Source organism: Papaver somniferum, chromosome 10, assembly GCF_003573695.1.
Source record: "Papaver somniferum cultivar HN1 chromosome 10, ASM357369v1, whole genome shotgun sequence".
NCBI classification, from domain to species: Eukaryota; Viridiplantae; Streptophyta; class Magnoliopsida; order Ranunculales; family Papaveraceae; genus Papaver; species Papaver somniferum.
The window spans coordinates 152,673,365-152,745,453 of NC_039367.1; the positions used below are offsets into that span (position 1 = coordinate 152,673,365).

Consider the following 72,089-nt stretch of genomic DNA (forward strand, 5'->3'; position numbering starts at 1 on the left):
ACCCGAGTTTAATCGCCTATCTTTTCTCGAAATACGTGTAGGTAAGCTTTTTCTTTAATCATATTCATCTTTACCCGTGACGAAAGTCATGATGACGTTTCAATCTTGAAAATATCTTTGATGATGATAGTCGATTCTTTATGTCTAACGACTGTTATGACATTATAGAAGAATGTTTCAATGATTGAAATGTAGAGTTGAGAGTATGTAACCACCTTTGGATGTAAGCATATAGTGTGTTCGCACATTAGTGTATAAATCCATGTGACGGAAACCAAGTGCGTGCATATGTGTGCATTCGGTATTGGTGAAGGAGACAGGTTGGGTACGCGTACCCGTACGCGTACTGGCGAAAATTCACGTCCGTGAAATTCTACTGAGTTTGAAGTTTACGAACTCAAAAACCAGTCACCTTAGGTACGCGTACCCATACGCGTACTGGCCGAACTTTTTCACCCAAAAAAGTCTGCTGAGTTTGGAAACTAAAACCAACTTAAAATCCGGTAGCTAAGGTACGCATACCCGTACGCATACCCAAGCTAGTTATTTCTCAAGTCGGTAGTTCATGAAATTAAAACAATAAATTATAAGGAATGCAATCTTTGCAAACCGTGGATATATTGTTCATGAATTGATTCAAATGAATCAAACCGATTTTGTTTCAATTGTGTCTATGTATAAAGACCTAAGCAATTGAACAACTCTTGAACTAGTTCTTATGAGTCATTTTAACTAGTTATGAGAAAGATGAATACGGTTAATATGAAAGTACTCATATGGCTAACTATTGGTCAACCATTTGTGAACCAACCAATGTACACGTTTTTAGGTAGGTTACTCAAACCTAAATGAATACATTCCATTTGTTTGTGACAAGCTAAGTTTTGATCTAACGTTGAAAGATATTAGCTTGGATAAATCAGTTTTTTCATCTAACGGTGATTATTGATGCTTTGTTAATAGGTAACTTAGATTGCAAACCCTGATTTGAAAACTATATAAGGAGACGTCTAGCAACTGTGTAAAACTAATCCCCACACCTCATGTGTGATACTAGTTGACTTGCTAGAGTCGATTTTCCTTTAATCGTAGGTTTCTTTTCGAGACCCTGTCGATTAACGACTGTAAGACTTCATTGGGATTGTGAAGCCAGACGAAACTACTTTTCTTGTAGTTGAGCGATCTGATCTTGCCCTTTTCTATCGTACGAGTTCAATTGAATAATTGACTTGAGATTATATCTCCGATAGGGCAAGATAAAAAGAAATCACAAACATCTTCGTCTCGTCGTTTGTGATATTGCATAATATCTAGTTTCGCTACCATACGATGTAGATTATTGTGTGGTGATTGATAATACTATGCTGTTCTTCGGGAATATAAGTCTGGTTTATCAATTGGTTCTTGTTCACCTTGATTTTTATCAAAAGACAGAACAAAACTTTTAGGTTTATCTGTGGGAGACAGATTTATCTATCCTTGTAGACTTTTCTGTGTGATACAGATTTGTTTATTAAAGTCTTCGACTTTGGGTCGTAGCAAATCTTGGTTGTGGATGAGATCAGCTAAGGGATTCAAGTGTGTCGTATCCTGCTGGGATCAGAGACGTAAGGAGCGCAACTGTACCTTGAAACAGTGTGAGATTGATTAGGGTTCAACTACAGTCCAAACTGAAGTTAGTTTGTAGTAGGCTAGTGTCAAAGCGGCTTAATACAGTGTGGTGTTCAATCTGGACTAGGTCCCGAGGTTTTTCTGTATTTGCGGTTCCCTCGTTAAAAAAATTTCTGGTGTCTGTGTTATTTCTATTCCGCATTATATTTTGTTGTATAATTGAAATATCACAGGCTGTGCGTTAAGATCAACCAATTAGAATATCCATCCTTTGGTTGTTGATTTAAATTGACTGAGACTTGGATATTGGTCTTTGGTACCATCCAAGTTTATCTCTCTGGTATTTGATAAAGACTCGCAGATTTCCATTTGCTTGAGTAAAGATCAAATCGAGAGATTGAGATATTAACTCTTTGATATACTTTTATCTAGATTGAGTCTGACTGTCTAGTTGATTCTCTAGAAAGTATATTAGAGTTAGTCCATACAGATTGCTAATCGAAATATTGGGTGAGGTTGTTAGACCCCCGCTTTTCCAGTTTCAAAAATCATAAGAGAGGAATTTAAAACTTATGTTATTGTTGCTCAGGGTAGGTTGGCGAACCAGTTCGCAAACCATAGATATCTGAGTATCAGAAATACGGGAAAGGTTAGATAACTAGTTCGCAAACCGTGACTTCAGTTTGGAATAGTTCATGAACCATGGTGAACTGAATTTTTAAGTTGGCGAACCCGGATCATGAACTGTGGTCAACTGAGTTAGTTAGTCTAGTGTGGTTGGCGAACCCGGTTCACGAACCGTAGCACCCTGAATCATGAACACGCCTTTCGGTTCACGAACCGTTCAACCAATTTTAGTAGATGCTCAAAAACTTACTTTTTAAATATGTTCACTCAAACACTTATGTCTATGTATCATGATTAAATTCTTAGTTGTTTAATTGATCATCGAATTTATTTTTGTTCTTTAGAATACTTGCCAAACCGAACAGTTACTGTACGTGGTTCTGTAACCGGCCCATAGTGTACACTCTTTTGTTGTATTTTCAATACCTAAAAATATTTGTTTGATTCTAAAGTTATCTTATCTTGAATTCTAAGAAACCCCTGGCCTTTGAAAACTATAAATGGAGATGTTATTTCAACCGGGAAATTCTCTGACACTTATTATCCTAGTTGATTTTGGAGTCGTCCTCTATAAACCTAGGTTTCCTCTGACAAACATAATTTGGTTTACGACTAAAATATTTAAATATGGGGATTCATGAAGCCCAGTCCGACTATATTTATCTTGATAGTTCGTGAATCCTGATCTTGCTTTTCTGTTATCGAGGTTTTCGTAATCTCTTCCTGAAAGATAGATATTAACCGCGAAGTTCTCTTTATCTCAGTCTTTGTGATTTCTCCATATAGATATCTGAAAACTGATCTTAATTGATCTTTTGAAGATTGTTCTTGAGAGGTGGTAAAAAAATCCAGACTTCTCATCTAAGTGAATATAAGTGCTCCGGATTATGAGGTTTGCTAGCTTTGCATAATGCAAACACACTTCTAAACCTTGATATTTGATTTAAATGGAAACCAAATAATCTTATCTGTTAGAGAAATATTGGTAATTATTCACTTCATCTAAAGAAACTCTTAGGATGTAAAAGACTTCAGCTAAGGAAATCAATTGTGTGGAGCATTGTGAGGTTCAAGAGACAAAAAGTGCGATTATAACTGAATCAATTAGAGGGTGGATTCGGTCTCAACTACATTCCAGTCCAAAATACGATAGTAGGCTATTGTCTATAGAGGCTTAATATAGTTGGTGTTCAAATCTGGACGAGGTCCTGGGGTTTTTCTGCATTTGCGGTTTCTTTGTTAACAAAACTTCTGGTGTCTTGTGTTTTTCTTTTTCCGTATAATATTGTTTATCTTTATAATTGGATTTACGCAATAGATACGTACATATATTTGTGATCGATTACGAGATTTTTTTTGTATAGTTCGTATCTTGAAAGATAGATAACAATTTTAATTACTTGGCATAATTACAATTTAATTATTTGGATACAACTAGATTGATCTTGGATACTGATTTTTGAGATCGTCCAAGTACTCTTCTTAACAATCAGGTTCACGGACTCCTTCTCTATATATATATTGATTGACAATAGGTAGAGATATACATATTGTCAAGGCTCATTCAGTTGGTGTACTTGTAATTTTATTAGGTTTTGTCAATACAAGGTTCGAACGAAAAAGTTGTTGGTGTACTTAATTGGTATCCCTGTTTTTTCATGTACAAAGAATAACATGGATATCATCAGAGTCCTCTGAAAAATTGAAAGGTGGGCATGTTGATACAACAATTAGTTCACCTAAATAGTAGAAAACCTGCAGAACCACAAAACAGGAAAAAAAGTAAAATTACTAAAAAACATATCTCAAAACCACTAAAACAATATATACCACGCTAACTTTAAATAAAACCCAAATTGAAGTTACGATTCAAAAAATCATTTAAAGAATCTCGAAATTACAGAAAATTGGAAACCCTAATTTAAAACATTTTGTAAAATCGATAGAAAATAATAGAGAAGAGATAGTTACCCTATATCACCCATATTTTGATCATCTTCAACCAATGATAATCTTAGAAGAGGAGTCTGCATCCTGGGTTTTAGGTGTTCTTTGTAGCTTCCAACAAATAACATGAATCATAAATACAATCAAAACCTAAATAAGAAAGAAAAGAAGATATTGAGATATAAAGAGTAAGAGACTGAGATGATAATGGAAGAACTAGAAAGGAAAGTTGAGGAAGAAAGGGTTTCGGTTGCTGATGATTTTGTAAAGTGAAGAAAGTTTTGTCGAGTAAAAAATAAAAAGAGATAAGTGCGGGACTAAGGTTAAAGGGTGGAGTAATATTTCATCTTCATGATGATTCCAGTTGACTAGGCAGAAAAATACTCTGAAGTGTTTCCATCCACACAATTGTATCGCACCTGTAACTTTCCCGTTGTTGCTAATAACAACATGAGTAAAACATTTGCGAATTTAGCAACAGAGACAGGTCATTGCTTCGATTTTGCAACAACGATTCTTGGTTGCTAATTGGAAACGACTCTATCTATGTTGCTAATCTAGGTTGCTCACTGCTGAATTAGTATAGTAGTAAGCAAATTTTGTAGTGTTGAAACATGGAGACCTTTTATGTACCCAACAAAAGTGAGACTCAAAAGATATATCAACTTTATTTATTTAATAATGGTTAATAAACTAATTCAAATTCTAAAAACTAACTCACTTTTGTAGGCATCACGGATGCACTTAGCATGTGAACCAAGCCTTTAGTTTAATCCATAGGCAATCCTAATGGACGATTTATAGTCATGAGGATTTCCATAGACATCTACGTACCGACGAAATCTAATCAAAAACCACTAAAAAAACATTGAACTTCATCGGAGGAATATCCGTACTCCTCAATGAAAAAGAAATATAGTCAGGTTAAAATTCCAGAATTTCGGAATTCATGAAACTATACCTTTCAATAAATGTGTATTCTTCTCCCTTTTCCTCCAAGTAATTACTTATTACGAATTCCTCTTACAAAAACGTAAACACAAACTTACTTTTTTAGCGTTGTTTTAGTGGAAGATAAAACAACTTAGCTTATGTAAAGAAACTCTAAAAATACTTACAAATTTTTAATCGACAAGCTTAATGGGTGTGGTTAAAAATCTGTTGTTAGATAACTATTCTTTTGGGATAACTTGGTACACATCATAAATTACTTACAGAGATCTTCCCTTTGCATTTTCAAAATCTCGCAAATATTGGATATATATTCTCCCACAAAAGGTTCTGAATTCAAACCTTTCGGATTTGACATCTTCACGTCCACTTGAGTCAGATGATGGCATGCTTGTCTGTAGAGGTATGAAGTGATAAAAAATAGATTATGAATTTGAGTTTTGTAGAGGATATGAAACTAGTTGTGTAGTTTGATAAAGAAAACAAGATATTTATAGCATAATTCCAAAAACTAGCCATTGAAAGAGTAAATCAGTGCAGTTGTACTTCCCGAATTCTGAATTTCGAATTCATCGTTATGGTTTACTTTTCATTAAAATGACAACTAAGATTAATCGTCATGATTGTAATATTAAAATCGACTAATATGATTTTTCATCCCGGAGAAGCTCAAATGTAAGCACTTTGGTAGGTCTGCACAATGGTTGGTCGGTCCAGTTTTTAGCAAAACCACCCACCGAGTTGCAAGTTGGTCGGTTTTCAAATTCAAAATTTTCACCGATCCGTTTGGTTTATTTAACCCTTTCTACATTTTTGACCGATCCAAAATTCCAAATAACTAAAATAATAAAAGACATATTTCAAGAATCTAACCTACAATAAGTTTAGATTCATACAAAGCATTCAATTTCAATCTGCATTTCATCATTCGCATACAAACTTAAGAATTCGACCATTAAATATTTAAATTAAGTTTCTAAATAAGTTTAAGATTGAAACTTAAGTAGAAATGAAAACACAAATTAGTCCAGTAGCAGATGCCTCTAATTTTCCTTCTCAAACATTTTTTTTTTATTTCCAAACATCTTTGTAACAATTAATTTCTCTCTGAAAACTTATAATTATCATGAAAACCCTGAATTTAAAAGCCTAGGATTCCATTATCATTAATACCAAACTCTAAACTTTCTTAAATATGATATTAACGGTGATTATTGATCAAAACCCTATGTACTTCTCTTTTTCTCTTCCTAATAAAATTAGTATAACAAATATTGTAATATTGTCTTCGGATCTCTACAAATCAAGCAAACGCCCAAACCTAGGATCTATAAAAAAGTTCTTCATCATTATCTATAGGGCATTGATGGAGAATAATTAAGAAGAAGAAAGAACTGATGGTTAATATTGGTGTTGAAGAATGAAATAATAAGTTGTTCTGGTATTGATGGTAATGAGGTAGCACTGGACGATGACGAAGGAGGTGAAAGAGAATGAGAACAAAAAGATTGCATTCTTTTAGCATTAGGGTATATCATGCTTTATATTAACTTAGATACACGGATTCAATTACAATTTATATCAACGGCTGCGACTATCCCGGTGCATATGTTTTGGTTCGGTTGGTTTCGAGGTTTAAATTGTTAACCGGGCCGAGAACCTTATATTTATGGATTTAAAAACTGTCACTGATTGTTGCATGAACGGCTCGGTTCAGCTTGGTTTAAAATGTCCGATTATGGTCTGATTTGTCGGTATGATCCGGTTTTTGTGCATCCCTAACCTTTGGTCGTTATGGAAGTTTAATCTAATGATGGATATGGAAAAATCATCAAGGTCGTTATGTTTAGGCCATGACGACCAATAAGATGTTTTTATTTAGGAAAGTGTCAAATTTAAGAAACATTTGTCGTAACTGTTTGAGTTTTAGATAATGAAAACTTTTGTGTAGTCGTCATTATCAGAGTATTGTTACCATGCCGACTAATAGTATTTTTTTTTTCCAAAAAGAAACTCAAATTCATTAACCTTTAGTTTCTGTGATAGTAATTTTATAAATGAATGGCGACTATGCCATGGTCGTCATGCTCGAAATATTATTACCATGATAGACCTATATATATCATGTTTTTATCCGGACTCGAGTTTAAGTAACTTTGGTCGTCTTAATCAATTTTTATTTATAAACTGATGACTAATCCAGAGATCATCATGATCGTATTTTTATTACCTTTGAAAAAGCGGGGGTATAACAGCCACGCCCAATATTTCGATTAACAATCTGTATGGACTAAATCCAATATACTTTCAAGAGAATCAACTAGACTCAATCTTAATAAAGTATATCAAAGAGTTATATCTCTCTTTCTCGATTCAATACTTACTCAAGCAAATATAAATCTGCGAGTCTAATTGAATACAAGAGAAATCACTTGAACGGTACCAAAGACCAATGTTCAAGTATCAATCAATTTCAATCAACAACCAAAGGTTGGATTTCCCAATTGATTGATTCAAATGCACAACCTGTGATATTTCAATTATAAAGATAAACAATATAATATGGAAAAGAAATAACACAGACACAGAAAACCCCCGGGACCTAGTCCAGATTGAACACACACTGTATTAAGCCGCTACAGACACTAGCCTACTACAAACTAACTTTGGCTTGGACTGTAGTTTAACCCCAATCAATCTCACACTGATCCAAGGTACAGTTATGCTCCTACGTCTCTAATCCCAGCAGGATACTACGTACTTGATTCCCTTAGCTGATCTCACCACAACTAAGACTTGCTACGACCCAAAGTCGAAAACTTTAATAAAAAAACTGTATCACACAGAAAAGTCTACGGTAATAGATAAATTTGTCTCTCACAGAAATACCTCCGATTTTTGTTCCGTCTTTTGATAAATCAAGGTCAACAGGAACCAATTGATAACCCGGACTTATATTCCTGAAGAACAACCTAGTATTATCAATTACCTCACAATAATCTTAATCAACATGGCGAAAGAAGATATTGTGAAATCACAAACGATGAGACAAATATGTTTGTGATTACTTTTATATCTTGCCTATCAGATATATCAAATTCAAGCCAATCGTTATGATTGTACTCAATATGATAGAAACTGCAAGATCAGATCACACAACTATAAGAAAGTAGTGTCGGTCTGGCTTCACAATCCCAGTGAAGTCTTCAAGTCGTTAACCTACAAGGTCTCGGTAGAAACCTAATGTTAAAGGAGAATCGACTCTAGCTTATACAACTAGTATCACACAAGAGGTGTGGGGATTAGGTTTCTCAGTTGCTAGAGTTATCCTTTATATAGTCTTTCAAATCAGGGTTTGCAATCAATGTTAGCTTAGTAACAAAGCATTCAATATTCAACGTTAGATGAAACCCTGATTAGATTCAAGCTAATATCTTTCAACCGTTAGATCGAAAACTTAGCTTGTTACACATAAATGAAATGCACTTTTTAGGTTTGTGTAACCGTACCCAAACATGTACATTTGTTGGTTAACTAATGGTTAGCCATATGAGCACTTTCATATCAACCATGTTCTTCTTCACCATAACTAGTTCAAATGACTCAAATGAACTAGTTAGAGAGTTGTTCAATTGCGTAGATCTTATAGAAGTATACAAGACACAATCGAAGCAAAACCGATTTGATTCACTCGAATCGATTCATGAACTTTATATCCACGGTTTGCAAACTTGCATTCCTTAGTTAATATAATTATAAGTCACGAATAATCGTTTTTAGAATATAACCAACCTAAATACACGGACCAGGTACGCGGACTTAAGTACCCGGAATAAGTTTGTAAAAGTTTACAAACTCCAACAGATTTTTTCGGGAAGAGAACCTCCGACAGTACGCGGACTGGGTTCGCGGACTCTGTTCCGGTTTTCCTGATCAATAAAGTACGCATACTTTGGTTCAAGGAATAAGGACTTATACATGTATGTGTTTCCACACAATGCTTGTATCCAACAATGGTTATGTAATCTAAACTCTCATTTCAATCATTGAAACATTCTTAGAGGACGTTATATAGTTGTTATTCACAAACCATTTTTAGTCAAAGCCATTTTCAAGTGATTGAAACATAATATGACTTTCGTCACTAGGTAAAGATGAACTTGGCCAACGCGAAAGCTTACCAACACATATTTCAAGAAATAGATAAGCGAGATAAACTCGGATCGAAATAGCAAATGTGCATAATCAAAGTCTATATAGCAAAATGACTTTGGTCTCAAGATATGAGATAGAGTAGATAGACTTTTGAGTGATAGATAAGTTCAAGTCTCCACATACCTTTTAGTCGATGAAGTTCCACCAGTTCCTTGAGTAATTCTTCGTCTTGTATGATGATCTCCGTGGAGTTCCTGAGCTCAACTACACTTTCTATCCTAGTCCGAGACTTAGCTATAATAGAGTAGAAATCAAGACTTATAGTTTTGATCACTAACATTAACAAACATGTTTGAGTTAGCAACGCATGCGAGTTCGACCGAGCAGTGCTCTAACAATCTCCCCCTTTGTTAATTTTAGTGACAAAACTATTAATATGTATGGAACACAAAAATACATAAATAAAATTTTGTAGCTCTTCTTCCACATGCCTAATCTTCAACATTACTCGAAATCTTCGTCACTTCCAAGTACTCCAATAATTCCAAAGGTTGTAAGTTTAGCATCATCGTTATTGAAAATCCGTAGCTATAAAAATGAGAAAACAAGAATTCTCAATCATTGTTATACAGTGTCATAGTATTATTATACATCATCAAAGTTCAATTGTATCACAACTTCGACAACAATACTATGGTGATATGTATCACTCACCCTAGTCAATACTCCATCTCACATGGAAACCACTCCACCTTACATAATGATCCGAAAACCATATGTATTTGTAGTGTGAACTACACATTAATTCTAGAAATCCCGTTTTTTGTCAATAAAATTGGCAAAGGTACGAAAACGGGATCCTAATGAAAATTTCCATAGAGACATTTCATGACCAAAAGAAAGCACATATCAACTTAGTTAGATGTAATCATATAGCCGAAGCTAAATTCTTTCATCAAGGAGTTTATAAAGATACAAGATAACTCCTATAATATTTCATAGCCGCACTCTCCACAAAGATTTGGCAATTAAGCACAAGTTCAATTAAGAACTCTCCCCCATTAAATGTCATTCCCGAAACAACATCAAGAGTGACCTTAATTTCATAAGAAAAGAAGGATTTCTTTGGACATAACAAATCACATATGAATATGAATTTGAATCCATAAATACTTAATTAGATTAACCACAAGAGAACCCATAATTAATCTAATCGGAATTGCTCAACATAAGAGAACTTACGGAGCCTCACAGTATATATACATAAAATATGGATTAGGGAAGATCAATACTACGGAATAGACAAAGGATTCATTCTATTTTCCATCACTATTTGCACAATGACATACAATAGACATAATCCTTGTAAACAAAAGTTCATCCTATCTTCCATCAATATTTGCATAATGACATAATAGGCTTCAAAATTTTGTAATGTCAAAATTTCATTCATTCTTTTATCAATACATGCATATCGACATATGAAAGACTTAACTTTTGACAAGGCGCGGGACAATCATAGTTCACAGACGCAAATACACATGTCCCATAACAAATTGCAATATATAAAACCATAAAGATTAATACTGCAAAAATCATCTTCCAAACAAATTTTTAGAATTTAAACAAATAAACCTAAAAAGATGAAGATGAAAATGTTGGACATAGCCATGTGTAATTATGGCTATTCCAAACTCTAGTTATTCTTCTAAACAAAATAATAAAATAATATTTACTAGATGTTAAGACCTTTGAAGAATTCTTTATCGTCCCCGAATTCCTTGTCATCAACAGTCATTGGGACATAAGGTTCATGAAGATAGGAGTTAATATTAATAAACCTTCTTGATTGATGTCGAACCAGCGCCTTCTGAATCTCATGAGTCTTAAAAACAAAATCCTTTATTTGTTGAATCTCCTTTTGCGTCTCCTTCAACACTTCAAGAACATTAGAGAACTTCTGAGAATTTGAAGGAACGTCTCTTGGCTTCCTCACATTCCTTCTTTTTCTTTTCAAAGTTGGAGGCAACAGAGATTTCTCTTGTTCCTTCAGGATTGATGGCTTGACAATTATATCAACATCTTTTCCATCAGAAGACATAATGCTTGGAGTATCCATAAACGTTTGGGTTTGTGAGAGGAAATCACAATCTCAACAAGTAGTCTTAAGATAAAATAAGTTTTAGGGAAGGAAAAATGAATGTAGACCTTTAACAGGTTCGTGCACGCACAATTCTAAACCCCAAAGAGAGTAGAATTGTCGAGAATGACCCTCCTTTATTGATAGACAGGGAATCCAAAAAAAACAAAACTAAGAAAAGAAGAAACCAAACTTTTCCTAAAGCCTGAGAGTTACACAATCTTGTCTCTTTTGATCAGGCACATGAGACAAGATTTACGAATCAACTCAATCAAGTTGTGTTGCGGTGAACAACAACTTGTCCACCATGTTCCTCTTGAGAGGAATTCATATACCTCTGTATATCAAAATGATTTGACCATATTTTCTTCTCTAATGGTCTTGTTTTTTCTTTGGAAACTAACTCTTAGACGAAGATAAAATATTACATACCTCAGCAGTCTTCTGCGCGAGTTTAAGCTTGTTTGCTAAGTACCCGGAATAAGTTTGTAAAAGTTTACAAACTCCAGCAGATTTTCTCGGGAAGAGAACCTCCGACAGTACGTGGACTAGGCACGCGGACTGGGTTCACGGACTCTATTCCAGTTTTCCTGATCAACAAAGTACGCATACTTTGTTTCAAGGAATAAGGACTTATACATGTATGTGTTTCCACACAATGCTTATATCCAAAAATGGTTATATAATCTAAACTCTCATTTCAATCATTGAAAAATTCTTATAGGACGTTATATAGTTGTTATTCACAAACCATTTTTAGTCAAAGCTATTTTCAAGTGATTGAAACATAGTATGACTTTCGTCACTACGTAAAGATGAACTTGGCCAAAGCAAAATCTTACCAACACATATTTCGAAAAATAGATAAACGAGATAAACTCGGCTCGAAATAGAAAACGTTCATAATCAAAGTTTATATAGAAAAACGACTTTTGTCTCAAGATAGAAGATAGAGTAGATATACTTTTGAGTGATAGATAAGTTCAAGTCTCCACATACCTTTTAGTATATGAAGTTCCACCAGTTCCTTGAGTAGTTCTTCGTCTTGTATGATGATCGCCATGGAGTTCTTAATCTCAACTACACTTTCTATCCTAGTCCAAGACTTATAGTTTTGATCAGTAACATTGAAAAACATGCTTGAGATAGCAATGCATACGAGTTCGAACGATCAGTGCTCTAACAACCTTGATGACCCTGATAATTGTACAATTTGTGTTGTCAGGGTCGTCAGTGTGTATATAAAAAACGACGACCCTGTTTTGGGCATCATTTTACAAGTGTTAAGTCTGTAAGGACTCTTCGATTGAAACCACAAAAGTGTTTTTATAATTTAACCAAGCAACCCAATCATGCAACAAGTAAAAATTTAATAATACAAGTGTTTCTATTAAAAGTAAACAAACATAAACAAATATTTATTCAAACAGATTGATATTTATATAATTATTTAAAAATCAAAAAAACATCTTGTCATTCATGAGCACGACCACCATCACGACCTCAACCCCGACCTCATTTAGCACCATCGCCTCGTTGGCTTCCATGGGATCCACATACACAACTATAATACCTCTTTAGTTAGTTCATGACTTTCTCGATGAAACATTTCGGTGGAATCATCATTATTAATATTGGTAGAAAAGTCAATGTTCTTAATTAGTTTTTTCTTCAACTAAAAAATATTCTCCTCTATCTCTCGCGCAACACATCATCTTCACACATGTCTTTAAGTTGTCCTTTTATTTCTAGTTAAACAAAAAACGAGCAATAAACTTATATAATAATCAACATCAATCCTAAAACAATAAGAGAGACACAATGCTTAGGAAATTCTTAAGACTTGTTGTTGGGTCTTTCACGATGTTTTTATTCTTCTGAGCTGGTTGTTCATGAATTATTAGAGGATGGGAAACATGAGAGTACCACCACATACCATTATCATGATCTCATGACCATCGATCACAAGTTTCTAAAGACTCACATCAACTCTATGATCACGCCTCTCATCCCAATAAGAAGTTTCTTATTGTTGAGTGTGAACTACATGAATAGTTTTGCGGATGTGCGACACTCGGCCGTGTCCATTTTAAAGATGTTCCTCACTAGGACTGGTTCTTCTTGATCATAACCAAGTCGTCGCATTATTCTGGAAGCATCACACATTGAATATCCATTAGGGTAGAACAAACGACTATTGTAAATATGTAATACCCCAACTCGGAAGGTAGGGTTCGCTGAGTGGATTATAGGTAATGATTTGTCTTTTGCTAATACCGAGGTCTTTTTAAGCACAATTGGCTCCAGAGTTGGAAGAAAATTTTACAGTTAAGCATGCTCGGGCAACAATAATCTAGGGATGGGTGACCTCCCGGGAAGTTTTTGCCGGACACTGCAGTGACGCCCGTTGAAAACCACACACTACCGGATAACCGTAGTGGCTAAGTGAGGACAATATTGGTCGAGGGTCGAGTCATTACAAATAGTATCAGAGTCGATGACGGATCACCCGCCGAGGGTGGGAAGTTATGCTGGACGGGGTTAGTCAGGGTGCTTCTCTCATGAGAGGCAGGTAATGTCAGAGATCTAGGCTTGAAGATATTTCAAAGTCGAGGATGACTCCAATTCAAGATGGTAGTATTGTATGACCCAGACCCAGAAGGTAGGGTTCTCCGAATGGAATATAAGTAATGGTTTGTTTTTCCTAACACCGAGGCCTTTTCAGCACAATTTCCTTCAGATTTGGCTGAAAAACTCTGCAGGTAAGCATGCTCGGTCGGGAGTAATCCAGGGATGGGTGACCTCCCGGGAAGTTTCTACTCGATCCTGATTGAAGAATACCTCATTCGCAAGCATGTTATCAAAGGAAACTCGCATGTTGATCGTTGTTGACGAATCTTCTTTTTTCCTGAAAACCTGCGTATTTTTACTTGCATTCTCTAGATTGGTCATTCGAAAAATCATCCTTAATTTCGATGTTCTAATTGGCCTTCACCAATAATAGGAAATACACATATATCTAATTCCATATATATAATAAAGATCTGTCACACATAATAAATACAAATTCAGCGAATCAAATCTAATAAGACAATTGAATTACCTGGAATAAGGATAGATTGTTTTTATCTTGTCTAGTGATACCCCATGAAAATTTTCTCAACTTTACCGTTAACCATGCAGTACCCCATGAATACTTATGTATCTCATCTAGGGGTCGGATGCAATAGTTGGAGATAATTTCACTTGATCTTGTTTTCGGAACTCTTGGGAAAGACACAGTTGCCCAAGATGTATAAAAAATAAGGGGTTACAGTTTCCTTGACCCGCATTTCGTCCACACTTCCTTTCATTTCAAAATATCAGCGGTCCAGTATGTGTCCCTCAATATCTTCAGATTCAACTTCTTACTTTTATTACCTCCTTTAGACTCAGAATTATTTTCATCTCAACCGAACAATAGTCTGTCGTCAATTTGTGAAGATTATCCCAAGGAATATCATCATCGTATCCTTATTGTGTAGATTTTCTATCAAGTTCTAGGCCTATAATTGGATGACAATTGTCGGGATTTATCGGAAGATAATTATATCCGTCTCCTCATAAAATATCTCACAAAATGCAAATAGGGAAACTTTGTCATATTGAAAATATCTTTCATATCATGTTATTCATTCTTTAGTGGCCAATCATTCATAAGATTATTCTAATCTTGGCTCCTTAAGATACAGATGATATTTTTATCATCCTATTTTTAGTTCCAAATAAACACAGTAAGAAAAAAATACTAACAAATTGAAACCAAATTATGAAGAGTAACAAAATAACAAAAAGTGAGACAGAGATTAATTAGAACCATGGAGTAGATTTGATATGCCCACGAGCCCTTGTATCCAAGAAGTACGTGTCCGTTTTCGGGTAACCCAAGCATCGGTCATCTATTTTTTCAGTCTTCCTCATGTGAGGGAGCGACAATCTATAAGTTTATTTGGTTTATTATCCTTCTTTTCTATTGCACCTTGTACTACTTGTTCAACATCATCACCTTTTTTTCTTCAATATAATTACCTTTTTGAGCATCATTACCTTCTTTATGAATTTCATCTTTTTTATTAGCTTCTTCTTGAATTTCACCTTATGTATCATTTCTATCATCATCCACCACATCATGATATACAAAGAAATTATCATGTTCTTGTGCAAATGCTCATCCATCAACATATCATCGAATCAAGAAAAACTAACCCAGGTTACCTTATTGGGATTTACGATATATCATCCAAACGCGTACAATTCCACTCTTGACACTTCTCATGTTATAGTTTCGTGGAAGACCCTTTATCTACCAATTACCATGTTTTAATGCAAATGTTCATACACAAACATCATCAAATCAAGAAAAACTAACCCTACTCACCTTATCTGGATTTACAATAAATAAGCCAAACACAATTTCGCGCTCGACACTTATCATTTTACAATTCCATGGAAGACCCATTTTCTTCAAATCATCACGGGGAAAGACATGCGTCTTAAGTATTCGATGGGTCTTAATAGCACATTGTTTTGGAGTACAAAATTTATGTACAACATGCACAACAAATTAAAAGAGATTTTATCAATATTTTTGTTTAACAATCTTTATCAAAATATAAATGAATAAAATAACTGGTTACTTTTGTTTGTTGAAAATAAATGATTTTCTCGTACCAAACATTAGTCTCGTGCACTGCAGCTGACATATCATTTCCCAGCAAAAAAAAAAGACATTTTTGAGCATCATTATAGAATGCATATTCTTTTCTCGGCCTTTGCATTTTCCTTATACAGTCAAAGTCGTACACTACTGCATTATTCGACTTTTGCAATTGAGGCTCTTTTTTTCGGTATCTTCTTTGATGCAAAGACAAATTAATCAAAGAACAACACCAAGAAGAAAAAATAGCTATTTTGAAAGCTACCATATAGATGCACACACACGTATTAAAAATATATATTACTATTAGAGTTACACAATGTAGCTTCACATAGAAAAATGTAATTATAAAATGAGGTAACAAGATTGGGATTCCGAGAAATAATATTATATTTTTCGTATCTCAAATATAAATATGTATTTTTTGAATGCATTAGTCAACTTATGTTAATATATTAAATTTTTATTTTGGATATATCAATGAGTTAGTTGAGCTTGTCGACTACATATGATACATGAAACGGAGCAAGTATGAATCAAATAAACTTATTAGTTAAACATGTATTAACAACTAACATGTGTGTCGAGCAAAGTCAATTATATGAAACTTTATTTTTCCATTTCTTTAATAATATGTAAAATATATAAAAATAAATATATAAATTCATACACTTGTAATAAATTTTCATATACGTAAATGTTTCACAAGTGACTGAAACCTTTTTTCCTTCTATAACATCTGTTTTCTTTTAACTTCTAGCAACAATGAATTTACATTAGGTAACGATATATCAGTACATGTTAAAGGATAATTGCCATGGTCTGTATGATATAGATTAGTAATATCAGGTGGAGCAATATGTTTTTCTTTTTAATAAAATATGATAAATTACCAATACACATTTTTAAGAAATGATTTGAATATGAAGGGTTATTTATTCTTGTTACCCGGCAGTGACCCTAAAGTTAGCCAGTTTGTCTTCAATGAGTCCGGAAATATTTACATTATAAGCAGGAATGGGAGTACTGTTAACCTTAAATGGGATAGTATTGTCCCATCTACTGACGTCTATTATAGAGCGAATCTCGATTTTGATGGAGTTTTCACACAGTATTCTCCCCCAAAGACGTCCGACCCCGACAGCCTCTGGACCGTTATACGATTAATGCCTGATGACATTTGTGACGTTGTTAAGAGTAGATTGGGAAGCAGTTATTGTGGATATAATAACTATTGTATACTCACATAGAATACAAGGCATAATTGTAAATGTCCGTCTGGTTATGAATTGGTTCATTCAAATAACCAATTTAGTGATTGCAGACCGAGTTTCATGTTACCAACATGCCATGAATAAGACACAAAGAATGTGACAGATATATTTGATTTGCAGAGCTTGAGAAAAATAAACTGACCAACATCCGACTACAAAGTGATGGAATCTAATAATAAGCAGAACTGTTGGAGTTCTTCCTTGAATGATTGTCTTTGTGCGATTACTTTATTCAAAGAGGGAACTTGCTGGAAGAAGAAGTTACCTCTCCCAGATGGTAGGCTTAATGATGTTGTGAATATGATTTATTTTTTCAAGACAAGGAAGGTCAATGGTTTACCGAAAAAAGATCTTGATCCAATTTTGGGCCCGACGAAAATTCGATAAACGTTAAATATGGGAACTTGCTGCAACCTTTCTGGTGTACTTTTTCATGGACAAGAAGCTGAGAAAAAAGAAACACAAGTCAACTACTTTGATATCCAGTATTCGTTCATTTACTTACTTGGAGTTTGAATAGGCAACAAATGGGTTTAAGAAAGAACTAGGAAGGGGTGCTTTTGGCATTGTGTATAAAGGGTCCATTGAACAAATTGGTTCAACAAAACTCATTGCAGTCAAGAAGTTAGACGAGGTGTTTGGAGAAGGTGAAAAGCCGAAGTCAGTGCAATAGGTCAGACACATTACAATAATTTGGTTCGACTTCTTGGGTTCTGCGATGATGGGAAGCACAGACTTTTGGTATATAAGTTTATGAGTAGCATCAGTTTAAATATCACCTCTTTGGAATTTGTAAACCAGATTGGAACTAGTGAGTCCAAATTGCATTTAGTATATCAAGAGGACTCATGTATTTGCACGAACAATACAACACGCAAATCATCCATTGTGATATAAAGCCACAAAACACACTACTCGATGATAACTTTACAACAAGAATTTCCGACTTCGAATTAGCCAAGCATTTGGTGAGTAACCAAACATGAACTTATACGAGGATCAGAGGGACAAGAGGGTATGTTGCACCAGAGTGGTTTAAAAATACACCAGTCTCATCTAAAGTTGATGTTTATAGTTTCAGTGTAATGTTTCTGGAGATCATATGTTGCAGGAAGGGAGTTGAAATTGAACTGGAAGAAGAACAGGTAAAAGCCATTCTCACCGATCGGGTCTATGATTTCTTTAGAAATGGGAAACTACAAAATTTGGTAGAGGATGAAGAAGTGATGAATGACATGAAAAGATTAGAGAGGCTGGTATAATGATAGTTATATGGTGTATCCAAGAAGAACCATCACTTCGACCGTCAATGATGAAAGTAACGAAAATTCTATAAGGTGTACTTGAAGTTTCTGTACCCCAATGTCCTTATCAGTTTAGCTCATAAGTTGGTGAGTACAGCGTACCCAACGGCGCCTACCAATATCCAACCACATTAACCTCCAACCAATAACGCAGCAAATTCAGTAAATCTTGTGGAATAGGATGGTGCATAAAACTTGCTTCCCAGCTGTGTCTAATATAGATATGCATCACTCTTTGTGTTTCCATCGGAAACTTCTATGTCTCTCAACTTGTTCAAACTAAGGATATTCAAATACTCATAACTAGCTAGGGGTGGAGGTCATCCTATGTGGAGGTCTAAACAACACATTTTTAAGGAGATCATTTACATATGGAAAAAATAAATAAATTTAAGAACTTTCAACACAAAAATCATCTCCAATACTCAAGGTTTTATCTAGCAAATTTTGAATTAACATTAAGACAAATTGATGATGTGGACTTAGACCCAAGGTTATTGAGAATGTCTCATTTAGACTTTATCTTCCACCCCCATATAACCATGTCACATTTCCCAAGAACCTTGACCCTTTCACTAAAAGTAAACTTGAACACATGAAATTGTTTTTTGGAAGTTTTTGTTCGTAAGGGTCGAAATGAAACAAAGTGCTGAATGTTACCTAGCCGCGAAGTAAGTTTTCCAAAACCATTCAAAATAATAATAACAAAAGTGTCACTATTGGGTTTTGATAGTTATTAGTCGATATGCTCTATAATTTTAAACCATGACGACAAATTATAGTACATCACTAGTCGTTAGGGTACTGGGATGAATATGTACAACATTATTAGAGTTACTTTTAGAGTGGAAAAGTCTCTGTGATACTCATCCTACGAATAATGACGACTAAAAGTAAACGTGAAAAGTTCTAAAGGTAGACGGAGAGATACCCAGACGTTCAAATTCAACAAAATCAATTTTTATGACATAATTTGACATTCAAACAACAAAATAAAGTAGAAGATTAGGTCAATATCATCACCTTCTTTCTCAATATCGCTACTTCTTCGACTTCTTCACTTTCATGGATTCCTTCTTCACCAACTGATTTTTTTTCGTTTGTATTGTTGCATATCATTTCCAATTTTAGGGTCAGGATGTTTATGGTTTTTAGTAGTTTGTTTGATATGCTTCATGTTTGAAACGACTAATTCACGATAAATTTTTTCGAATCGGCGATTACAAACTAATTAGTCGATGGTTCATTCCTTTTGAAAATGATGGAATGGAATATAAGATGAGAGAGTAGCCGGTAAGGTTTGAGAAGAAGGAAAATAAAATGAAATGAGTTTGATGAGAGAGTGGTCGGTAAGGTTTATGTTAATGGTTCATTAAAGTTATTAGTGGTAAACTAGTAGAGAAATATGATTATTTGTGTGAAAGAGTTAGGGTTTTTGAGAGGAAAAAGAAGAAGTGAAAAGAAAAAACTTGGTTTCTGAGATTTTAGTGATTAGAAGTGACCAAAATGTGTGATTCAAATCAGATTCACATGTATACTTGTAAAAGATGTTTAATCTTTGAATTTTATTTTACTAACTTTTTCTCGATGTTCAGTTTTGTGTTCGGCTACAGAATTACTATCCAAATTTTGTTGGGAAGAATCGTTCTACTGATATTTGTAAAGGAGAACCTAGGCGTATGAAAAAATTTATTTGACATTCAGCTTATTCAAACGAAAATCGTTGTTGGATGAACCTGTACTTTTTAGTCTGTTTTTCTATAAGTTGGGGCTCACATAGTTATGTTCGGCTTGCTATGATATAATTCAGATATACAACTACCTTTCCAATATGAGACGAACCTTACAAGATAAAGGTTCGTCTTGCTTTCATATATCGTATCAGCCGAACCTTTCCTTGGTGAAACATTTTTATAGGTTCGTCTAGTAACAAATATTAAGTTGATAATTAAGAAATTAAAACATAAAGAGTGTATTATATTTTGGCAAACTTCTTAAAATTTCGAAAAAACTTCCAAATGGGAAGTCTTTTCCGTTGATGCGACGATATTCCACACGACACCTTTATTCCACTTCCATCATAGTTTCACCATCCATCATGTTTGGACTTTCTCCCTGAAGTAAAACAAGAAATTTACTAATTTCCTTATTTATTACAATGAGACAACCCTGAAACATCACGATTGTTGGGGTTCACTATTTATTCTTGAAATTTTCTAAATACAGTAAAAACTCCATATATTAATAAACTATATATATTAATAAAAAATCATGGTCCCAATTTGGGCTTGTTATAAATAGTAATAAACTCCATATTTCAAAATTAATAGATTTTTCTAGTCCCACCATAAGAAATTACCTCCAATAATATAATCGACATAATCGGAAAATTATAGACCTTGTTACATCAAAATTTAAGATAAAGAAAATATGTATTTATAGTTGTTTGAGAAAATGATGTAATTTTTTGGATTGTTATAGCATCTTTTGATTTGCGTATGCGTAAGACCTCGGTACCATGTGCACCTTTTTGTGGAAGCCAAAATATTTCCAACTTGCCGAGCATGTTTAAAGCTTCTTGTCGAGCAAATTTTTTTTTGGTATACCTCCCTATATTAATAAACTCCATATATAGAGTTTTTACTATATTCTTTCCCAAAAAATTTGGTGACAGGATTCTTCTCTGAATATAGTCTCAATACAAAAAACATAATTCCTGCAAATGCATTCATCTCCCTCAATAATAAAATATTGGTAATCGCCTCCTAATTCGACTTTGCATATTGGCACGATTAACAACTCTTTGATTTTCGTCAGCTTGTTGGTTTGCTATGAACTTAGACATGTTCATATTATCAGTTATGCTCTTTCAAGAAATGGAAAGTGATGAAAAGAATTGGAAGTTAAGAAATTTTACATAGATTTTAGAAATTCTGGTGCGAGTTGAAATGAGCTTGAACTTCAGTATTTATAGAGGGTGAAAATTGTGGCCGTCGGATGAAGAGATGATGAGCGATGATCAAGTCAGCGAGCGGCATAATGACTATCGCTGGCACTGGAATGACCACCTAACAATGATTCGACCATCTAGCAATGAACACTCTATCGCTCGCTAGAAAGTCTGTCGTGTATGCCTATTATTTGTTATATTTGACATATAAGCCGATATGTTTGGCACTTCGGCATACCCATAGTGCGTGCTAAAGTGGCAAAACCAGCTGTTTGACATGTACATAGGAATATGACTTATGCAACGCTCCAAATGATTCATTTAATACTTGTGGTTTGGATCAACAATCAAAAATTTATGAATCAATTAATCGCCAACAGAAAAATAAATTCAAAACGATTTGATAATTTAAATCAATTTAGGAATTAAAATGATTTTTGATTTCGATTAGTTTAGGTGAAGGATGTTTAAATAATTTAAGATAATTAAGGTTAACTTAGTAATCTGCACACTGTTAGGACATCCCTTATATACCCACCTAGATAGGAAAATGATATTTGTACTCCCAAACAAGTTTCTTCCGAATAGAACAGACAACCCACCAAACGATAAAGCCCAGTAACAAAAACAAAAAGTCCAAAACCCAAATTCACTCGAAGGACCATAACTACCGTCTATAAACCTACTCTTGTCACACACTATAAACATTCGTTTAAAACCCTAACCCTAATTTATTCCCAGCCGACGAGCTTTCAATCCATCTCTCCTCGCCTCCGCAGCAAAAACCCAAAATAGAAGAACAACTTTCTTCATCCCTAATCTGCAATCATGGGTAAATCTCAGCTTCAATCTCTATTCTCCTCCTCCTCTCAATTCTATCATCAGATTTGATTTGATTTTGAATCTGTGTGTTTTCCGAATCTGATAAATCTGTTGATTTTGTGCAGGTAAGGTTCACGGATCTTTGGCTCGTGCTGGAAAAGTTAGAGGACAAACTCCAAAGGTAGCTAAACAAGACAAGAAGAAGAAGCCTAGAGGCAGAGCTCACAAGAGGATGCAATACAACAGACGTTTCGTTACTGCTGGTAACTTTTCTTCTTCTTCTTCTCTATTTCGTTGATTTTGAGTTTTTTGTTGGTGAGATTTATATCTGTGAGGATCTTCTTTGTGTATACTGGTTGTTCGATGTGATTTGTGTGTGTCTCTGTATTGAGATTTTTGTTGATTTTGGTGTTTTGGATGTTAAAATTGGTTTGATGATTTAGTAAGAAAAGATGGGTTTCAGCTGGTATGGTTTTTTTTGTTTGTAGAATCTTTTTTTAATAATTGGGGATTTTGAAATTGGTTTTTTTGTTTTTGAAGATTTTTAATGTAGGTTAAGTTTTTATGCATATGAGAACATGAATCTTCTGTGATTGACAATTTTTGAGTGTTCTGTAGTTTTTTTGGAACATATGAAAAATGTTGTTTGAGACAGTAGGATGATGAACATCTGAAGTTTGTGCAAAAGCAGCATCTTTCGAGGTGCAATGAGCTGTGCTTTCCACACGAGATTTCTGACTAGTTACAACAATAGATAAAAAAAAGATGTGTTTGAAGGTTTAGGCATTAATATTGTTGTAGGCTCATTGGACTTGATACTGTCTTGTTTATGTTTTGTGATAATATGCGTAAATGATGCTTTAGTTGTGCTTATCGTAGTGATGAAGTTGTGGTTTAGTCTTATAGATTGATGGGTATATGCTGATCTAGGTCCCTGTTCTGTTTTTTTTGTTGGTGTTGCAAGTTTTTGGGTTCACTTTCTTTTGATTCTAGTCTGTACATGGAAGTTCTGCTTAAATTGAGGTGTATTTCACTTGTTGCATCCTTGCCATGTTTTGTTTTCCTAGAGTAGTAAGTCCTGATCCTCAAGGGAGGTTCTGTTGGTTAAAACATAGTTTCTTTTTGTATGTCTTTTTTATTGTCGAATTTGCGCAAGATTATGATTGAAATTGCAAATGATGATAAAACAGACAGGGACATCAGAAATCCTATTTTAGGATATCAAAATGTTGACACGTCTTGGGAATCTCTCTGATGCATTTTCATTAAATAATTAGGGGTTCGTTAAAGTTAAATTAGGTGTTTGTGCAATGTATTTTGATTTTGATTACCTACCAGGGGAGGCTCTCTGGGTCTAAACACTTCTCCTTTCTGTAGAGTTTTTCCCAATTTTTTTTTTGGATTTGGATTTTGTTGAAATTTGCAAGTGACGATAAAACAGACAGGGACATCAGAAATCCTATTTTTAGGATAATAAAATGTTGACATGTCTTGGGAATCTCTCCGATGCATTTTTTATCTATCAAATATTTTGGAGCTCTTCTTAGGTTTATCGTGTTTATGCTGTTTGTGCAATAGGATTTGGCTTGTTCTATGGTAATTTAGGTTTATCATGTTTGTGCAATGGGATTTGGCTTGTTTTGTGGTAATGCTTTGTGTTCCTTGACTAGTGCCAATGATGGTTTTAAATATACTATGAGTTAACAGCTGTGAACACAACTTAGAACTGAGGCACCAGTCACTGAATTTGTTACTGCACTTTACTACATACTTTCTTGGTATTTGATTGTGATCTGTATTTCATTTTTTCTCTTATTTGATTATTACTTTTGAAATTGAATCACTAATTTCTTTCTTGTCACTTTTTGTCTTACCAGTTGTTGGATTTGGCAAGAAGAGAGGACCTAACTCTTCAGAGAAGTAAGCTGGAAACACAATGAGGCAAGGAGTTTAAGGTGTAGAGGATAGCTGTTCTTTAGTTTATATGCGGATTTTGTTTAAGTTTGTCCCGAAGTCAAGAATTTCTTATGTTGTCTGGCTACCCTTTTTGATACTTATTGCTATGGGCTGAAACTTTGTTGAATTCGTGTTAACTTCAACTTAAATGGAGGTTTAGAAAGAACCAGAATTTATTACATCAGTGTTCCTGTTTGTGTTGAACCACTTTTTTGAATCTGTGTTGTTTGTGGAAAAGCTGTGGCTGGAAAATTGTGCAACTGTTCAAGGTTCCTTGAAGTAGGTCTAGTAGCACTCTGAATGACTTCCGTCAGCCTCTGGGTTTAAACTCAAAGATTCGTTTGAGTTCATTTTGATCTCCATTTTTAACATACATGTTCTTTTTTATGGGTTTGTTTCTTTTAGGCAAGGCTGGCAAAATCACTCCGGTAGTATCTATCATATCTGACACAGAAAAGAGAGTTCATAACACTTCATTAGCTTTCGACTTCAAGTTCTCCTTTTTAGGTGAAGATAAATCTTTCTCGTCCTAAAACAGACTATAAATTTCTTTTCCAATAAATCTTTACCAACAGATGCATGTGGTCAGTAAGTCGGAAAGAGGTGTGGCAAACAATCTGGAGAAAAAAATTCAAATTCATGATCAAGCATTACACAACTCCCAAAATAAAACTGAACTGAACTTGTGAACTGAACTTGTCTGATTCCAGAAGGCCAACGGAAAACAGGCAAGCTAATCTGTCACCACCAAACATTATGATACACTATGTTCTAATTAACAAAGATGATTCCGATGACGATAGAAGTTAAGCTAATCAGCTATATTCAGATACAAATTTACAACAATAATCATATTCTATCCTTTGTTTGTGGTATAATAGGACTTTGTTATTAAATTCTATAATTTTATGAGACTCCAAACAGTACATCAAAATACAATTTGTAGTAGTGGACCAAGAGAAAACATGTGTTCTCATAGCACTTTGTTATTTGCATTGACTTGGTGAGTTATTATTCCTAATAGGATGAAGAAATGAGTTCATAACACCAATTCCAATTTGTTCCCCTAAATTCACTGTTATTTTTTTTTTAAGATCAAAGGCAGCATTAGCTGTGCAAGACAGCATCCGAAAACAAGAAAACTGGTATGACCAGTTGAAAAGAGATCTATTGTTAAAAATTCTGTCAATTCGCTCTCTAAATTCACCGTTATGGTTCAATAGATTACAAGGAAACTGCTACGGCATGTCCATTGACAATGATGTACTAAAACCTATGAAGAGACTACACTACAGAGGAGCAATGTTGGCTGATGCAAAGCTATGATTTTTCTTTCCTCGCTAGTAAATATGGTGGAAGAAAAGATGGAATAATGCACGCAACCCCTAAACATACAAGCACCAGCACTCCAACCCAGATAGATTTGTGTGGGATTCCAAGTAGAAGCTCATCACAAACTGTATATAAAAGATCAATAAACAGCGATAATCAATCACAAGAATTTAGATATTAAAAATGTGTATATGACTATGAAATGCTACATGAATCGAATGCGAGAACAAAGTTCTGAGATCAAGAGGTATGCTAGTATTGAGATGCTGAGCACAGTGCGGTTATAGATTTAGTGGTTCTCAATTTTTACAGGTTGCGAGTAATGGTCTCTAGACTTGGTACAGACAATAGCTTTTTCTGGACCTGGATCAAATTTACTCTACACATGCGCCAGAGTGTCTGTCTTCATGTTATTGCAAATAAGCTTGAGAGATCGCTCTGATGTTGATTATGGAATAAATGACAAGTTGTACGTGATCCTCAACATTCGCAAAACTCAAGATTGACTCATGGATCCACAATACTGTTTATGCATTCTAAAATACATATTGTTCAGTTTAGAAGATCAATTTACTAATGTAGCAAAATGTATACATCCAAAAAAAGAACAAAAATGAAAAAGGTTCTGCTTATATGATAAGGTCCATATCAAAGGGTTTATCTCAGATCTTTTCAGTTTATTATGCAGAGTTTTGTTACACAGGCAACAGAAGGGCAAATAAGACTTGAGGATATTTGCAATTTCATAGGTCATGACTATCTTGATTAAACTAATTGACAGCCAGATGCTTGAATTTATGCAGTGGAATTGGTTATTCTAGTATAATGAGGATATAACACAGAATAAACTAGAGCAGCAAACAAGAGAAACTGGGGGTACCTATATTAAATAAGACGAGCTCCCTCTCCTTTACGCCAGGAATGGCAACAACTCCAGCAGGCTCCACAGATACAACAACATATTTCTCATTTTGATCCAACCTCTACATCAAATAATACTTCCTCAACTGTAACTGCAATCTTAATCGAACCTGGTGGTTAGGAATATCATTACTGTCAGTTTTAAAAATCAGTTTCTCTGTGTTGAGTAATCTTCTATTCCAGTTGTGCCCAATATCTGATTTGTCTCTTATCAGTTGAATGGAAAAGCTGGCGGGAATCTGTTATTCAACAGTTCCAGCGAATTTCCATGAAGAAAATTCTGAAAATAAATTTTTACTTTAAAAGGAGGAGTATACATACAGAAGCTGGATATGATATCTTCACTTCATACCAAGTAGATGATTTGAGTCCATTTAATCGGTATAGGCGAGAACCCATTTGCAGAGGTAAGGTTTCACGCTGTAGCTCCTCCCCAACATTCAACACTTTGCTATCCATCCTGCAAGTTATAGCTCAAATATAAGAAGCACCATTGGACAAAAGACCCATGCGATCAAATTCCCTCTAAGCTACAAAACCATATGATATACTTCAGTAATTAGGAAGTGAATGCGCATGCTAAGTCTATAAATTCTCATCTTTTGGTAGAGAGCATACTGTAAGTCTAGGTAGACCACAAAATTTGGTGTCGTGGATCTTCTTTTCTTTCTTAACTTGAGTTTTGGACACCAAAAGTAATATATTGGAAGAATTTGTTCCGCCACCAAAAGAAAATACACAGCTAGCATACATACATGACCGTACCACTTTTCCCTCCATTAATGTCTCAAATCTAAATTCCAAAACATCTTGCATGACTTCTATATAAACAGAAAGACCTATAAAGTGCATTGAATCCCAACAAAAATACAAACACTCACATATTTATTTGGTCAAGAGAAGCACAAATGTATAGCAGAATCACGTTATAAACTGACAATCGACCCACCGTAGTAGTACGTTTGAGCATACTTCCAGCTGCCCCAGCTAGGTCTATCTAAAGGGAAAAAAAAACCAATTAGAGAACTACATTCATAAATTTCAGTATTCAAAAAATTGAAACCACCAAACTAATACCAAAATCATAATCTTATGGAAAAAACTGTGGGTTTTGGAGTTTCAATTGTACTTGCGGACTATATACAATTTGGAGTGTCTACATTCCCCAGCTACCAACAAATCACCTAATACTCCTCCCAAACAAAACATTTTGATTTGAAATTTCTTATCCACGTCGATTCGTTTGAAGATTTTCATCAAACACACCTCGAGCAACAATGGTTTTTTTCGTAGTTTCAATTCAAACCCCATTTCTTATGTTCATTTCTCAACTATCTTACTACTAGATCACCGCACGCGGTGGGGGGGCGACCGAAGACAAAGAAATACACAACTAAAAACCAACACAAGTGATACCACCCCCGAAAAATAGAATAAATAGAAAACACAAAATACCTATTTAAAAATGAAGAACGGAGAAAATACCTCGCATAATCAGTTCTGTAACGCTGATTTTAGGTGCCTTTTGGTTGCCTAATCTAGTCATAAAACACAAAATGCTGCTATAGCAATTGTTGCTTGTATTGGGTTTTCCTAAGATATGTACTGAGTACAAGAGAAACTCACTTGCATACAATTATTTGGAAAGAGGAGTTTGTAGTCCTGTAACATCCTATGCTACCACATGTTTAAACACAAACTTGTCCTTCTAGACAAACAAATTAAAAAAAAAACACAGTGTGAGGATTTTAGGTCTGTGAGATAATCAACGCTGATATCTCAAAACTGTAATTCCTTGTTCCTTGTTCTAATTTACGTGGGAGATGTGATTAGAAGACAACTTAATACTAATTGAATCCAAAGTATAAAACAATTTCTAAAAAGTAAGACTTCTTACAGAAAGACTAGTCTTGGCAGAGATATTATTTCAGATGGGATTGGTCCAGAGAAACCGCTTCCAACCAGGATCCCGAGATTCAAATAAAACAATGCTGTAAGTAGCTGTAAGTAATAGTCTAATATAACAAATACCTGAATAAGGCAACCATTGTACTAAAGCTTTACACTCTCACAAATTCGTCGGCTTCTTCAAACTCCCAATTGATGGCGGTAGGGGGATAGTCAGTCCTGTGTTGTATGACAAATCCCTGAATGTAATTTTGAGAATCAGATAAGATACTTTACCGTCACTCAAATAAAGCCAATAAGATGCACCGAGTATAGACAATGAAGTTGCAGCAAAAGATCTGTTATGTATCTTTTAATACTGAACAAGGGAGGTTAACCTCCAAGCGTTTCCGCACAGAGAAACACTTGAAAAGAAGATCTGAAAACAACATTAAACAGCAGTGGCATGAATAGTAAATGCAATGTATGAATTCAACTCTCTTATCATAATCTCGTTGGCCATTTCACCACCATGGTATCCAATATTATTCTCTTGTTTCAATTTAAACGATGATACTCTTAAAATGGTAAACAACGAACAGAATCCACAGCTAAAAATCATAAAATAATAAGTTGATTGCATAATAACAACAGTAGCTCAAGTAAACAAAAGGGGTTTTTGTTTATGTAGCCTTAAATTCTAGCACTAATAAGTCAAATAATAGAGATCCAATTCTGTTTGGTAAATGCTAATTAAGAGTTTAAGACTGCATCAGTGCTAATTAACTGAATTTTTGTCTACAAAAGCATCCTATCCTCTAGCTTTGCAGGGTAAAGAGGAACAGAAATAGGTAAGCAAAGTAAAAAAAATGCACCTGATATTTAGTGAAGCATCTCCTGATAGCATGAGTCTTCTTGGTCTTGTTTGCATCTTCCAAGTGCAGACTTGTACTTCTGAGAAATCACAGCAAGCACTTGTGCAATTAATAGCCTTACCACCTTGCTGCATCCAAACATATAACAGCCAAGTTATTTCACCTATCTTCCATTCTGTCCGTGTATAGAGGTTCCTATGTGTAATGAGATTCAATAAACCATAAATATAGAAATTATTATGCGGACCCATTACTAGAAAACCGCATATAAACAATACCCACTCATCAAAATCCCTTTAGGATCCTTAAACTCCAACAGATTTCAAGGCACTTCTATAAGGCATTTTATCAAATAGTTGTTGAGCATTGAAATGTATGTTTCTCATAATAGGTCAGATAAATTATAACCTAGTAGAATGAATATCAGTAAACATTAGTTCATCAATCATGATTTTTATATGGATAATCTATGGAAACAAACTATACATGATCATCTCTATAATTACATGTGGTTTTACGTAAGATACCCAAAAGACCGAAGTATAGACACAATGGAAGATGGAGGTTACAAACGAATTAGTCTTAAAGATGAAGAACCCATACCACAAAACGTTTGTAGCCTACTTGTATCACTAAAATTCGGAAGGAGGAAGATTGTACAGAATTGTTTATATCCGTCTGTGGGTGCTGATAACCGGGTCGGGTTCAAAAACTGTATCCATTACCCGTCATCTTAAAAAAAAAAGTATAAGTGTAGCCTGTTTAGGCATCTTCACTCATTGCTAATTGGTTTTTATCTTTTAATCTCCACATCTTTTGCCAGTCCATTGTGTATGTAGACGGTGGTATAGATGATCGTTCTCATATGGATCATTGGATGGGGATTAAACGTCAAAAGGAAGTAGACTAATCTGCCTAATTTTGAAAGTAACAGGATCTCTCTTTTCTTTAAACTGAAAGAGGATATATTGAGGAGTTTAAACAATTACATAGTTTGCTTCCTCTGCTAGTTGTACAGAAATCAAACTAGGGGATCAAATAGCCAAATTTTGTTCAGTATATCAACTCTAGCTAACTTTGACAGAACATCAACTATTTTATTTTTTTCCTTTGACACATAAGAACATTGTCAGGAATTAAAATTCTTAAATAAATTCTTAATATCTCGAGTAAGATTATGTATTGTCCAGTCACAGTTATATTTCTCGCCATTCACCGCTTCAGCCACTAGCTTAGAGTCCAGTTCAAACCTAACATGCTGCAAGTTACTTTCTTTTGCCCATGAAACTGCTTCCCACAGACCTCTACACTCTGCATGCTCTGGACTTACTGACGCAGCTAAGAAGATGCATTTTGAACCCTTGAATGTACCTGCAAAATCACGAGAAATTAGACCAATGCCACCAGTATTATTAAGAAAAGAACCATCAGAATTTATAGTAAGATATCCATTAGGAGGAGGAGTCCAATGCAAGTTAGATCTAATTTGTCTACTTGTATTATGAGAGCGCCTTCTAGACATTTCACTGTATTCTAAGATATATTTCCTGCAATTTTGGATTATGCAGTCAACTGTAGCAGTAGTTCCTTTGAAAACTCTATCACATCTTTGCGACCAAATGCACCAGGCAATAATTGCAATTCTACAGATAATGTCTTCATCAATTTGGCCAGATTGAAGCTTCATGAAGTGATTGAATATCTATTCTTTGAGAATAGTATTAGTTTGAATATGAAGACCCATTACTGCAAACCAGACCACTGAGAGCATTCTAGAATGCGGTGAGAACAAGTTTCAAGTACTTGAATGCAGAAAGGACAACTGTAATCTCCATCAGTGATAACATGAGCCACCACATCTCTAGTATGTAGAACATCCTTCACACACTTTCATAAGAATTGAATAATTCTAGGAAGAAGAGGTAATTTCCACAATTTTTCGAAAACACTCTTCACACCAACATTTACTGTCTGGTTAAAATTTCTTTCCTCAAACATCCTCCTATAATCCGACTTTACTGAAAATAATCAATTATTTTCTAGGGTCCAAACCAATTTATCTCCATAGCTAGGAATTATAGAGATGTTGAGAACTAGTCTTGCAGTTTGAGTTTCAAAAAGAGAATGAATCATATCATCATCCCATTCAGTAGAATCAACAGTAAAAAGTTGGTATACATACTTGTATTGTGCATAATTAGTGCTACCAGTTTTAGGTATAGGAGGAGCATTAGTTATTGTGAATAATATATTGTGACCAGTACCAAGAGTCCAAAAGCTGTATTTTTGGATGAAATTCATCTCAAAACTGATACTTGTCCAGGACCATGTAGAATTAGGTTTTTTCTTGATATCAAATACTTGACCACTTGGAAAAACTTTTCTTGGAGAGATTTTGCACAAATTGAAGTTTTATCAGTACATAATCTCCATGCAGATTTGGCTAGCAGGGCCCTGTCGAATATATGAAGATCCCCGAACCATAATCCTCCTTCTTCTTTTGGAGTATTAATCCTCTTCCATGTTATGAGTTGTCTGCCTTTATTTGACTTCTTTTTCCTCCAGAATTTTTACTGTGTAGAACTCATATTTTTGATGGTTGTATGAGGGAGTTTGAAACTTAATATATGATGAACATGGATTGCATTAGTAACATTTCTTATCATTACAGACCTTGCTGAATCCGACATATTGATACATCTCCATTTTGTGAGCCTTGCCTCCATTTTATTCTTGAGGATGGAAGATGGTATTTTTTTCTTCCTGCCAATAAAAAAAGGTATGCCCAAGTATTTTTCTTCATTCAAATCCATTTGTCTTACTTGCAGAATACCACTTATTGTATGACAGTGAGAAGGACTCATATTCTTGCTCAAGTATACTGCAGATTTATGAAAGTTGATTAGCTGGCCAGAGCAGAGCATGAGCTAAATTCTTCTATCAATTGAAGTAGCTTTCTTGTTTGATCTAAATTTGCTTTGCAGAATAAAAGACAATCATCTGCAAACAATAAGTGATTAATCTTAGGGGAAGATCTTAAGATTTTCATATCTGTAAGTTGTTTGTTAGTTTCACAGTGTTTAAGTTCCTAGAAAAAGCCTCCATTGCAAGGATGACTAGTGATGAGTGCCAAATATTGCATAATCTTACATCTTTTTATTGGCATTTATCTCATCTTTTGTGCTTTAGTTTTCAATTTTATCCCAAATTCTGTATTTTCGTTGTTTTCGAGAATTATTATTTTTGCTAATTTATTTTTATGTTTTTAGGTAGTAAATAAAGCTTGGATGCTTAGAGAAGCAAAAGGACCAGAGAATTGAGGGTCAGAGGCAGAAAGCAAGAGCTTCGCGGAATGGCTGTGAGAAGTGTAGAAGAAATGTCGCGCAAAAGACGGTTGCATTTCTCTTCCAACTCCTCTTGCAATCCGTTTGATAGTGCTTAAAAGAAGAAGTGGGCTTGATAGAAGAAGTTTCAAACAAACCCAGGGCCTGACCCGTTTATGTACCCGTTTCATCGAATTTGATGCTCTCTCTCAACACCAAATCGCCTCCCCCTTTTTCTCCCAAAATATCTTCACGACCGGAAGCTTCAAGTTTTCTCCCAATTCACTCCATGCTCTCTACTGTGTACTCCAACCACCACGACCTCACACCTCTCCATCTACTCCACCTCTCCCAGACCTCTATCCAATTGATTTCCCTTGTAAAACACTCATTCATCCATTCATTCTGCCAGCAACTCAATTTATCAAATTTCTTTTGCTAACCTATATGATTCTAGGGTTAGCCGTACGCATTCGGTGAAAGAGGAATGGGTATTGATGGAGATTGAGTGTTGAGGAAATCAATGTATTCACCACAACACCATACTGAAGACAATGAGCAATCAAGATTCAAGTGGTTCAATTGATGTCAGACAACTAGTAAGCAACACAACTATTATACCTAATTTCATAGTTGTTTATTGTTGACATTTTGGTGAAAATTGTGTATAAATTTGGAGTGGGTTTGTGATGAAAAAGGCATGCCCGGAGTAGCCGGTGCACCAAGCCTTGGTAATAATTTAGGTTTAATTTCAGTTTTCTTCATGTTTTAGTTTTCTAACTAGGGTTGAGATGAAACCCCTAAATAATTAGAATTGCTTGATTTTGTTCTACTTGATCTCCATGAATTTATACTGAGAAGTATGATTTAATATCTGAATTCATAACAATTTACTTTCACCTTGTATGTCATGCATCCTTGGTAGTTTGATCAATTTTTTGTTATGTATTCAAGCTTTGAAAACTGATTTAGTTCAATTTGTGATTTCCTATGCCTTAAACAGATAGGTAATGCTAGGAATTGACACTTATAGTTCAGTCTTTGATTGGTTGTGCCGTAACAAGACAACCAATGCTTGGGTTTGACAGATTTTTGACTTGAGGTTAAATCATCAATTTGTGCAAGTGATCCATCACATCTTCAAGGTAGTTTGAGGCTATAAACTCTATAATTCCTTGATTAAAAGAGAACTAGTATATCAAATTAAGGAGTTCTAAGCATTTAGGTGGCGGATTTGAAACCGTAGATATCTTTGTATTTCTTTTACATTTGTTGCTTTAGTATAATCATCAATCCTAGCCGTATCGGCAAACAAAACCCCCTTTGTTAACTCTTTCGTCTTTAATTAGTAATAGTAAAACTTATAAGTTTAGCTTCGCATCGTTACAACTCCCCGTGGGATTGACCTGTATTTGTCATATCTATGTTATAGACACTGTGCACTTGCAGTTTAATATTGTAGGTTTCTAAGCCTACCAAGTTTTTGGCGCCGTTGCCGGGGATCGAACCCGGGTCACCCGCGTGACAGGCGGGAATACTTACCACTATACTACAACGAATTTACATAAAAAAAACAGATACATTGTATTAACATTATAGCAAGAGGCATCCCTTTTCGATGCACAAAGTAACATTCAATGGTCGTTTTTCATAACATATACACCAACTACTATCCCAGCCGACCAAAGAACAAGCTAGTCAAGTCTCATAGGTATTCTAGATAATTGGCAGTCTACTGGATTACGAAAATCAGACGCTATACATGCTTGATAGACCGTTCAAGTGCAAGTTTCATATCACATGCTCAAAAAGTAATGTAAATCGAACTCACATCTTGTAGTGCTAGAATCAAAAAGATATCAAACTTGTATCTCATCATCTAGATCGAGAATCCTAAAATTATTATACATGCAGATACTACAAATCAAGGAGGATGATCTCAACAATTTTTTTTTTAACATGGCAGAGTTCAGCTTCAATTATAGCACAGTGACAATCACATGGTATCTACTCTTCACCCCCAAACCTAAACTAAACATTATCCTCAATGTTTCTAAAGATGATCATAATTATACTACAACATACCAAGAGAACCATGCTGCGTAGAGGAAAAGGAAAGAGATTACCGGGTGTCGGTGAAAGCAAGTTTTGAACTCCATTATTCAATGCTAGAATCCAACAAGAACTCATCTGATAGCATATTGGATTAGCACAATATATACAGGAAAAGAAAAATAAGACTCAACTGACTCAAGAGAGAAATTGTAATATTACCTACTGAATTATATATAAAGAAAATTCATCATATATATACAACATAAAGAGTTGAGGATCAACCCAGAAAACGACATGCAGAAATAATGACAGCTTCAAGCATATATAACATGACAAGGTAAGTAAGACTGCAGATATTAATGACCTACCCCCAAACCTGAAATTTTCAAACGATGTAATTTTGGACACAAAATCTAGCAATTTTAGGGGTGTAGCACGCACAAGATCTAATTCAAAATGGATTGTTCAGGGACAAATGGAGAGACATGAGTAAATTCCAACTGTGGATCCTCAAAGACATTATATTTAGCCGCAAAAATAGTCCAGAAGGACTTGAGAAGCACACAGTTCCAGTCCTAGATTAGGTATTTTCAGAAAAGTTGGTTTTTACAATATCTTTACAGGCAAAATCTAGGCTGGGTGGAAGAGTCTTAGTTTGTGACTTAGACAGGAAATCAGATGCGTCTAAGTTATATTCATGTTCAGGATCAAAAGTATGACAACACAATTCCGTTTTCCCCTAGTCAGAAACAAGAATAGACGTCTCATGCTCACAGTCATTGAACAAATCAACAAAACCCAAATTAGTATCATGATTATCCAAAGTACCCAAATCAAAATCAGAAGAAACAACATATTGTGACCTAGGCAGGGAACTAGACATATCAAAGTTATTTTTATGCATATGATTATTACTGTCATCACACAAGTCAACCTTCCCTAAGTCATGCATGAGTTGTGCATCATGCTCACCTTCACAAAATTGTTCAAGACCCAAATCAGTATCAACATCATCCAAAATTTCAATGTTACGAACAAGAAAATTAGAAGAGACATCATTTTTCGAAGTTGCATGAATGGAGCCTAATGTCTCAGAAACAGAAGATTCCATAACAACATTTTCAGACTGGACATGTTGTTTTAACGCTAAGTCATTATCATCGTCATCGTAACATGAATAGTTTATCCCATCAGAAAGTATAGTATTTCCAGTCCATTCGTTTGTTTCTAAAACAGGTTCATATTCAATATCAGTTGCATGAGTAAGAATGGACACACTATTTTCACAATTTATTTCATTAGGACAAAAAAAAAATTTCATCTCGAATTCCCCCATTTTGTAATTGAATCAGATTCATTTTTAAAAGCATATTAAGTTGTTCAAGGGGAATAGGATCTCCAACAGAGTGTATCTTCATTTAGGATGGATATTCAGTACATGATTGTGCATAAGGGTCACTAACAAATGGACATTCAGGAGTTTGTCCATATGTCGTCCGAGCAAAATTGTATTTGTTTACTCTAGACTGTTTAATGGCATGTAATTCAGGGGAGTTATCAACCAAGTGTTCTGTATTATCACAAGAAATACAAGCATGAAGTTCAGTTTGGGTACATGAGTTATGGAAAACAATATATTCATTTGCACACCTTTCTAGAGTTTCGACTCTCCTAGTCATGCAATTCATGTTTGTACCAGAGTCAGAATCAAACTCTAACTCATGGAGATTACCCATATCATGTGACACTGTCCTAGTTTCTCTAAAGGATTCCCATTGATGGGTTTTCTATGCAAGTTCAACCAAGAATAACCATGCATCGTCCACAGTTTTATCAATGAAATCACCATTACACATAGACTCAACCAAGGCTCGAGAATTAAAGTATAATCCTTCGTAAATAATAGCGACCAGTCTCCACTTCTCAAAGCCTTGGTGAGGACACTCAAACAACAATTCATTAAACCGTTCAAAATAATGAAAAAATGTCTCTCCATCTAACTGCACAAAAAAAATTATACTGGAATCAGTGTGCTAAATCTGAATTAGTGTGTGTCACTTGTGCCTTGTGCCTTTGAAAGATAGATTGACATACTCAATTGTTGTGAGATAAATCTGAGATGCAGATGTTACAAATCATACAAGACGATCTCTCATTTGACCTAGAACTTTGTGGGTGTATTCTAAGCAAACCTTCACGAGACTTCAACTCGTCTACTAGGGACACTTAGTGGTTTAAAAGGCTTATTGCATTCTCTAAATGCAATCGAGAGACCACCGACAGTGGTGTAGGTAGGATTTTCTTAGTTTTTGTTTTACTCGTGGACGAGCAAAATTCAGGTTTGCGGGTATTTGATGAGTGCCAAATATTGCATAATCCTATATCTTTTTATTGGCATTTATCTCATCTTTTGTGCTTTAGTTTTCCATTTTATCCCAAATTCTGTATTTTCGTTGTTTTCGAGAATAATTAATTTTGCTAATTTATTTTATGTTTTTAGGTAGTAAATAAAGCTTGGATGCTTAGAGAAGCAAAAGGAGCAGATAATTGGGGGTCAGAGGCAGAAAGAAAGAGCTTCGCAGAATGGCTATGTGAAGTGTAGAAAAAATGTCGCGCAAAAGAAGGTTGCATTCCGCTTCCAATTGCTCTTGCAATCCGTTTGCATAGTGCTTAAAAGAAGAAGTGGGCTTAATAGAAGAAGTTTCAAACAAACCCAAGGCCTGACCCGTTTATGTACCCGTTTCATCGAATTTGATGTTCTCGCTCAACACCAGATCGCCTCCCCCTTTTTCTCCCAAAATATCTTCACGACCAGAAGCTTCAAGTTTTCTCCCAATTCACTCCATGCTCTCTACTGTGTACTCCAACCACCACAAACTCACACCTCTCCATCTACTCCACCTCTCCCATACCTCTATCCAATTGATTTCCCTTGTAAAACACTCATTCATCCATTCATTCTACCAGCAACTCAATTTCTCAAATTTCTTTTACTAACCTATATGATTCTAGGGTTAGCCGTACGCATTCGATGAAAGAGGAATGGGTATTGATGGAGATTGAGTATTGAGGAAATCAATGCATTCACCACAGCACCATACTGAAGACAGTGAGCAATCAAGAGTCAAGTGGTTCAATTGATGTCAGACAACTAGTAAGCAGCATAACTATTATACCTAATTTCATACTTGTTTATTGTTGACATTTTGGTGAAAATTGTGTATAAATTTGGAGTGGGTTTGTGATGAAAAAGGCATGCCCGGAGTAGCCGATGCACCAAGCCTTAGTAATAATTTAGGTTTAATTTCAGTTTTCTTCGTGTTTTATTTTTCTAACTAGGGTTGAGATGAAACCCCTAAATAATTAGAATTGCTTGATTTTGTTCTACTGGTTCTCCATGAATTTATACTGAGAAGTATGATTTAATCTCTGGATTCATAACAATTTACTTTCACCTTGTATGTCATGCATCCTTGGTAGTTTGATCAATTCTTTGTTATGTATTCAAGCTTTGAAAACTGATTTAGTTCAATTTGTGATTGCCTATGCCTTAAACAGATATGTAATGCTAGGATTTGACACTTATAGTTCAGTCTTTGATTGGTTGTGCCGTAACAAGACAACCAATGCTTGGGTTTGACAGATTTTTGGCTTGAGGTTAAATCATCAATTTGTGCAAGTGATCGATCACATCTTCAAGGTAGTTTGAGGCTAGGACCTCTATAACTCCTTGATTAAAAGAGAACTAGTATATAAAATTAAGGAGTTCTAAGCATTTAGGTGGCGGATTTGAAACCGTAGTTATATTTTTATTTCTTTTACATTTGTTGCTTTAGTATAATCATCAATCCTAGCCGTATCGGCAAACAAAACCCCCTTTGTTAACTCTTTCGTCTTTAATTAGTAATAGTAGAACTTAGAAGTTTAGCTTCGCATTGTTACAACTCCCTATGGGATCGACCTGTATTTGCCATATCTATGTTATAGACACTGTGTGCTTGCAGTTTAATATTGTAGGTTTCTAAGCCTACCAACTAGATAAGGGGATAGTGGATCCCCTTGTCTAATGCCTATGGTAGGTTTCAAAGAAATGATGGAGAGACATTTATCATAATTTCGATATTTGTAGTTGAGAAACATACTGAAAAATGAGCTGGCAAAACTTCTCAGAGAAACCAAATTTATTTAGAACTTCAATCAAGAATACCCATTCCAGCCTGTCAAAGGCTTTTGACTTATCCATTTTTAGAGCTAAATGACCAGATCTCCCTTTCTTCTTCTTCATGGCTTGAACTAGCTCTTGCACCATACAAATATTTTCAAAGATCAATCTCCCAGGAACATATGCAGATTGCATTGGAGATATGATATCTACCATGTGTTTCTTGAGCCTTAAAGCTATAATTTTAGCTATCAACTTGTAAACAGTATTGCAAAGAGCAATATGTCTGAAGTCTTCGGGATTTCGAGCTGAGTTGATTTTGTGAATGAGAGTGACTCTGGTGCAGTTTTGTTTCTTCAATAGAAATCCTGAGTGAAAAAAAGCTTGTACCACTTCGCATATATCTTCTTTCACAGTAGGCCATTGGGATTGATAAAAACCAGGTGGAAATCCATCTGGACCTGTAGAGGTCCAAGGCTCCATTGACATAAGAGCATTATATATTTCTTGCTCATTTGGAATGATAACCAACTCCTCATTGTCCTGAAGACTGATACAAGAAGGAATATGCTGAAGAAAATGAAAACTATCTGCTGGATTGTCTGAAGAACTGATATTCTTGAAATGATTAACTAACAATTTCTTAATAGTGACATGATCTCTAATTGGGTCCAAGATGCCAATTTTCAACACCAACTGCAACAACATCAGGCTTAACTCTTGAGGCCCTTCCAAGACGTCGTTTGGTATCTTTTCGAATGGATTGAAAGATCTTCAGAATGGAATGTGATAAATAGCGTCATAGTTGAATCGCAAAAGAAGCAAAATATTAATCGATTTTGTATAACTCAATACTGACAACATTAACCAAGTCAGGCACAATACGACTTCTACAATGCAATTTCAAATTTTTTAGTTCGAGTCTTGAAGTAATCTTAAGGTTAATTAGTCCCATATTGGACGATGCAATTTCGAGTTTCTTGTATGTATTGTCTCAGGGTTACAATACTAATCGCCAATTGGCAATGGATTGGAATACTCATTCTAATGTATCCTTACATGGGATATCAACCATTAGCGAAATAATTATATCTCACAAGTTTCCATCAACCATTAGCGAAAGCATATTATATCTCATCATGAAAACTTGACTTACTGTGTTTGGAATTTTATGAAAGTCCAAATCCAATTAAGAGAAATACCTACCATATTAAGACTTTTTTTTCCAAATTAATACATAAAGGGAATAAAAAGAAACAAAAAAAATCTACATATTCACTACCTACCATATTAAGACTTTTTTTTTTCCAAATTAATACATAAAGGGAATAAAAAGAAACAAAAAAAATCTACATATTCACAGGTTGCCATCAGCCATTAGCGAAAGCATATTATATTTCACCAGGAAAGCTTGACTGACTGTGTTTGAAAGGAAAACTTGACTTACCGTGTTTGGAATTTTACGGAAGTCCAAATTCAATTTGAAAGACAAGTACCTACTGTATTATTTTTTTTCCAAATTAATACATAAAGGGAAGAAAAAGAAAGAAAAAAATCTACATATCTCACAGGTTGCCATCAGCCATTAGCGAAAGCATATTATATCTCACCAGGAAAACTTGACTTACTGTGCTTGGTACTTTATGGAAGTCCAAATTCAATTCGGAAGACAAGTACCTATCCCCCAAATTAATACATAAAGGGAAGAAAAAGAAAGAAAAAAACCTACATATTTATGCAAAAATAAAAGTAAAAAAGTAAATAAAATTCACACATATTTCTAATCTTTTCTCAACCTATTTAATGCATCAAGACAGATGGGGAAACTCCAAATCAAAAATATTATTATAATACAACAATGCCCGATGCTACGAGTAGATAATAACTCACTGTCTTACACTACTGACAATCGGTATGTGCATGCAGGCTGGGAACTCAGATAGTCCTATATGGGATGTCAGCAACCTCAAAACTCTGTGGAAAAAAATATATCGAGGCTCTTCATGCATTGTTGATTGGTTTTGGTATTCATTTCATTCTCAGCTAAGTGGATTTGGTATTTTACTCGAAAAAAGGTAAAACCAAAATCCAATTATAGTCAAATCATAATTAGTTTTAGTTTTAATAAGTGCAATTCAGAGCTGCTTCAAAAATTCGGACAATATGATATATCCTAAATCAAGTATACTCAGTTAGTAGCTAGCTTGTTAGTGTGTGCTGTAAGACCTCTGCAAAATACTCCACTTAGCCTGAAAAACACCACCGAAATTTATCTTGTGAAATTCTATTGGAGCTGTATTTTTAGGGCAATTCCTATGAAAATGGTCAAATAAAATCTTTTGTTGAGTCCGGTGGATGGCCAAACATGTTTTTCGTCTATGGGAAAAGAAGCGAGCGATTGATCATCAAGCACAAGGACGAATACCATAGCCCGCATGTGAAGGTTACACGCGGCATTTATCCAGAACCGCGGGCATGAGATGCAAAAATGCTAAAGTTTAAATACCCAACGGTTCTTCTGCCAACAACTATAACTTTTAAACCTATAAATTCCTTCCTCTAAATTCATTCACACCACTACTATCTTCTAAAATTCTTCTAAACAATATTTGAACGCCACTTACTTCTTCCTAAACTAAGACCCGATACAAAATGACCGAGTTGATAAAAAAGCCGTCAATACTTTGAGGCACAAAAGAGATCGAAAACATGAACAGCTACCGCGGCCTGCCACAAATGTAGAATATACTCAAAATCGGGAAGCAGACGTTGCTTCCCCGAGTGTCGTTGCTGCTCCATATTTAATCCAAGGTCATGTGTCGGGGCATCAAGAGCGGTCTGAGATTTATTATAGAATGAGAGGTGGATTTCAAGACTTAAAGGTTGTTTATGAAGGTATACCCCCTGCAGTTCGAGAAAAGGTTGACAGATATTCCTGGCGTGCGCTTTATATGGTGAAGCCTAGAAAACACAACAACAAAATTGCGAGAGTATTGGTAGAAAGGTGGTGGCCAACGAAACTAACCTTCCATTTTATGGATTTTGAAATTGGTAATTTCTTTAACTTCACTTAAAATTTATTTTTAAAATAATTATTAGATTATCAAAAAAATTAATTAGAGTTGATATTATTCTTGTAATAGGAATTATGCCCCTTGAATTGTATTTCATTTGTGGGATTCCAAATGGAATGGGAATTCTTGTACCAATCAACCAAAACGAATTAATGTAAAATAAACGTTGGCAAACGCATCTTCCCTCGTTTATGGTAGCACATGCACGTGAAGATCATATAGATTTGAAAGGAAGTGGACTATTATGTTCAGCGTTGAAGCTTTTCCTTAACCAAAATTAAAACTAAACAAATGTAGATTACTATTCTGAACTCGAAAGGGTGTTTATCTTATGGTTACTGGGTCAGACGCTCATATTGGTTGGCTTGAAGTGTTAGAAGATCTTGACAAAGCACCACATTATGATTCGGTCTCTGCAATTTTAGCAGAAATCTATTATAGGCTGGATCAAGCGTCTATAGGTATAGTTAACTTCACTGGTTTCTGGGGCACCATAGAGGTAAATATCCAAATTATTATTTTTAAATTTCAAGAATTTTATGAACAAATGTAGATTCAGTCAAAATACTAAATTATGAAGTAATTTGCAGTATTGGTGGTATACCTACTTCCGTGCAGGTAAACCAATTCTTAAAAACAATAGCCATAGATTTCCAATCATGGACATGTACTTCAATACCAACTGGGCGAAAGACACTGGAAACGATGTCTCAGTTTCCAGTTTTGTTCAGAGGTATCAACAGATGACTCAGAGCCATAGGAATGTTTTTCTTCACCTTTACATTTTTTTTCTTGAGTATCACTGTGATGATGTAGGACGTATTCTTGATTACTCACTAAGTAGAGTTATTTTTTAGACTCCACAAATGGATAGATGGGTTTGGCACCTCGGAGAAAGACCGATGTACCACTTATGTGGGATTTATGAAATTGCAATCAACCCGCCACCACAGATGTAACCCTCTGCATCAGATTTTGATCGACTGTGAATATTTCCATTTCAGAGGTATGAACTAAACACATTGAGGGATATTGATGAAGCGCAGGATGTCAGCTGGTACAAGTCGATTGCGAAGCCTGTAATTGGTACAAACAATATGCACATCTATGGGTTTGATTTCCAAGGGTTTTCACGCCTGGCTCATGATGCAAATATCGTTCCTAGCCAGCCTCATCCGCAAGATCCATGTTTTATGACTTACCCCATCATGGGTGCAAGTTCTTCATCATATTCGTCAGATTTGCCCGAAATCCGTGGGTGCAACTCTTCATCATCATGGGTGCAAGATCATCATATTACTTCACAAGGTGAGCCAACATGATCCACTTTGTTTCTAAAGTTATGGAACGTGATTATACTTACTACAATGTGGATGCCAGTAACGAAGAGTTGAAGAGACAAGTTAACCATATATTGGCAGAATCAACAAATGGGGGCTATACACTTGAATGTGTGTCGCAAATGGTAGACAAACACAATGTTTGGATTGAGCCCAACTGTAAATGATGATGGGGATTCACAATCTTCCGATCCTTCCAGGAGAAACATATCATGGCACAAGAATGATATAGTGGTGGGATAAACACAAGTACGTTACAGTACTTTACCATAAACTGTGCCTATAACTCAACCTCAAGTAATTCACCCAGATGCTAGGCACATTTCATCATCATTCTCTCCCTTCAACCCAGATAATCCCCGCTACACTGTTACACCGCCACTACTAGAACAAACATCTTATATGTTTGGAGGACCGAGTGCTTTCCAATCGCCTAGTATTCTTCAACTAGTTTTTTCCCCTTATACAAATTCATCAAGTATGTTGGCCAATGGGGATATCCCAGGTTTTGGAGAATGGCTGACTCCAGGCCCTGAAGATAACGATGAGCGAGATAACAATGAATGATGTTATAGAGATTATAATTTTTAGTTTTGGTACATTTGTAATTCTAGTTTTAATAAATTAAAAGTACGATGGGTTGTTTAAATGAAATTACATATGTTTAAAATTAAGTGTTTTACATTAGCTTCACTGATGAGAAGTACTAGGCGGAACCATACAAGGAAGGGGTTGAAGTTGTTCAACACCTAAGCATTTCGAAACAATTTTTTGGAACGAAAAGACATATTTTTCCATCTTCGCCATTCAACTAAAGATCTTTTTACCATCTCATCATCAGTTTCACCTCTCAATCTATGTCGATTGGCTTGCATAGTTCAATCCAAGAACTCACTTATTTCTCTTAATTGTACTAAAACGATTCTCTATGTCGCATATAACACGACAACTCGGATTACGGGTGTCACTGCAGAACCCTTCGTGAATAACCGCCCAGGAATTTACCCATGGATAGTTTGCTGAAGCAAGTTGAGTAAATAAAAAAACATAGTTTCCGCAAATATCTTCATCTTCTTCTACAGTGTACGGAGCTTGCCAAACTAACAAGGGCCGAGACATGTTTCGACAAATTTGTTGAATTGAAGAATTTTTTTAAGCTCAGGAAAAGAAGAGTAAAGAGACTAGAGGTGTAGAATGTGTGAAGTTGGAATTGAAATGACGAATACTTATAGAACTCAAAATTCTAGCCGTTGGATGATAAGATTTCTTATCCATCCAGATTCAGCCGTTGGCGGTTTTGAGTCACACACTAGAGAATTTACTAGAGACGTTGGCGTTTGTAGGAAAACCGCTAGGTTTTGGGTCACACGCTGGCTTGTTTACAGATCCGCTGGATTTGTAGGAAAAACGTCAGTTTGTTCATCAAGCGCGCGTGTTCTACGACCGCACTCAACAAACCATCAAATTTATTAATTTTCTCATCAGTTTTTCTTTCAAGTTTGTTGAGTTTATAGTGGGAGAAAAATGAACAATCTTTGATCTGTTCATTCCATAGGAACTGCCCTAACGTAACTTGGTCCTCGGAGCTGTATTTTTATGCAACTGGTATGTGTTGTTGCATCCTCTACAAGGTACTAGGGAGCAGATCAAGAAAAGTCCGAGATCCAAGATCAACCACCTTGGCCACATTTAGTTTAAATTCAGCGTCTCTGCCATATACAGACAATTTACTAGTGTAGAGTAAAATATTTCAACTTAAAAGATGGCAGCCGATCGAGCTGCATTTATTTTATATAAAGACATTTTACATACGTATACACATCCTTTACAAGCGTGTTTAATTAAACAGAAAATAAATAAAACAACTGGAAATAGTTTAACTACAAGAATCGCTTAATTTGATCGGCAGCAAGGTAAATCAATTCGCATTAACAGAGTTACATCTGAGTCGAATCTGTCCATCAGTACCGGTGAGTACACCTATGCCACCCAAATTTACCATGGATTTTCCAAAAAGATTAAGAAATCTAAATCCATCATTAGCCAGTGTGGCAACAGCGTCCGTTGTAGACGGATCCAATGCTAACTTTTGATCAATTTCTAGGATACCTCTGCTTGAACGTATCGCTTGGTAAAATGAATTATCAACAATATTGGAACTTGAAGGGCTTTGGTCCAAGTTAACTGTAACACTTTCGTCATTTGTACCCTCTGGACACTGAAGTTTCAGAGTCTCGACTAGGGCAGGGTCCATCGACGGATCTGCACTTCCGGTGTTATCAAAATTCCAAAGACGATCTTGGAAAAAATTACAATGTGCAATTCCGACTGTGTGACCACCTAAAACATCCAAGAAAAAGAATCAATGTATTTGATAAATGATTTAGAATTTTTTTACAAAGCATTTTACTAAGCATTGATCAGATGGTTGCATGCCTATTGCATTCATATAGTTGACAATACTATTGTCGACCCGCGATGAGTCTATTCTATTTTGTAATCAATATACCCTTAGTTCCTTACCAAGTAGTACAACCATGTCAGTGGCAGTAAGTCCCTTGTTAACAAACTGATTGATAGCACTGGAGACTGAAATACCAGGGCCTGGAAGATCGACATCAGTAGCTCTAGAGATAATACCATCCCTCCTTCCTGTTTCTACTTCATATCGTGCAGCAGATCCCCCGCTCTATATAAACATATAATCTATTAATTTGTACGCATAGCTTATGGAGAAAACGGAGTTTAGTTAAATTACTTACCAAGGCAACAGCATCCCTAGTCGCCATGATAATAATATCCGAACAAGAGACGATTCCTGGACAAGCTTGTTCAACTGCAGTCTTTGCTTCGTCGATTAGGTTATAACCTCTTACATTTAGGTTCGCGCCAGCCTTTTTTTCGCTTGAATCTCCATCAAGAAGCAACGATGCATCACATCCCTAAACCAGCATAAACAATAGGTATTTTTCGTAAATAACAACGTATAGCTAAATATGAAAAACACAAAAGTGATCACCTTGTTAGACAGAAGATGTTACCGTGTGGAGACTGGAAAAAACTAAAAATCATTTTAGGTTTACTTCCTATAAATAGAAAGCAGTACTAGCTAGGTAATCAAGATCATTGAGATAAATTAATTAAACACGTACAGTAACAAAGCAGTCATGGAATTGCATGCGAAGAAGTGCAGCCGCAATCGATCGCTCAGTAGGGAAACTTCCCGTCACAACACTGTTGACTATAGATTCAACATCTTGATTTCCACATTTTCCATCGTAAAATCCTATTTTTAGTTGAGCATAACAGGCCTCGAAGTTGAGCATTGAAACTAGCCCTACTATTACTACTAACAAAACATTATTATTCATTTCTACTCTGAATATGAACTGAACTTTAGTGCTAAATGGAAATTGAATAGAGCAGAAAGCTAAATGGAAATCGAATAGAGCAGAAACAAGGTAAAAAAATGAAATGAACTTTGTTTGAATGATGAAGGTTTTCAGCTATCTCTTCTTATTTATAGCACTCCAGACATCGTTATACTCCTGTGAGGTGGACAAAGTAAACCTAATACGAGGTACTAACGCGTTTGAGGGTAATGTTGAATCTAATTGAATTTGCTATTATATTACCCATCAGAATTGATTAAAGGTTCTTTTATTTTTATTTAAATGTTTGGTGCGGAGTTGTTAGAAATCATGTTTTGAAGTTTTCCTCCCTATTAAAAATATTACTCAACTAGCAATCCATTCACTACCAAGTCCGTCGCAAACTGGAGATCTTTCTGATCTTATAATATACACCTATATATATATCCTTGCTGTTAAGGGGAAATGGTCTTGAAAAGTCGGAATATTTTTCAAGTTATATTATTATGAGTAGTGACTCAACTTAGCAGTTCATTCCCAATTTGATCTTGAGGCAAGTTAACTTGTTAGTCTGCCATAGTTTGCGTGTTAGTGTGTGCTTTAAAAGCGCTGACGAAGCTCCATCAGGCCTGTTGTTTCCACCACCTTAACAACTAAAGTTGGTTTTTTGAGATTCCACTAGTAGTCTCGCCTTCTCGGATATATATATATATAACTTGGCAGCTGTTGCTATGCAATCCTAACAAAGATAAAAGTGCAAATACGAAACATCCACACCTGCCACAATCAGTAAATGTGAAAGGCCAACATGGGATGCCAATCGGAAGAATTGGGATAAAGGTACTGCTAGGTGCCCAGCACCCAATTCAAGAGTACAATATTTTGAGTTTTTGACCATAATTAGTGAGTACAATAATTCCTACTCCATGGCTGCTATAGATAGTACTAGTAGTCTATGTTATGAAACTCTTTACGGGTTCGTATTTAATGAATTGGTACCTGAACTGGGATTTGTATGATGAATTTGAATAGTAACAACTTGTAAATTTGTGTAATGTAAGAGCAACCACAATCACGACCAAATTTGGAGACTATAACCAAATTTGGTCCGAAAGTGAAGCACAATGGGATGGACTAAAACTAAATTTGGTATAGTTTTCTAGGGTTTGAGACTAAATGTAGTCGCCGATCGAGACTATAACTGAATTTAATGGGGCGTAGGTATAATGAGCGTTGTAGGTTAGGCGTGAATATAATGAGCGTATAAGATTGGGCGTAAGTATTGTGTGCGCTTGAGAGTGGAGCGCTAATCCAAAGAACGTCTCAGTGGGGCGTTAATATAGACTACACCAAACCAAACGTTCACAAAATGTATGCATGATATCAGACGTTGATATTATTGCCGCCTCATGTTTTTTTTCCATCAAACTCACTTAATACTCTCGTCTCTAATTTGGAATTAACACTAGGTTGGTGATTTTGTGAACGCCCCACGTCTGGCGATAATAATACTTACGCCCCACATGAAGCGTGGATAATACTTACGCCCCACTCATGCGTTCACAGTAACGACGCCTGATCTCCATACGTTCATTATAACTCTGCTCACTGTCAAACGTTCACTATAACAACGCCATACTAAATTATAGTCTTTCACCGCTGCGCTTCGCCTCTAAAAAAGCCAAAATATTTTAGTATTTAGTCTGCTTTTTAGTATTTAGTCCCGTTCATGGTTGTGGTTGCTCTAAGAAACAAAAAAGATGGTTGAAAATTAACTTTGTTATCATATCAGTTGTTAATTAGTGTCATCTACGATTTTAAGTTTCGCTACACATACATACCATCTGCTTTCAAGTACTTTATTCTCTGTACTGCAATTGTTACAAATTGCTAAAGCCCTTTAAAGTTTTCAGCTTCAAAACTAAATTTCTTTGTAATTTCGTTCACTCCTAAAGTAATTAGTCCCACAAAGGACGACTCAATTCGGATATTTTATATGTGTCGTATTAGGTTTGCAATCCTAATAGCCAATTGGCAATGGATTGTGCTCATTTGAATAATCTTACATAGGCTATCAGCAAAACCAAAACCTATTTGGAAAAAGAAAAAGAAAGAAGTGGCCGTCATGGACGGTATTATAGTCCTACATGGGCTATCAGCACCCCCATAACTAAGGAAAAAGAAAAATATACAACTTCTCCATTCATTGCTGATTGGTTTTTAATTTTTGTTAAGACATCTATATATTTAGCCACTACATCCGGTGCCAGCTCTATTGGTTTTCTACGCGAACAAGGCCAAGCCAAATCAAGTTGCTTGTTTGGTCAACTATAGCCAAATCTCAGTTCACTGCGTCATGTGACACAAATTAAAAACTGAAGGTTTGAGTTTTTTTTTTTTCTTTTTTTTTTGCTTTAATCCTTCCTCCCATTTAACTTCTGAATGATTTCCCATCACATTTGGAGTTTCAGTTGTTTGCATTGGTAAGAAAAGTGGATGTAATTTGATTTCCTGTATAAGTAGAACTTGACTGGAAAACATATATATGGAAAACATATATAGGTAGGGTAGCCCTGTCATGTGCTCAGACACAAATCTGCTTCCAAAAATTTGGACAAGATGAAATATCCTGAACAAATTATGTTCAACTTCAGTGGAGTAGCAATTGTTGGCCTATAGAATTTTCGCTAGTCAAGTCCACTGAATGCCAACAATTGTGGCTGATCCAGCAAAATTTCACTTTTGAGATTCTGCTGGAGCTGTAATTCTTGGATAATTTGCTGCAATCTTCTAGATGCTCCTTCAAGGACGCTTTGTATGCTGGATTTATGTTATGAATCAATTAGTCTCTGAACTGGAATATCTATATATGCTGGACTTGAATCAAATTTGTGGAACGTAAGAAACCATATACATGGTTTGGTTTTAACTTCGTCATCATGTCTACTGTTATCATCTACGATTCTATGTTTTTCTAAGCGTACCAAATGGTCTGGTTTCAAGTACTATTTTAAATGAAAATGGAACAAATTACACTACTCCTTGATGTTTTCATGCATGGGGGAATAGCTGGATCCGAAGAAAAAGAAAGTAGTTTTGCAGTAGAATATAATAGGGAAAGAGAAAAAGACAGGGAAAAAGAAGGATTCCATTGATAAGAGTTATGTGGTTACATGGATATCATATCTTTATATACATGGAGAAGGGAAAACCAAAAGATTCCTGTTTTGGACCGCACATTCATGGGCATTGGCCTTTTAACACTCCCCTTTGTGCGTTTCAATAAAATTCATATGCAGTGCTTCACATATAGGCTTCGAATGTTGATCTTCGAATGTAGTTATCTCCTTTATGACTGTTGTGCCGAAATCAATTTCCTTACTAAAAATTTGACAAGGAAAAACCCAGTGGAATAAAACCTTGATACAAATCTTCACAGGTAGTACTTCACATGTTATCTCGTACTTTACATGTTATTCATCACATGCAATACGATCTTCAAAGATAGACGATTCTAAGTTAATTGCCTCGTTAAAACTTCGCTAGGCTAACCCAGAGGGACAAAACCCGAACTAAAGAAAAAGAGTACAATATTAAGCAAACTTAGAACATAGTTGGACTTGAATATGTTGCCTCATTAAAACCTTGACAAAGAAAACCCAGTGGGACAAAGCCTTGACGAAGGGAAAAGAGTACAACGTGACAGATGCAAGTAAAGGTTATCCGTTCCCGATGATCACTTTGCTATGTTAAAGTTGACCATATTCTTCACAGATCCTAATGCAGAAAATGCTCGTCGGAAACACAATATCCTTAGCAAGGAAATTACTTCCCGGTGTTTTGTTTGTCTCATTGAAAACCTTGCCGAGTAACAAAACCTTGTGGGAAAAAGCAACCTCGGTGAAGGAAAATAGTTCAACACACCATTAGATGCCCCCCTGATGTCAGACAATTTTCATTAGTCTAATGCAGTCAAAAGGAGTTTATCACACTTTAATTTGGTGACTTGAATGTTTATAAGTCCTTGTTGTTGATTCTGGAAGTTACGTTTCTTAACAGACTATCGTGTTTCATTTCTTTGATTCAGATATTTTCATTAATATAAACACGATCTTTATGTCTTCAGCGTTCAACATACTTGATGCTTTTAGTGTCGTATCGCTAAAAACTTTGTTGAGTAACAAAACCCTTTGGGAAAAACTATTATCGATCGAAGGGAAAAAGAGTACAACATGGCTTCAATTTCGAAGTAAAATATGTCGACATCATATCCTTGGATCCTCCCCCTGATGTCGGCACCTCCCCCTGATTACTTTCAGAGTTGTTCTAGACAGTTCCTTTAGTCATGTACTTTTCGAAACTGAATATCGAAAATGACTTAGAAAATAATCTACCATATCCCCCCCTGATTACTTTCATTGGATAAGAGATTATTGTTCCTTCATAATCAACAACTTTTGGATTGCACTTTCATTAGCATTCCTTTTTATGTCTTTGCAGGGATAAATTTTTTTTATGCCAATGGTTACTTTTAAGTACATGATTACGTTCATTGTACCATTCCAATGACGTTGCGTTGGCGCTAAACTATATCTAGCTAACAAGTTCCCTGAGGATGCAAAATTTTATCGAGTACGTTATTATACTAAGTACAACAATTCGTCTATTATACTTAGACATGGGAATTTAATCTCCCAATACATATTCATCATCTTCATTTAGACGAAATATGCCGCTTACTTACATTTGAACTTCGATTAAACATGGGAGTGCTATCAGGATGCATGTCTTTGTTAAATTGCCTGACAACTTTAGACATATGCAAACTGGTGGAATAATATATCACAAGCTCCACATTCGGTCGAGCTTTTTCCAGATTTTTCATCTCAAATTCGGACTTCAAATAGCTTTTAGGGTCTTTTATTTCATCAAGAGTATCCATCATGTCTGTATCATCGACATAGATATCTACAATTCCAAATCAGGAACTTTCTTGTGAATACGCAAGGAAAAATAAATTACTTGTCTATCCCCTCCAAGTCAAATAGCCACTTAGACGGGTGTACCACATCCGCATGATTACTTCAATCTATACGCAAGCGTTCTATCTAACTGTAAACGCACTCCTTGGTTTAGAGTCACTTGATTTGGGAAAAAATAGGCTATCAAGTAATTTTGTAAATATCTGCTATCTCTTGATTCTTTCAGAGATACGTAACAATCACATACCAAGTTAACTAAGTAGAGGAACGCTATAACGTTCATTACAAGAGAACAATTTCAGAGCTTTGTGAGAAACCTCGCGCCAAAATGCGAGTCTTTATACTTTAAGACTATTTTATTCTCATTATGCTTTGTGACAAATAATCATGTATGTCCAATAGGATTTACACTTGGTTGGTTAGCACTACCACCCAAATACCTGTATATTTGTCAAAGAACCAAGTTCTACCTGGATTGTATAGGCCAAATGTGCTCTTCGTTGACATGAAGCAACAAGGAGCTTGGTTCGATCTTATCTTTCTCTATTTTCTTAAGCAAGTGTAAATGAAATTAATCATCAATATGCTCGCATGATCTTTTCATTGAATCGTGAGCATTCTCATAATCCACTTGGGATGTCATTGTTCTATGGAATCATAAAAATTCGGAGGGTCCTCCAGTTTGATTCATGGACATATTCATAGACAATCTTATGATATGATTTATGATGCTATAAATAAGTTGTGCCTTAGTCACCTACTTCCTTTCTAGGTGAGGATTAATCGAACCAAGTGGTCTCTCCAACTTCCTTTATGGAGCCACGGCCTCAACCACGCTTCCACTAAGTGTAGTTGCAACATCTTGGTCCATGGTGTGTATCCTTTATTTGAGGATTCGTAACCTTGCAGGTAGGTTTGCAGCTGGTATGTGTGATCTCATCACTTTAGCGACATTAGTGTACATTCTGAAAATCGATTATTCTTTGTCACTTCACATTTACATTTGTGGAGTACAAGAATCAATATGAGACACAGTGGGAACAAACCACGACAGTCCCGTCGTTCCCTTAGAAAGTACTTTTTCTTATCTCCCCATAACGACCGGAAGACTGTCTCATTAAAGTGATAATATGCAAATCTAGCGGTAAGAGATCCCCTACCAAGAGTTTAAAATGCGGATTATTATTGGGAACTCCATGTCCAACATAACTATGTAACATTTTTGAAGACCCATCATAGTACGATATGGAGTCGTAATGGCACATCTATAGTGCAACCAAAAAAATACGTAAGGACACGAATGTCAGGCTTAAATCCAATTACCACCTAGTACGCAGAAAAGGTTGACTAATATTGGGTTATAAAACTAATTAAGTAAAGATACATGTAATATTGCATATCCCCAAAGCGGTAAAAGGTGGTTGGTACACATAACCATGCCTTAGGCACCATTTGTAACCTTTGCCTATAGCCTTTGCGAGACCGTGGGGTATAGGATGCTCTGGATTTATCCTATTAAACATGCAATAACCATCAAGTCCTTTTGATGTACACTCGCTAGCATTTACAAAGGGTGGTGAGCCTTTACATGTAAAATATGTGCTAGCAATTTTCCAAACGCAAATTTCTTGGGAAGTATAACTAGTCCAAAATGTCAAAAAAACATTCACCAGAGCTATAAGTTAGTTTAATGGTCCGATTTCGATTTAGATAATCCCAAATTGAAATTAAAATTAAAATTAAAATTAAAATTACAATTAAAATTGATACTAAAACAAATTATGAACCAAATTAAAAACTGAATCAAGTTTTATTGTATCACATAGATCAATTTACATCATTTCTTTAAAAAATAAATAATCTTTACAGGAACAAAAAGATCAAAAATACAAACTAATCATTACATTTTCCTTAATTTTGAAACAAAAGATGAACACTCCTTCGAATTTGTAGCACCAAGCTCATAATAAGAGATTCATACTGCCATCATTCTTGTGTTTAAGTTCCTCTCTGATCATTCATCATTCAAGTGTAAAGAAACCAGCAAATCCTGAATCTCCACAACTTGTAGTCTGCTCTTTGCCCAAATGGATAGGTGCAGTTAGAGGATACTTGGTAATTAACACCTGTGGAATTGCCAAGAGATTCAAACAAGTTAGTTTTCACGAGAAACACAAAGAGATGAGATTGATACTATGAACTTAACAAACTGCAGAAAAAAAATGAACCATAATAACAAAAAGCGAAATGCACAGTTAGTTCTTACATATAGGATCATTTTCTTAAGTGTTTCAAGCCAGAAGTTGCACTCGTCTCACTCGCTTGTGGTCATTTGAACCTACATTACAAACAAAGTCATAACCTGTAATGAGCATCCAAGGTTCCAAGGAATTAATTGGAAACTTGTAGTTGCCTCCTGTTGTGCAACGTAATTTCTTTTGGTCCCATAAAACCAAATCATTTAACCATCTTCAAACCTCTTCTTTTACACAAATACGACAATCTTTGTGTATTTTGGTAAATTGTGCCCTCATTATGTGCACTATGATAAGAATTTGCATAGAACATACAAAGACTACATATGAATACGATTTTATAGAGCGGTTATCTACATGAAAGTGGACTGCACACGAGTTCCTTCCGTGGTCACAAAATAATACTGAAGATAAGTTTATCTAGACTATTTACCTGGATCTATAAGTCAGTAACAAAATCACCATTGTCCAGCATGGCAAAGCTGAATAAGCTTATCAGCTGCATTCTTAGATATGTCCAAAATGTTAAGAAGACATATAGCTCTTGATTAAGTTTGCTTTCTACTTTACAAAAACATAGACCAAAAGAATATGTGGAGTTTTGAGTAAGGGAAAGAGTTGTAACCTACCAAGAACTTTGATGTATCAACTGACTGAACGGTAGGTGGAGGAGTTACAGGCGCTGTAGTTGCAACTGTTTGCGATGGATGAGCAGGAATTGGATCTTTCATTGTGCACCCATTGCAGGTCGTTGAGAAAATCCTGCTGCAGTGTTATTCTCTCCTGGCATAAAAGGCCTTTGCGCAGGCATAGGTGCAGGGCCATGAGACACTGTATGGCCTGGAGTGGAACCCATTTGAGCAATAGTTGCAGGAGGAATGTCTGTCTGGAGACAAACAAAAAAGGATTACAGTTGAGATAATGAGAAAAACAACAACACCATTGTCGATAGGGCTTAGGAGGCATAGTTTTGTCTAAAAGAAACAAAAGCAATGACTTCCTGATCTACAAAAACTAGGAACAAAGAAACAAAATCTATACCAGTTTGAACCATGTGCTAAAAAACACCAAAAACACCACCCAACGTTTCCCCAGCAGGTGCTACCATCTTTGTTCGGATCTGTAAATTAACAAAAGTAGTACATCTGAGAAACTAATCCATCTTAGAAATTTTGTATAAAACATAGTTAAGTATAGTAGTTAAGATATAATAAACGGCAACATGTATACAGTGCATTATAAGACAGCAAGAAAATATCCATTTTTAAACTTTTGGGTGAACTTCAGTAATGGTTTAATTATTTAATCCACAATATCCGTAATAAATGGCCAAAGATAAAAAGTTTTAAAACACTCGCCCTAAATGCATAAATCAAATGATAGGACTTGTGGAATTTTGTCATTATTTGGTTCAGGAGATATTAATAATTAAAAACAAAACTAGAAGTTAATAGTTGAATACGGGCCTGTCCCGTATCCATAGGCAAGCAAAGAATGATTACAGTGATGCCACCATATCCATAGGCAAGCAAAGAATGGTTGCAGTAATGCCAGATGCATCACCGACAATAAACCTTTCAAAGTTGGTAGCTTCCTCATTCCTAGTCTATTCATTTTTGAAAATACACAATCTAGTTAAGATAATTCAAGCATTGTTTTGAAATTGAAAAACTAGAACAAAGATTAAAGTATATATTATACCTTCTGCATCTTTATCTACTTCTTTATCATCCTCAATTGAATCATACCACCTGAAATCCCTAGATTCATTAGCTGCGTTTACTGCCATTTCCAAGACTTCAATCACCCAAAACAAAAACACAAAAAACATTTCAGAGACCAGATAAAACTAATTAGACATACTTAAGCAATCAAAGAAAGAAACCTCAGATTTTGATGAAAAAATGAGAGCGAAAAATTAATAAAAGAAGTAAGAAATTGGGGGTTTGTTACCGTATCAAGGAGATTGAGACAGTGCCGATGATAACCAATTATACTAAACCAACAACTACACCCCATTCTCTGAATCCACCATCAACCTTCTCAAATCAACAACAAACACCAGATTTCTTCTCTGATTTCTTCAATAGCGACCAAATCCAAATCAGTGACATAAAATCTCGTGTAATAAGAATTCAAGCTAACCCCATATCTTGATTCTTCCATAACTCTCATTGTCTGACAAATATATGGTGTCAATATCGAACCCAATCAAACCTAGGGTAACGGATTTCAGAAAGAAATGCAAAATTTTCAGAATCTGATAAGAACCAAAATCCCTAAATGCATCGAATAAGAAAAGCCCTAAAAAAATTTTGAAAAAAATAAATTGAAATAACAACGAATCATACTTTCTTGATGATACTGAAGTTTGAAGAGAGTTAAAAAGAGTGATTTCGTGTTACTGGTTTGGTTGAAAGAGAGAGAAAGACATGTAGGTGGGTGAGTTGTTAGTGTGAGAAACGAGATCTAGTTTAGCAAAAGATGCAGGAGAAGAGTAAATGGAGATGGGATAGAGAAAGGAGGCAGAGAGATAGATTTAGGGTGTTCACTAGAACCCATGAATCTACCGATAGCAGCGACTGCATCTCAATCTTCATTTCCAATCCATTCATCATCAATTAATCGATGTGAGATTTGGTTTCGTTTGTTCAGATGTAGAATTTGAGTTTTTTTCTGAGGGAGGGGCAGATGAGAGACGAGAGAAAAGTGAGTGAATGAAGATAAGTGAGAGAAAAAAATCGTTTTATCTAAAAGAATTTGAACGGCTAAGATGTGGTAGGAAGGGCTCATACGGATTATGAAAATATTTGGACGGTATAGATTTATGTTAAGAGTGTCATACGGATCAAGTAAAGTGTGTTTTATTTGTGCTTTCTCTGTGTCAATACGAACTCATGTTTTCGGTTTAATTATAAATCTTTGACATGAAAAAAAATCCAAAAAAAATATTAATAAATTTAGGACATTGTTATCGACATTCTGATATAAAAAAATCCAAAATATGTATAAGAATGAATCGGGAAAATGAAAAATGAATTCGATAATTAGTGTGTTTCTTTGTGCTTTCCCTTTGTGTTTTTGTGCTTTGTCTTAGTGCTTCCGGTTTGAATTTCGATTAGTCACATAGGTCATGAAGTAATTTTGACAAGTCATACAGGTCATGATGTAGAATTAGTTCACACTGGTAAACTCAGTTATAAGATTCCTATAGATGGACCACGAAATTCAGAATGGTTCTGTCTTTAAACTTATCTAGATACATCATCAAAATTTATGAATATAAATCTCGGTGTTGATTCGAACTTCAAATATGGTATGACAACATATAAACTATGAGCCAAAAATATTCGGGAGGGTTTTGACTTCAAACTTAGCATGATACATCATCGAAATCGATAAATATGAAGCTCAGTGTTGATTCAAACTTCAAATGTGGTATAACGACATATAGGTTATGAACTTAGAAGCTTCGGGAGGGTTCTGACTTCAAAATTAGCTGGATACATCATCAAAATCGATAAATATGAAGCTCGATGTTGATTCGAACTTCAAATGTGGTATGACAACATACAAACTATGATCCAAGAAGCTCCAGGAGGGTTCTAACTTCAAACTTAGCATGATACATCATCGAAATCAATAAATATGAAGCTCGGTGTTGATTCGAACTTCAAATGTGGTATAACTACATAAAAATTATGAACTTAGAAGCTTCGGGATGGTTATGACTTCAAACTTAACTGGATACATCATCAAAGTCGATAAAGATGAAGCTCGGTGTTGATTCGAACTTCAAATGTGGTATGACAACATACAAACTATGATCCAAGAAGCCCCGGGAGGGTTCTAACTTCAAACTTAGCATGATACATCATCGAAATCGATAAATATGAAGCTCAGTGTTGATTCGAACTTCAAATGTGGCCATGAGTGAACTACTATAAGTCAGAAACTTCGTAAGAACGATGAATCTATCCATTTACATGTAAGATTCCTTTGGAATATACCCTAAAACCTTAAAAAATCTATTTTCTGGCATATTAAAAATACATTTACATGTAAGCGCCGACGGTGTGTTTCGGAGGAGAGGAGAGGTGTTTTTCGAAGGAGAGGAAGAAAGAAAGAGAAAACCAGATATGAATTAGAGTTCGAGTGGTTGAGGGATACAACCAATAATGAAAATTAAAATGATCGACGGACCACATTTTTTTTGATCCACTCATACGGATCAAGAAAAAGATCTTGGCAGTTGATATTATATTTGGGATGCTCATACGGATTGAGAAGCAAGTGTATTTCTGTTTTTTCTAATACGAACTCATGTATCCGGTTTTGTTATCAACATTCGACACGAAAAAAAATCCAAAAAAAATATTAATAAATTTAGGACATTGTTATCGATATTATGATTAAAAAAATCCAAAAGAATGAATCGGGAAAATGCAGTCTGTCTCTACTTCTATTTCTTCGGTCTCGATTTAAAAATAGATTCCTGATTATAAATTAGAGCGGACTTGATATCCGAAACCTACTGTTTGGTTTATACAAGTGCATCTCAATCGATTGACCTTAGTCAATTTCGCTACATAGTTATCTAACAAATAAACCGAATTTTCGTGGCTTCACTTAATTTCACTTGTTATTTGTCAATCTTACCCAATGTCAATCGGCCTCACTCAGATTTTCCCAAAATCATTAGGTTCTTTATTTTTAATCATTTTAATTGAATGTTCATCGACCTTAATTAATTAAAGACATTATTTATCAATCTTGTCCAATATTACTGGATCTCACTCAATTTTTCTTAGATTCCATGAGTTTATATGGTTATCGATCAAATAAACTAAATTTCCTTCGTTTTGACTTAATTTAACATGTTATCCATCAATCTCACCCAATATCGTTGGACCTCACTCAGTTTGTCTTAGATAGATTGGTTTATCTAGTTATCTATTATTTTAATTGAATGTCCATCGACCTTTGTATATTTCAGCCTTTATCTATCAATGTTATCCAATTCGCTCGACCTTACTCAATTTCTCTTACATAAATTGGTTTATCCAGTTATCCATTATTTTAACTGAATGTCCTTCAGTAGTTCACCGAGGATGGGAACTACCGACAGTAAATCGGGAAAATTGACCAAGTTCCACCGATTTTTTGAAAAAAAGGAATTAATGATATAATTTTAAAATTTTCAAGGTTTTGATAAAAAACCTAAATCAATTTCATGTTAAATCATAGGAAACAGATTTTTCCGATTCTTCCTTTTCTCTGTCCCAAATATTTTTTAATCACGAAATTAGGATATAAATAGTATTTAAGATCATACAAAATTGTGCTAATTACAAAACGAACAAGGAATACGATTTTTCAAATTTATCTGGCCAATAGAAAGCCAAGAGCTAGGTAATGATTGGAAACAAATTCGATAATTACCTTCGGTTTTCAGTTAGATAGAATTTCGAGTAATGTATTAGAAATGGACGGGAATGAACAAGTGAATTATTATTGTAGAAAATATGTAAAGCATATAAATTTTGGATTGAATACTACGAATGTGTATAAATAAATTGAATGAAAATGATTAGCAAAATGAGAAAGAATGGGAAACCCACCTCGTAAAATTACTATAGAACTTCTATTGGAAACCCACCTCGTAAAATTTCTACAAATCAAAATTAAACATCTCAACATCAAACATCAAACATTAGATTGGTGATCGCTTCCCTTTCCCATTATTAGAATCATCCACTTTCCTTTTCTGAATTGGTGGTCGCTATACCTTGGTTGCTCAGACAGGTTTTTAGCAGCCAAACATATTTTGAATTGCTGATACATGGTAGCTTGAAGTAAATAGCTACTAACCTACTATTCCACTCGCTATGTAGTACTGAGAAAAATGATGGAGCAACCCACAAATTTAATTAGTAGCTACGATTTAATGGGAGCATGTTAATAGCATTCAAAGTTTTTGGTAATTGCAAATATGGTTGTTTAACTATTAAAGTGACCAAAATTTTGAGATCTTGCTAAAATTTTGGTCGCTTAAACCTAGTTTTTGGTAATTGCAAACATCTATATATTTAGCCACTACATCCGGTGCCAGCTCTATTGGTTTTCTACGCGAACAAGGCCAAGCCAAATCAAGTTGCTTGTTTGGTCAACTATAGCCAAATCTCAGTTCACTGCGTCATGTGACACAAATTAAAAACTGAAGGTTTGAGTTTTTTTTTTCTTTTTTTTTTGCTTTAATCCTTCCTCCCATTTAACTTCTGAATGATTTCCCATCACATTTGGAGTTTCAGTTGTTTGCATTGGTAAGAAAAGTGGATGTAATTTGATTTCCTGTATAAGTAGAACTTGACTGGAAAACATATATATGGAAAACATATATAGGTAGGGTAGCCCTGTCATGTGCTCAGACACAAATCTGCTTCCAAAAATTTGGACAAGATGAAATATCCTGAACAAATTATGTTCAACTTCAGTGGAGTAGCAATTGTTGGCCTATAGAATTTTCGCTAGTCAAGTCCACTGAATGCCAACAATTGTGGCTGATCCAGCAAAATTTCACTTTTGAGATTCTGCTGGAGCTGTAATTCTTGGATAATTTGCTGCAATCTTCTAGATGCTCCTTCAAGGACGCTTTGTATGATGGATTTAAGTTATGAATCAATTAGTCTCTGAACTGGAATTTCTATATATGCTGGACTTGAATCAAATTTGTGGAACGTAAGAAACCATATACATGGTTTGGTTTTAACTTCGTCATCATGTCTACTGTTATCATCTACGATTCTATGTTTTTCTAAGCGTACCAAATGGTCTGGTTTCAAGTACTATTTTAAATGAAAATGGAACAAATTACACTACTCCTTGATGTTTTCATGCATGGGGGAATAGCTGGATCCGAAGAAAAAGAAAGTAGTTTTGCAGTAGAATATAATAGGGAAAGAGAAAAAGACAGGGAAAAAGAAGGATTCCATTGATAAGAGTTATGTGGTTACATGGATATCATATCTTTATATACATGGAGAAGGGAAAACCAAAAGACTCCTGTTTTGGACCGCACATTCGTGGGCATTGACCTTTTAACACTCCCCTTTGTGCGGTTCAATAAAATTCATATGCAGTGCTTCACATATAGGCTTCGAATGTTGATCTTCGAATGTAGTTATCTCCTTTATGACTGTTGTGCCGAAATCAATTGCCTTACTAAAACTTTGACAAGGAAAAACTCAGTGGGATAAAACCTTGATACAAATCTTCACAGGTAGTACTTCACATGTTGTCTCGTACTTTACATGTTGTTCATCACATGCAATACGATCTTCAAAGATCGACGATTCTAAGTTAATTGCCTCGTTAAAACTTCGCTAGGATAACCCAGAGGGACAAAACCCGAACTAAAGAAAAAGAGTACAATATTAAGCAAACTTAGAACATAGTTGGACTTGAATATGTTGCCTCATTAAAACCTTGACAAAGAAAACCCAGTGGGACAAAGCCTTGACGAAGGGAAAAGAGTACAACGTGACAGATGCAAGTAAAGGTGGTCCGTTCCCGATGATCACTTTGCTATGTTAAAGTTGACCATATTCTTCACAGATCCTAATGCAGAAAATGCTCGTCGGAAACACAATAGCCTTAGCTAGGAAATTACTTCCCGGTGTTTTGTTTGTCTCATTGAAAACCTTGCCGAGTAACAAAACCTTGTGGGAAAAAGCAACCTCGGTGAAGGAAAATAGTTCAACACACCATTAGATGCCCCCCTGATGTCAGACAATTTTCATTAGTCTAATGCAGTCAAAAGGAGTCTATCACACTTTACTTTGGTGACTTGAATGTTTATAAGTCCTTGTTGTTGATTCTGGAAGTTACGTTTCTTAACAGACTATCGTGTTTCATTTCTTTGATTCAGATATTTTCATTAATATCAACACGATCTTTATGTCTTCAGCGTTCAACATACTTGATGCTTTTAGTGTCGTCTCGCTAAAAATTTGTTGAGTAACAAAACCCTTTGGGAAAAACTATTATCGATCGAAGGGAAAAAGAGTACAACATGGCTTCAATTTCGAAGTAAAATATGTCGACATCATATCCTTGGATCCTCCCCCTGATGTCGGCACCTCCCCCTGATTACCTTCAGAGTTGTTCTAGACAGTTCCTTTAGTCATGTACTTTTCGAAACTGAATATCGGAAATGACTTAGAAAATAATCTACCATATCCCCCCCTGATTACTTTCATTGGAGAAGAGATTATTGTTCATTCATAATCAACAACTTTTGGATTGCACTTTCATTAGCATTCCTTTTTATGTCTTTGCAGGGATAACAAAAATTTATGCCAATGGTTACTTTTAAGTACATGATTACATTCATTGTACCATTCCAATGACGTTGCGTTGGCGCTAAACTATATCTAGCTAACAAGTTCCCTGAGGATGCAAAATTTTATCGAGTACGTTATTATACTAAGTACAACAATTCGTATATTATACTTAGATATGGGAATTTCATCTCCCAACACATATTCATCATCTTCATTTAGACGAAATATGTCGCTTACTTACATTTGAACTTCGACTAAACATGGGAGTGCTATCAGGATGCATGTCTTTGTTAAATTGCCTGACAACTTTAAACATATGCAAACTGGTGGAATAATATATCACAAGCTCAACATTCGGTCGAGTTTTTTCCAGATTTTTCATCTCAAATTCGGACTTCAAATAGCTTTTAGGGTCTTTTATTTCATCAAGAGTATCCATCATGTCTGTATCATCGGCATAGATAGCTACAATTCCAAATCAGGAACTTTCTTGTGAATATGCAAGGAAAAATAAATTACTTGCCTATCCCCTCCAAGTCAAATAGCCACTTAGACGGGTGTACCACATCCGCATGATTACTTCAATCTATACGTGAGCGTCCTACCTAACTGTAAACGCACTCCGTGGTTTAGAGTCACTTGATTTGGGAAACAAAAGGCTATCAAGTAATTTTGTAACTATCTGCTATCTCTTGATTCTTTCAGAGATACGTAACAATCACATACCAAGTTAACTAAGTAGAGGAACGCTATAACGTTCATTACAATAGAAAAATTTCAGAGCTTTGTGAGAAACCTCGCGCCAAAATGCGAGTCTTTATACTTTAAGAGTACTTTATTCTCATTATGCTTTGTGACAAATAATCATGTATGTCCAATAGGCTTTACACTTGGTTGGTTAGCACTACCACCCAAATTCCTGTATATTTGTTAAAGAACCAAGTTCTACCTGGATTGTATAGGCCAAATGTGCTCTTCGTTGACATGAAGCAACAAGGAGCTTGGTTCGATCTTATCTTGCTCTATTTTCTTAAGCAAGTGTAAATGAAATTAATCATCAATATGCTCGCATGATCTTTTCATTGAATCGTGAGCATTCTCATAATCCACTTGGGATGTCATTGTTCTCTGGAATCATTAAAATTCGGAGCGTCCTCCAGTTTGATTCATGGACATATTCATAGACAATCTTATGATATGATTTATGATGCTATAAATAAGTTGTGACTTACTCACCTACTTCCTTTCTAGGTGAGGATTAATCGAACCAAGTGGTCTCTCCAACTTCCTTTATGGAGCCACGGCCTCAACCACGCTTCCACTAAGTGTAGTTGCAACATCTTGGTCCATGGTGTGTATCCTTTATTTGAGGATTCGTAACCTTGCAGGTAGGTTTGCAGCTGGTATGTGTGATCTCATCACTTTAGCGACATTAGTGTACATTCTGAAAATCGATTATTCTTTGTCACTTCACATTTACATTTGTGGAGTACAAGAATCAATATGAGACACAGTGGGAACAAACCACGACAGTCCCGTCGTTCCCTTAGAAAGTACTTTTTCTTATCTCTCCATAACGACCGGAAGACTGTCTCATTAAAGTGATAATATGCAAATCTAGCGGTAAGAGATCCCCTACCAAGAGTTTAAAATGCGGATTATTATTGGGAACTCCATGTCCAACATAACTATGTAACATTTTTGAAGACCCATCATAGTACGATATGGAGTCGTAATGGCACATCTATAGTGCAACCAAAAAAATACGTAAGGACACGAATGTCAGGCTTAAATCCAATTACCACCTAGTACGCAGAAAAGGTTGACTAATATTGGGTTATAAAACTAATTAAGTAAAGATACATGTAATATTGCATATCCCCAAAGCGGTAAAAGGTGGTTGGTACGCATAACCATGCCTTAGGCACCATTTGTAACCTTTGCCTATAGCCTTTGCGAGACCGTGGGGTATAGGATGCTCTGGATTAATCCTATTAAACATGCAATAACCATCAAGTCCTTTTGATGTACACTCGCTAGCATTTACAAAGGGTGGTGAGCCTTTACATGTAAAATATGTGCTAGCAATTTTCCAAACGCAAATTTCTTGGGAAGTATAACTAGTCCAAAATGTCAAAACAAACATTCACCAGAGCTATAAGTTAGTTTAATGGTCCGCAATTTGCATGAATATTTTTCTAAATTTCACCTCGTTTTCTTTGTAATATGGATTTTTTTACCATTTTCATCTTAGGATATACCGTCACTTCACATTCTGTCAATCCTTTTTCCCATTGTCTCGTCTACTCAAACACGGTGATGTGTGTATGATTCCTTTCAAAATGAAACATCATGTCACAAGCAAAATGCCTTTATGGTTATGTCAAAGTCTGTATGAGTCAATTCCCAAATTTTCATTGTCGGAGTCAATATGGATTCAATAATCCAAACACTATAGTGATTTACATTTCACTAGATTGACTCATTAGTTTCTCTAAAATATGTTTCGTTCCACATGCATTAGAGATATAAAAGATGCAATCAATTACATTTTCGTCACTTTGAGTTTCCATATAATATCTACTTGAATGGGTTTCTTTGGTATTCAACAAGGTGTGATTAGCACTTAGTATATACATATCTTATATGACTTTTAGTCTTTGTTCTATCTTGGCAACAAATTTTAAGCCGCGATTCACTCGATGATCCAAGCATCGTAGTAACATTATAAGGAATTAGTTCAACAACTAGTGTATATTCCTTAAATTAGTGGGAGAAAAAACGCTATCAGTTAGACATTGAGTCTTGAGAGATTTAATAAGTTGTGTGGCCTTATTGCGTAATAAAAGTGGGATTCAACTTAAATACTTTAGAGTGAATATATGTTACAATTCAAGGGGGATGATATATTTTTCATCCAGATATATCTCAAGTGCATTAGAGAACTTATATCTCATGGGAATGATGTACTTTTCATTCCATAAACGCAGACATTGGATCTAGTTCAATTGGCCAGGAAAAGTTCTTGTTGTCATTAAAATTGATGTTTAAAGCATGATCTCTTCTAGAAATTGGTTGCTACTATGATACTCGCATTACATTGCTTGTACCAATACCGGTAAGAAGATTCATTCTCAACTCTTTCGTGAGAGCTTGAATTACATCTTAGCTACATCCCATGTTCAATTGATACCTGTACTTTGGTGTCATTAATGTCAGGGGAAAAAAGTATATCTTTGTCTCATGATACATATGTCCCTTTTCACATGCTATCTGAGTCGGTACGTCTAAGCCTCATTACTTCAGGGTTCTTCCATTTTCGATTTTGCTATATGTAGCTTAATTTGAGAAATTTTCATTAGTATCATAGATGAAGTATAGAAATGAAAATTTTCGGACTCATATAACTTTTTGTGATTTCTTCCACAAAAATTGGAATACATGTGATTTTGTTTGGAACGTGTCTTTTGAAACTACCGACTCTTTAATAGTCGAGCAAGTGGATTACATTCCACGAAACATTCAAATTTGGGGAGAAAATATCAACTGTGTGATAATGGTTCTCAAGTACTTATAAACCCCAAATGAATACATTGCGATCGAGTTGGTACAACTAATTTAACAAAAAGACATCATTCAACTATAGCCAATATCATATTTAAGATTGAAATTGACCCTTTATATAATATAGACTTATCTAAGACAAAAAAAACGTTCTAAAAACAAACAAATAAGCCCAATAAATGTTCCATTAGTTACATACCTCAAACTTTGGTTCCCACCGTCATAGACAGGCTCGGAACAACCTTGGTCGCACACGGCCAGAAAACCAAAGAACAGACTGGAACAGAACAGAGGCTGGGCGAGATCGGCTCGGCTGATGGCTGGATCTGACGTGCAGCCTTCTCTGGGAGATGTTTTCTAGATTCCACCCGATCCTCATTCCCATGGTGGATTTTGACATACCCAAATCCCGAGATCGTACTTGAACCATGATAACCCAGAAAAAACATAGTCACCAAAGAGCTGGTGCTTATTATCAGATTATTGCAAAGGGGAATATATATAACCGAATCAATCTCGATCGTATCCCAGTTAATTGATTAGGGAACCATCAAAAAAGAAAATCCAACTTCCTCAGATCGTAATAGGATTGATGATTAGTAAAAAAGAAAATATCTTGATAGGGCTCGTGGTGATAACGTTTTGTAGTAGAATAATAAGGAATAAAGAAGAGGCAGACAAAGAGAAAGATTTCATTGATAAGAGTCATGTGGTTACATGAGTATCATATCTTTATATACATGGAGAATGGAAAAACAAAAGACTCTTATTTTGGACCGCACATCCGTGGGCATTGGCCCTTTAACAAGTAGTCATTTCAGACGTGATTATTTGTTTATGCGAACAGTGGGGTTATGGTTTTCTTACGTTAACTGCGGTCTTCTCGAATATCAGCTTATTGCGTGTTTATCAGATGGCCGACCACAAACAGTCTCCCATATAGAAAAAGTGGCACCAGCATCGTGATTTACCGGCCAATAGTTGCCACAAGCAACAACAGAGGTCTCAGTGAAGCAGCTGATTCTGAAATTCATTGGTGAAGCGTAGAGTATAGCTTGATTTTCCCAAGTAAAACAGGTCTTAAATGACAGAGTTTGCAATTTGAAGTATTCTTAAGTTAAAGTTATGTGTAAAATAATTAGTCCCATATGAAGACGGCGATTCGGATGACCTTGTATATATTGTACTAGGTTGCACTACTGACCGCCAATTGGCAATGGATTGGATGCTCATTCGAATAGTCCTACATGGGCGGGCTATTGGCAATAGCAAATTGCTGATTTCTTTGTTGAAAGAAAAGCTTTTCATTCAGGTGAGCATGAGCAGAGCCTCTCCATCCATTGCTGATTGGTTTTTAGTTTTAACTTGATTTTTTTTTGAGCTAGTTGCGAAGAATTTTCAACATCGCTTGTACGTACCAAACTATATGCAGATCAGTTGTTAAGATGAACATGCTCAATCCGTATCTTAATTACAATCTATTTTTTCTTTTTTAATTGAATCAACGCCCTACCATGCTTCATATGCACGACGACAACGAGTTCCTTCCGATATAAACTCTATTTCCATCTTTAACTTGCAATAAACTTGTTTAAGAAGGAAAAGGAGGGCCCTGTTGTTTAGGGAAGATATAAAAGCACACCTCATGTTTTCTGATCATATAAAAACTCTACAGTACCACACATATATCAACCAAGTACTCAAACAATCATGAACGAGAAGTACAAGAACAGGAAGATGGACGACAAGGAAAAAACACGAATGAAAAGCTATTATTAATGCCGCATCTGCCAGACGAAATTATCATCGAAATCCTTTCGAGGCTATCTTTTAAATCTCTCTTAAAATTAAGGTGTGTATCAAAACAGTGGAACGACCTATTTAATGATCCTAAACTTATTGACATGATCAAAAATAATTTTAGTATCATTCTTAGAAGTGGCAGCGATATGTACTCCATAGATAACAAAACATTATCACCATCATCATCATTACTTGATCATATTGACAGCCGTATTAAGAAGATTAGCTGCCCAGTGGTAAATAATTGCTCTAAGATTAGTTTTCTGGCTAGTTGTAATGGCTTGTTTTGCGTACGCACAACAACTCAATGGCATTATTTTATCTTTTGGAATCCGTCCACGGGGGAGTGCTGCAAAAGAAAACCAAGTCCATCTGATCTTTCCCAAGCTGATGATTCTTTACACGGCCTCTCAGCAATGATAGCATATGGGTTTGGTTATGATTGCAAAACTGATGATCACAAGCTTGTATGTATTACAAGCAATTCAATCTTTGAGCGATCTGAAGCTATGATATATTCACTTAGATCGGATTCATGGAAACCATACAAACAACATATCCCTTGGCAACTAGCTTTGCGATCACCCAGATACGGGGCGTTTTGGCTCTTCATTGGCTGTCTTCTTCAAGAACTTTAATTGCTTTAAATATGACAAAGGAGGAATTTCACCACCAAAAAATCCAAATTTGGAGAAGTTCGGTAACACTGCATGTACTGATGTGTTGGATGGCTGTCTTTGCATGCTTTACTGTAATATAAACCTTGGTTTTGAAGTATGGTTAATGAAGGATTATGGAAAGAAAGAGTCATGGACTAAAGTTTATAACATTCCCAAATTGACTGCACTTGAAATGGGAAGCTTGAGAAGGATCAAGTTTTTACAAACTGGAGAGATTATACTAGAGGTTTATTACCACAGCACGAATGGGGGTACTAGAGAGGCGTTGGTTTTATATGATCCAAATAATGTAACGTCTACGGTTTTGATGCATGGTGATAAAACTTGGACTTCAAATTCAGCATCGTTCCATAGTTATGTGAACTAATGCCGGCTAATTATAGTTTTTCCAACAACTTTTCACCATCTTAACTTTGTCTTAACATTTTTTTTTTGATAGGCTAAAGCCGGACCCAGGCCCCTACCCAAATCCAGCCAGTTGGACTAATCCCACTGCTAGACCCAACTCCGCCAAACCCCTCTGTACAACTAAAATAAATACAAACCTCTACTATTATGGGGATCGAATCCCTGACTTCCTCCTTACTGGAGTTGATGGGATATCACCGAGCTATACTCTTGGACCCAACTTTGTCTTAACATTGATATCTATCATATTCACTAATTATTTTTTATTAGTGATCTGTCATGAAATTTAATATGATTATTCACAACAACCACACCTGCCCCAATCAGTATATGTGAAAGGCCAAAATGGGATGCAAATCGGAATAATTGGGATAAAGGTACTGATAGGTGTCCAGCGCCCAATCAAGAGTACAATAGGGTACGTATTCAAATTTATACCATATTTTGGTGAATACAATAATGGGAATTTATAAAGTATCCCCGTTTTATTGACATTGTTTTTTTGTTACCCCCGTTTTTTACAAATTTTCTAAAGTGGCCAACTGTTTAGTTTTCCATCCTAATTAGTCAACACTAGTTTACTTTTGTTAAAGTTTACTTCTTTATCCTTTACTTGTTAGTACGTTTACCTTCTACATCATTTTTCCAATTTGTCGAGCTTGGTTCAGGATCGTGTCATCATTTTCAGGTTCGTTTCATCATTCCTTGAAAGGGTTCATCATTCCCAAGTGTCTTGGGATTTTTGGTTGGTGGAGAATCAATCTTCTACAATATTTTTCCAGTTAATCGAGCCCGGTTCAGGATCGTTACACCACTTTCAGGTTCGTCGAGCCTCTTTCAGGATCGTTACACCCTCTTTCAGGATCATCGAATCATTTATCATGGCTACCAAGGAGATGTAGTTCAGGGGTAATTAGGACTTTTAATTGGAAAGATAACTGCCATCTAACACTTAACCGGATAAAATTTGTCTTTTGAATAAAACGGGGTACTTTAGAAAATTTGTAAAAAACGGGGTTACTTTTGAAGTGTACATTTCAAAACAGGGGTACTTTATAAAATGTCCCTACAATAATTCCTACTCTATGGAAGCTATAGATATAGTACTAGTAGTCTATGTTATGAAGCCTTTTACAGCCTTGTTTAATTGGGGGCCATGGTTTTTAATTGGGAGCCTCCCGCTAGAGGACAAAAAAGGTCATCCAATCCTAATTTGAGTCACCCCTCATAAAAATATTTTCTAAATGGCTAAAATGTCCTTGAGTTATTAGTATTAAGAATTAATTAAGTTGATTAGTGTGGTAATTGTGTTTAGATTAAAATCTGGTTTTGGGATAAAAATTTTGGGAAATTTTACTTTTGGGTTTTTATGTATTGAGAAGAAGAAGAGTTTTGAGAGAGAAAACTAGGGTTTTTATAAATGAGTGATTCAAGTGGAGGGAATGAGATTGGTGAAGGTTCACATAACAACCATGATTGTGTTGATGGTAAGATTTTCTCAGCTAATCCTATGGATTGGATGTTTGATGAAGAGATGTTAATAGAGGAAACCATGAATAATGGTGCAAATGAAGAACCCATTACTCAAAATGAAGGAACCAATCCTCGAAATGAAGAACCCGGAGCTCAAAACAATCAGGTAAACTTCCCATACTCTTCAAATTTTCTGAATGGTGCTCCAAGTAGTCGATTCATGGTTACCATGGAACTACTCAGAGTGAGGGTCGTCATAGTCGGGGGTGTATACCCAAATTACTCTCTAAGGTCGTCAGTATATTGACACTAACAATAACGACTCAAACCTGCAACTTTTCCAGGTTATGAAAAATTGTTAGGGTAGTGTGCTAAACATTGACGACCCTTTTTAACTAGGTCACTTAGAGTCATTATGTTGTTTTGTTTAACCTAGGATCGTCATTGGTTTCCATATAACCAATAACGACTCTAGCAATCAAAATAAATCTGTTCTGTGTATTAGTTTCTCGATGGATCGTTAGTATGCTATTTTAATCACTTAACGACTCATTGACTGAGATGGGAAAATCCAACTATCACATTTAGGGTCGTTATTCTGCTAGATTTAAAGCTGGCGACCCCTACTCTGCCACAGTGTATAATCTTGTCTGTCGTAGAGTCCTAAGTTATTCTAACAATGATACTTGTAAACATCCTTCTAAAATCTTATGAAAACAAAGTAGTTTCAACAAACCATCCAAACCAAACACATAAAGTTGTTTCAACAAACACATAAGTTCAAGTCATAAAGTAAAATGAAACATAAGTTCAAGTCGACGGTAACATCTCCTCACTCAAGTCCACCATCTCGACCTCGACCTCCTCTTTACCTCCCTGACCGGGAAACTTTCCGGATTTTCTTAGGAGGACCCTGAGTATCACTTCCCCCTGGGGAACCACCATATTCTCTAGTAACTTCTTCATCTCTGGGTTGGATACATTTCCCCTGTTCAACACGTTCTTGTGCTAGCAGGCCACGTGTTTTTCGGGTCCTCTTACCTTCCTTAGCCATCTCAGCAAACATCTTCTTTGCATTGGGATTTTCAATGTGCGTGCAGTAATCAGAGTACCGACGTTGCTTCTCAGGATCCAACACTTCCCCTTTGTCAGCCGAACAACACAGTTTCTTGACAAAAAGCTTCATTCGTTCCCTCTATATCCGTTCAAATACCAATTCACATTAACTAACTTATATTTGTATGTAGATGAATAACACAATTACAAAAATAAATACTCACCACTAGTTTAAGAATGGAGGTATCATCTCTAGTGTCAGCTTGAGAAGCAGAGGTGGATGGTCTATTGGTCCTCCTACCCGTAGTCTGATTTATCCGTATCACCCTACCGTGGGAGAAGCCTTCGTACCATGCATAGTAATCTGTTGTTGCCTCGTGAACTTCATTCGCATGCACCCAATATGTGATGTCTACTAGGATAGATTGTCTATCATTCCAATGCTTGACATCAGCTGCAGGTTCATAAACCACCTTTATGTCCGACTGGTCAGCCTCGCATTTGTCCAACTTGTGCTTGAACGGAGGTACATAGTCGTCATCAGGTGAATCTTGAATAAACCCAAGTTGACGCATGATTCTCATCGGATTGTACATTGAAAATCCGTTAGGGTGAAACAAAGGGCCATGGTAATACACGTAATCTTCCATTGCGCCAACTCTACCATACTTGTACGGATTAAAGATTACCTCTTTCACCGTGATGTTGTTAAGTTTTTGGCGCATTTATATCAATGCATCAGTTTGTTCCTTA

At 35.5% G+C, this 72,089-nt stretch overlaps 3 protein-coding genes, 4 non-coding genes and 1 pseudogene across 7 annotated transcripts; 5 read left to right on the forward strand and 3 right to left on the reverse strand.

Annotated features, from left to right (window-relative positions):
* The first annotated feature begins 17,834 nt into the window (after window positions 1-17,834).
* On the forward strand, window positions 17,835-18,788 carry LOC113316562 (annotated as a pseudogene).
* Window positions 18,789-22,346: 3,558 nt separating this feature from the next.
* Window positions 22,347-24,640, forward strand: LOC113319600 (40S ribosomal protein S30). Its single transcript, XM_026567849.1, has 3 exons — window positions 22,347-22,487; window positions 22,603-22,740; window positions 24,355-24,640. The coding sequence occupies exons 1-3, from the start codon at window positions 22,484-22,486 to the stop codon at window positions 24,399-24,401; spliced, it is 189 nt and encodes a 62-aa protein (XP_026423634.1). The 5' UTR covers window positions 22,347-22,483; the 3' UTR covers window positions 24,402-24,640.
* On the forward strand, window positions 23,646-23,738 carry LOC113319852. Its single transcript, XR_003345831.1, has one exon. It is a non-coding gene; the product is annotated as a small nucleolar RNA R44/J54/Z268 family (small nucleolar RNA).
* Window positions 23,897-23,990, forward strand: LOC113319853. Its single transcript, XR_003345832.1, has one exon. It is a non-coding gene; the product is annotated as a small nucleolar RNA R44/J54/Z268 family (small nucleolar RNA).
* LOC113319837 lies at window positions 24,144-24,215 on the forward strand. Its single transcript, XR_003345818.1, has one exon. It is a non-coding gene; the product is annotated as a small nucleolar RNA Z267 (small nucleolar RNA).
* An 865-nt stretch (window positions 24,641-25,505) lies between the features above and the next one.
* On the reverse strand, window positions 25,506-29,720 carry LOC113315139. The gene is made up of 7 exons (XM_026563447.1): window positions 29,449-29,720; window positions 28,718-28,833; window positions 27,568-27,683; window positions 27,008-27,146; window positions 26,787-26,925; window positions 26,646-26,726; window positions 25,506-25,890 (listed from the first exon to the last, which is right to left on the reverse strand). The coding sequence occupies exons 3-7, from the start codon at window positions 27,654-27,656 to the stop codon at window positions 25,754-25,756; spliced, it is 585 nt and encodes a 194-aa protein (XP_026419232.1). The 5' UTR covers window positions 27,657-27,683; window positions 28,718-28,833; window positions 29,449-29,720; the 3' UTR covers window positions 25,506-25,753.
* A 4,538-nt stretch (window positions 29,721-34,258) lies between these two features.
* On the reverse strand, window positions 34,259-34,330 carry TRNAD-GUC. The gene has a single exon. It is a non-coding gene; the product is annotated as a tRNA-Asp (tRNA).
* A 10,911-nt stretch (window positions 34,331-45,241) lies between these two features.
* LOC113317320 (peroxidase 60-like) lies at window positions 45,242-46,900 on the reverse strand. The gene is made up of 4 exons (XM_026565448.1): window positions 46,555-46,900; window positions 46,165-46,344; window positions 45,926-46,091; window positions 45,242-45,742 (listed from the first exon to the last, which is right to left on the reverse strand). The coding sequence occupies exons 1-4, from the start codon at window positions 46,771-46,773 to the stop codon at window positions 45,321-45,323; spliced, it is 987 nt and encodes a 328-aa protein (XP_026421233.1). The 5' UTR covers window positions 46,774-46,900; the 3' UTR covers window positions 45,242-45,320.
* Window positions 46,901-72,089: the final 25,189 nt, after the last annotated feature.

Bases quoted from the DNA above. Each gene is read 5' to 3' on its own strand.
- LOC113319600 (XM_026567849.1), top strand. The intron at 22,741-24,354 runs GTAACTTTTCTT...TTGTCTTACCAG, and splicing joins CAGACGTTTCGTTACTGCTG to TTGTTGGATTTGGCAAGAAG.
- LOC113315139 (XM_026563447.1), bottom strand. From the start codon at position 27,656: ATGCTCAAACGTACTACTACGGTGGGTCGATTGTCAGTTTATAACGTG. The intron at 27,147-27,567 runs GTGAGTGTTTGT...TATAACTTGCAG, and splicing joins TCTCTTGACCAAATAAATAT to GATGGATAGCAAAGTGTTGA. The intron at 26,727-26,786 runs GATTGCAGTTAC...AAAATGAGAAAT, and splicing joins TAACCACCAGGTTCGATTAA to ATGTTGTTGTATCTGTGGAG.
- LOC113317320 (XM_026565448.1), bottom strand. From the start codon at position 46,773: ATGAATAATAATGTTTTGTTAGTAGTAATAGTAGGGCTAGTTTCAATG. The intron at 46,092-46,164 runs GTAAGTAATTTA...ATGTTTATATAG, and splicing joins CTAGGGATGCTGTTGCCTTG to AGCGGGGGATCTGCTGCACG. The intron at 45,743-45,925 runs GTAAGGAACTAA...TGGATGTTTTAG, and splicing joins TGACATGGTTGTACTACTTG to GTGGTCACACAGTCGGAATT.